This window comes from Strigops habroptila, chromosome 1 (genome assembly GCF_004027225.2).
Source record: "Strigops habroptila isolate Jane chromosome 1, bStrHab1.2.pri, whole genome shotgun sequence".
NCBI lineage: Eukaryota > Metazoa > Chordata > Aves > Psittaciformes > Psittacidae > Strigops > Strigops habroptila.
This window is the reverse complement of record NC_044277.2, coordinates 65,413,918-65,486,006: the sequence shown is the minus strand read 5'-3', so window position 1 is coordinate 65,486,006 and position 72,089 is coordinate 65,413,918. Positions and strand designations below refer to the sequence as shown.

Genomic DNA, 72,089 nt, shown 5'->3' with positions numbered 1-72,089 from the left:
TGTTCACAGACCTTTGGCCTCTTTTTACTTTCGGGAAGGTGATACGGTCTGTCTGCCCCTCCAGAAACCACTGTTCGTGGCCATGACAGGATGACATACTTTCACATCCTTCCTCTGCAAGGCAGAAAGATCTGGCACCATGTTCAAAATTGTTTGTTCTTAGCAGGGCTGTGTTTCACACAAAGAATGTGGCAATAAATTTTAAATGTAACAAATGTTCTCTCTCTCCGAGATGGATCATCTCTTGAATAAAAAGTTAGGCTGAAAAAAAGGGAATGTTTTTATACTAAATGATTGAGGAAACACTTGTTAGCAAATAAAAATGAAAAAACCCCACCCCAAGCCAACAAAAACACACCCCAATCACTGCCTCTTTCACACAAAGCATTTAAAGGTTGCCTATAAACAAGTCAAATTATAAAACAAAACTTTCTTGTACCTTTACATACACAAGTATTGTTATAATTGATTTTTTCTGAGATACAATTAATAAAATGAGTGATATTTCTGTTGAACAACAAACTGCTTGCACACGATGTAGACAGCCATGTTATATTTTGAACTAAAAGAAAACCCAACAATTAGATTGTAGATATAATTGTCCTAGGAAGAGCCAAAGAGGGAGCTTTTCCTATGAGCTGTTGTTAGGAGATTGGGATCTTCTCTTTCTCTACAAGATGCATTAACCTCTGCTGCAACTCGTTGTGCAAGTACAATTCTTCTTTTGATCCATTAGCAGAATATGCAGCAAGTAGGTCTATCTCACCGCCAGGCTTAGTCACATTAATCCTGGCACTTGTCATTAGGCATTTACATGCAATGTTATCCATCCTCTGTGTGTTTTGCTAGACAACAGAGGGTCAGAATACATATTTATCACTACGGATAAGCAAATTCTTACTCTGTTGAGCACTCCTGTACTTGAACCGAACCCCGTGAGCTACACGCCTAATTTGATTGCGGTGTGGGTAGACATTGCCAGTATCTCAGGACTGGTTTCTTGAGACAAATTCTGTTTCTCATAATATTTGTAATATTGTTTTGAAGTTTCTGTTAGTACTAAGGAAAAGTGATGGTTGAAACTTTTGGATTGAAAAGCATAACTCACCCAGCAGAGTGCACAGAGGATGCCTGCCTAAAGTAACCCTGTTACCAGTGGCATCATTAGGATGAAATTCTTGAAGTTGTTGTCCTTTTTATTATTTCTGTAATCTAATAATTATGTAAAATATACAGTTTTTCACCCACATTTCCTACTACCGCCAAATAACTGGATTAGGTTTTTAAACCAGCTTAACATTTCTTTTAGCTTAAATAAAAAAAGCCCATAACAAGAGGAAGCATTGCAGCAGCATGGTATTCACCTCATTATTTCTGAAAGCAGATTTTATGCATAAGCATCATCACTGCAGAAATGCGTAAAATTTAGATATGGCATTCCGGTGCATCACTTTGCATTGTCTTTTGTCACTTGAAAGAAGGGTGTCTTTGGAAGTGTTTACAGCCAAAATCCTTCCCTTTGTAAGAAGAGCTACCATGTGGCCAGTTATTAGCATTCAGAGAGAGAAAAGCATAGAACCTTTGTAGAAATAGCTGGGGACCCAAGCATGTTCTGTAATAAAGTTCCCTCTGTCTGTGATATTTTAGATCAGAAGCTTTGGTTTCTAGTAGTTTAATGTAGGTTATGTTTTAGTTCATTAAACATTAAAAAAAGAACATTTTTGAGCTTGCCATGGGCATAAATGAGTCATGGTCATGATGTAGGAAGAGAAACTATTCCGTTTTCGAACAAATACTGCAAACAATTACTAGGCAGATGCTGACTTTGTTAAACTGTTGAACTGATTGCCACATAGTATAAATGGATGGATGCTGTAAATGCTAAAATTTGCACAGGTTCAAAAAGTCTTTAGGCAAAGTCATGGAGGAAAAATCTGAAAGGGGCTATTAGGTAAAAAAAAAAAAAAAATCACCTCCAGCCCGTGAAGCTTCTGAGTTGCAAATTTTAAGATACCAGGGAAATAATCATGGGAAGCATCACCAAACAAGGAAGGCTGTCCCTAGCCTGATACCACGATAATGTGACTGTGGTTCCAGGACTCACCATGAACATCCATGCAGACACTCCTGTTGGCTGACTCTGTGCTGTGAGTTTGGCTCACTCCCTGTTTCACTCAGCAGCTCTGCTTTCGTCATTGTACTGCCCTCTTTGGACTCAGGATCCCTTTTGGGGTGAGGCAGTGGTACTCTCACAGAGACATGGGTCAGCTGGCAGGAAAACCTGTGCCAAAACCAGAAACAGTCTGGGTAGGGCAGCTCCAGGATTTATGGTGGGAGGAAGTTAGGAGTGAGGAGAAATGAGTGGCGATGTTGACTCCTGGAGATGCATGGTTGATGCCTGCAAGATGAGACTTTTGATCAGGGGCAACCTATGTATATCTTCTGTGACTAATGGTTTTTCTATGGACAAGACTTTGCCTGCCTGTTTCATGTTCAGGGAAAGAAAAAGGTGCTGCCATTACCTGTGCAAAGTGAGTGCAGGGAAAAGGGGGAGAAAAGCAGATGTAAATCAGATTGGTTTTGACTCTTATAGAGGCAAGAGCCTGCTGAAATTCTGCTCTGATGTTCTTTCGGCACTTGCTGGCCTCACATGTTTCTTTGTCATCTTACCTTCCTGATCTAATGATGGTGGTGGTGCTAGACTGGACACACAGAAACCGGAGGGCTGCAGCCTCGGGCCTCCCAAGTCTCTGGCAGGAGTTCTCTGTGTCCCAGAGGTCTCAGGCAAAAGGTCCCTATCTTGCACATGATCCATCTTAGATTCACCTTTCTGGAATAAAGACACAAAATGCCAAGTAACATTTCAGTAGCAGCAATGGGGCTTGAAATGATCTATAACTAAATAATGCTATACTCATTGTTTAACTAGAACCTCTTCTGCATGCCAGTGGCATGTGAAATTTGAAAGAAATATGAAAGAAAGCTGTTATTGAAATGTATCTTAAAGTTCAAAAACTTATTAATGAGCAGTTTTATTAGTAAAATTTCTCTAAGAAACATATAGATAAATGAAGCTCATTTAAAAGCTTGACCTAAAAATGACTGGGATACCATGTCTTAATTACTTTTTTTAAAATATGCAGAACTCCTTCCTTTTGCCTTCAGAATAAGAAATATCAACGTTCAACTAAAATAAGTAGTCAGGGACCATTTTAGAAAAAAGTATAAATACAGATTTATAATGGAAACTGACTGCAATGTAAATAGAAATATTTCTGTCTTTCATTAATCTTCTGCAGCGTATAATATTTAAAAAAGCCCCAGAATTAAGCAATAGTTGTGCATGTCCTTAATTAATTATCTTAGGTGATACACCTGCTTCCTACATATTTTCTTTCAGCGTTCATCCTAACCCTTGAAATGCCTCAGTAGCTTGAAAAGTAACTTAAAAACACCCAACTACTACAAAAAGCTACATCAGGTTACCAAGGACAAGTTTTTAATTACTCCCAACTTCTCAAAAGGTCTAGGCTGAGTAAGGCAAGGTCTTACATGAGTAACAGCTTCTTTATGCTTGAAAACTTTTGCTTTACTCACTTCCTTGTATTCAAGAATGAAAATAAAAACTCCAAACCAATTCCATCCCAAAACCACATTCCTGAAAAGGTAAAGTTGAGAGTTTAGTTAGCACATTACAAGGATATAATAACGAAAACAAGCATTATAAACTTAAAATACTAAGTTGCCACTATCATACATGAAATAAAGTCAGATGTGTGAAGGCACGGAAAAGTATTCAAGTGCCACAAACCTTCGCTGGGCTTTGTATGACAGCATTACAATAGAACTAAGATTAATCTTTAATGTTGTGTTGAACATTGCTACAGGCTATATAGTTCTACAAATTCTTTTTCAAAGCCTCAAAAACCTAGAATGAAACTGTATACTATTAAACATGTGATGCTGGGTTTTGTAAAAGGTCCTTTGCAAGTCTCAGGAACACTTTTTCTCAGTGCTAATTTAGCTAAAATCAACGTACAGGGTGCAGCTGTTTCCTCTGAGCTTGCTTTGATGTTGGAGCTGGTATCCCTGGGTTTAAGAAAGAAAAAAGTTGTTTGAAAAAGCTATGCAAATGAGAATATTAAAGAAAGAAAAATGTCTGATCCCTCTTTAAGGAGAAAGATAGACCAAACCAAACTGAACAAAATAAACAAAAGGCTCTAAAGTGTACCTACAGCAGGCTTCATTTACATACGTTATAATTCCACCCTCCACCCCGCCACTTCTCCACAGTGCTGTCTCATCCTGTGCTTAGATTAGGAGCAGTAATCAGATGAAGAAAGGGATATCATGGACATAGCAAAATAGTTATGAAGTTCATGTGTAACAATCATTTGTATATTAAGAATATCAAAATAATAAAAAGTCTGATTATGCTGTCAATTATTCTGTTAAAAGCTAATAAAATCTTCTGCTGAAGCTAATTCATTCTTATATAACTAAGTGGAAGCAGATACTAACCATAAAGAAGTATTATTAGTCATATTTATAATACAAGACAATAGTAATTTTGTATTCTTCATATGGAACTGCGCTGTACTTGTATTTTTCAGAACATCTGTCACAGATGAATATACTCCATTTTACAGATGAAATGAGGATTCACATAATAGATACATTATAATTATGATAAAAACTACAATCAGATCATGCAATAACGCAGGTCAGAAAGGACCTTTGGAGTCATCTGTCCCAAAACCCTGCTCAGAACAGGGTTGACTTGGAAGTGAGATCTAGCTCTGAAATTTTACCAGGTTGCATACAGCCTTTTCTGGTTGAGTTTGGAGCATCCCCCAAAGAAGGAAATTCTGTGGCCTCCCTGGGCAACCTTTTCTGATGTCTGATCACCTCACTGTGAAATTTTTTCCTAATATCAAGTTGGAAGTTTCCTTCTTTCAGCTTAAACCTATCACCCATTGTCCTTTTGCTGTCCACCTCCGAGAACAGTCTGGCTCTGTCTTCTCTGTAAATGTTCCAGTAGATAGTTGAAGAGAGTGATAGTTCCCCTCTTAGCCCTCTCTTAAGAGATCCCTTGATGCCTCTTATATGTGAAGAGAGGATGATTGTTTCTAACTTCTTTTAAGTGTACATGTTTCTAAAATTCTATTTTGCAAGCCTTCCTCCTGTAAATAGGAGGTAGTACAGACCATTCTACTAAACTTGTGAGTCCCTAAAAGTGTGTAAATTCCCTTTACCCCACATTGGTAATCTAATGATGGTGCACTCAGCAGCATGCTAAACTTTGATGGCTGTACCTCATTTTGTGTTCAATAAAAGATAACATGAGAGATCATTAGAGTAACTATGTCAGATTAAATGTATTTTCTTGTACAAAAGTCAAGTCCCTTCAGGAATCATTGCAATTTACTTTGTCTCATGGAGAACAATATTTTCCCGCTAGACCTCAACACAAAGGGCCATTACAAAATGTAATTCATATTTCATATGTTCAGAAACGTTCAGCACAAATTACAAATGGAGACTTTAGTGAAGTATTTATGTTCTGTTACCAACAAGATATGTATAAGTAATATGTGTCCCAGGGTTCCAGCCTACACTGCTTACATTTATTTGTTACAGACTGCACTTATATTTTGCAGTTAAACATAAGGTAAGTCATGTCGCTTCTTTGAAAACAGAAAAGTGCAGCAGAAAAAAACATTATTGTTTCTGAGATTTTCCAACAGCTGCAGAATGAAGAAGGTACCATACATTGCTTACCTGTTAAAACAGCGATATCCTACCCAAATTTCAATAGACTGTTCATAGAATTATAGAATCACAGAATGGTCTGGGTTGGAAGGGACCCTAAAGATCATCTGATTCCAACCTCCCTGCTATTGGACAGAAACACCTTCCACTAGACCACGCTGTTCAAAGCCTCATCTGGCCTGGCCTTGAACAGTGCCAGGGATGGAGCATCCCTTGAATGGGCGTTCTGTGAAGTTCGTGGAACTTCACCTCCCTGATAAACCTGAAGCTGCATGGGTGCACTTGGAGACTAAAATGAAGCCCTTAGAGTGGGCCGGTGAAAATGATTTTACCCTATTTTGAGTATCGGCACGGGTACATGTGCTGGTAAGGAAGTGACATGTCGCTCTTGCGATGACCCTCCTGCCAGGCAGCATTTCCACTAGAAGCAATTAGGCAGGGTTAATGTTTTTGCTTGTGATTAAGCATTTTCAGTGTGGAAACAGCTTTTTGTAGTGTCCAGAACATGCAAACACAGTGTTTTAAGCACTCAAAAATGTATAGAACTTGTGGTCTTCAAAACAGTAAACACAGGTCAATAAAAGATCCATGTGTCAAGCAAAGTTTTCTTGTAGAAGGGTATAAACACTATTGCATATAGCATATATTGATAATTTTACCTTGTTAAATATACTAAATATAAAATGGTACTTGTTTGGGTATTTTTAAAGTTTCTATTTGATAGAAACTGGTGCGTCCAGAAGTAATGTTTTGGTAGACAGAATCGTCAGACAAATGGTTTTCTGTTTAAGGATTATTCCACTGTTCATGTTATTGTGCTTTCTTAAAATCAGTTTATATAGTTTTAGTAACAGAACAGTTTAAAACTCCACTGACATTTGAGTTTTGCAGTTCTTGAAACAAATCGTGTGCTGAGAAACAAATTTCAAACAAATCATGGATGCTGAAAATGATAGCAAGACCAAGTCAGGAAAAGCAGAGTATTTGACAATTATAATCTCATATTTTTATTGCCAAGCAATTATAAATTCAAGAAAGTAGACATCTCATCCTGCAATATTAATTTTGACTCACACTCACTAGCTGTTACTGTCACAGTATTTTTCCTTCATTCAGGTAAGTCACCTATCAGGGACTACATTAATGTTTCTCTTCCAGGAATATGATAGTAAGTAGTGCAGCCAAGCAGCACAGCGGTGCAGTGCCTAATTCCTAAATCTATTTCCTAACTTTACTCTCAGGCTGTACAACAGAGAGAAACAATACCTCCTGATTTAACCCCCACTCCCACCCTGCTCTTTCTTCCCCCAAGGCAGCAGTAGTGTCTGTGCATGTGTATGTGCGAAATTACACTTGTGTGTGCATGCACCATTTTGAAAACGAATCACAGAGAGTTTGGATCAGCATGAAGGCACAGCACATCAGCCCCTTCTGTGACTGATATTTCACATTTTGTGGGTGGACAAGGCCAAAATAGTATCACTCCTTTTATCTGGGCATGCTGACAACTCTGGTTCTCCCCTCTCACACACATGTCAATAATGGTAATGACTTGCTAATCTCCTGTGAATCTTCCAGGGGACAAAAACCACAAGACAGCTAATAAGGCTGTTCAGTATAAATGTACAGAACTGGTTGCACTAGAAATGGAAGAAGCACTAAGACATATCAAATTACTATCTCCACTCACACTGCCCATAGTTTTGAAAGGATGTGGCGAAACTGGAGAAGACAAACTCAAGAGAAAGAAAAAATACTGTAACATACGAAATTTGAAGGGCTCAGTTTATCAACTAACTTTGGGTCAACCTTTTTAATATTTTCGTGATTGAATATCACAATTGTGTTGAAGTTATTCTGATGACACTGGTACAAAGTCAAGAGCTCTGTGAATACTGAAGAATTCTGGAATACTGCAGAGAGAGGCAGTAGAACTGGAGAAGGGCTAGTTATGCTGACATTGCAAGGCTCTACCTGGCGTACTGCAGGTGATTCTTCTCGTCTGTGCCCAGAAGCCATGAACTGAAACTGAATCAGGTGCATAGAGAAGCTACTAAGAAGGTTAGGAAAACAGAGAACCTATCTTTAAGGAAAGGACATTGCAGAAGGCTGGCTTGTTTATCTAAGTAGATTGTAGTGTGGAGAAGCGTATGATTGCGATCTATAAATATATTAAGGGTGTAAACACAGTGAGGGGAAATAACTATTTAAATTAAAAGGCAATGTTGGCATAAGAAGAAATAGGCATTAAAAGATTGTAAATGCATTTAGACCTGAAAGTAGAAGAATGTTGCTAAGCAGTCATTGCAGTTAAAAAGACCTAACTTTGAAATGAAACCAAATACGTTTATTACATCAGTTCTAGGATACAGTTGTGATATCAAGGGCCAGGACTCAAGGAAGGTCCTAGTTCTATGTTCCAGTGAACCATATTCAAGATCTTTTTCACTCACATGAACATGATTATGGCTACAGGACACCATTTATATGCACCTTCCTCTGTGTTTCTAGGAGTACAAGCACCTGTGATTTTTGAGGGACAAAAGTAGATTTCCCCAGCATGGGAATAAGGCTAAAAAAAGTGCATTTATTACCAAAGGCATGCAGTCTCTGCATGCAACTTACAAATGTATTTATTTACTTTTGGAGTTATTTATAGTAGGAGAAGTTCGTTCCACATTAACAAAAAATTAGCTACAAAGTTAAGACTGGACTGGGGAGCACAAGTGTAATATTAGAAAGGGGCATTTGGTAGACATACAGTTGGTAGAATGTAGGAACTTCAGGACCAGCTGTAGCCTATGATGCAGTTCCTGTATCTTTTATAGCCGGACCTGTGGCACACATAGTGCGGCAGCCTGTGGAAAGGCACCAGAATGAACTACAGACTCAGGATTATTTGTAGAACTCTGTGTTTGCCTTTCATGCAGTGAAAGTGTTGTGAAAGTACAGTGAAAAGGTTGTGGGAACTATAAAGTCAATATCAGCTGTGAAGGACTACTGAGGTGGGTAACCAGTGCATCCTCTGGGATCCAAAGAATAATGGAACAAGAAATGCAAGGGGTAAGTTATCTGTTATCTGGATGATCCTAATTACAGGGAAGAATTCAGAAAGATCCTTAGAGAAAGCTTGAAGAAAGTTCTAAAGAGCATTCAAAATTTACTGAGGAGGTTGTATAAATTCAGAATGAGGCCATGCCAGCTCAAAAGAGTATCTCAGAATCTAGAGAGTTTCTAAGTGGCTATTTTAAGCTTCTTTTGTAAAATGAATTTCACATTTACAGGGATGAGGCAGCCACAGCTTCTTTGGGCAACCTAAAATGTCTATGGTTGCCTGCCTGCAGTTGTTCAGTCATGCACTTTGGCAACTGGTCATATTCACACAATTCCCTTCTCTTACTGTGGGGAGTACAGACAAAACTTAAACACTGTCCTAATTGCTAAGAGAAGGAATATTTGGAAAAAGGAGAAAGGACAAAATCTTGATTTTTTTTTTCTTCACACAATCAAATATTTTTAAAAGCATGTGAGAATGGTATGAACACTATACACAGTTCCATTATGCAGGCAACCACCTTCAGTACCAAGCGGTGGAGTCATTCATACAAGTTTACTCTTTAGTACAGTGATTTCAGACAAAGCAAAACTGTTCCAACTGGGGACACTGGGAAAGCAGTGCCCCAAAGTGAATTGTAGGCTAGTGGTTAGGATGCTCTTCAGTCCAGTACAGAACTCCGGCTCACATCCTTCATGCGTATATTATGTTACATAAATGCCTCTTATCTTTCTAAGCAGTGCAAATATGACAACTCTGTTTAGCACCCAAATCCAATGAACTATCCATTATTTATGAGATTTTGTTTGTAATAGGGCTAGGTGGGGAAAAATGTTTGATGTCAGTGTTGTGTCACTGTCCTGGTTTCAACAAAATCAGTAGTGAGCTTTTTTTCCCAAAATGCCTTTTCTGCTTTAGTGAAAAAGTGACCTAATAGTGAGAAATGATCAGCTTGAAGGCAACAAAATTAGAAGATTTAAAAAATCAATACTCCCTAAAAGATAAAAGCATATCTTTATCTTGGGAATCACTGCAAGTATTTCCAAGGCACAGACAGAAAAAGAGAATCCAAACTATAAAGAATAATAGGGAACCTATTCCAATTTAAAAGAGATAGTGAGAAATGTAGCATATTTTCTCATTATTGGCAAGGGAAGTACTGAAGAAAGTCATATCAAAACTGGTTTCCTGGAACAATATGGAGATGTATGAGGCTTTTGTATTCTTCAGCCAGTGTTTTGTGATTATTAGATTGTGTAGACGTGTTTAGGAGATGGTCTAAATCGATTCCTGCCATCTCAAGTGTACAGAGGAGAAGAAGGAACAGGTAAGAAGCCAACTTACACCAATGGAAAGATTTCCGCTGATTGCAGTTGCCATCAGATTCTTTAGATGAAAAAAAAACAAACCAGTTTATTTAGTAGGTGTTTTTGTCAACTTAAGTCTATAACGTGTAACATAAAGCTTGCAATTTTTTGCATTGTTATACCAAGGAAATATTTCCCAGGTTGCGTGCAACCTACCCAAGCAAAGTAAAGGCTCTTGTATATTCTGTGTGTATAGTATTTCTCCTGCATGGCCTGCCCTCAGTATGTGAAATTCATCCTAGGTGTCCAAAATGGCAAAATGGCTGCCTGTAACTCTTCACATAGTAGTCACAGTGACCAAGAATAACTGCCCTGGTGCTTACAAGAGAATGGTTTCAGATCTTACTGGTAAGACAGATATTGGTGCAGTTACATTACTAGAACGTGGGACCATATAATACAGAATGATGAAGTAACTGGGGTTTATTCTCAACAAAATCATAGTTAAAAAAAAAAATCAATTACTTGTTCTGCACCATTGATCATTGTCCAAATTGATTTTTTTGTTACTTCCTACAGAAAGATCAGAATAAAGACAAACTTTATTGAAGAAATGCAGATTCCAGTAAATAATTCAATAAGCCAAGTTTCGGTCTCTTGTGCATCTGCTGTAAATATCAATGTAGGGCCAAATCCTTTTGGCTTTATCTAAATGAAGCCAATTTCAGTTAGCTTGCTGGGACTATTTATCCCGGACTCAGAGTATATAGTAAATCATAGAATCATAGAATCATAGAATCATAGAATCGTAAGGGTTGGAAAGGACCTTAAGATCATCTAGTTCCAACCCCCCTGCCATGGGCAGGGACACCTTGCCCTAAACCATGTGGCTCAAGGCTCTGTCCAACCTGGCCTTGAACACCGCCAGGGATGGAGCATCCACAACCTCCCTGGGCAACCCATTCCAGTGCTTCACCACCCTCACTGTAAAGAACTTCTTCCTTATATCTAATCTAAACTTCCTCTGTTTAAGTTTGAACCCATTACCCCTTGTCCTACCACTACAGTCCCTAAGGAAGAGTCCCTCCCCAGCATCCTTGTAGACCCCCTTCAGATACTGGAAGGCTGCTATGAGGTCACCACGCAGCCTTCTCTTCTCCAGGCTGAACAGCCCCAACTTTCTCAGCCTGTCTTCATATGGGAGGTGCTCCAGCCCTCTTATCATCCTCGTGGCCCTCCTCTGGACTCGCTCCAACAGCTCCATGTCCTTTTTATGTTGAGGACACCAGAACTGTACACAGTACTCCAAGTGGGGTCTCACAAGAGCAGAGTAGAGGGGCAGGATCACCTCCTTCGACCTGCTGGCCACGCTTCTTTTGATGCAGCCCAGGATACGGTTGGCTTTCTGGGCTGCAAGCGCACACTGCCGGCTCATGTTAAGCTTCTCGTCAACCAACACCCCCAAGTCCTTTTCTGCAGGGCTGCTCTGAATCTCTTCTCTGCCCAGCCTGTAGCAGTGCCTGGGGTTGCCCCGACCCAGATGTAGGACCTTGCACTTGCCTTGGTTAAACTTCATAAGGTTGGCATCGGCCCACCTCACAAGCGTGTCAAGGTCCCTCTGGATGGCATCCCTTCCCTCCAGCGTATCAACCGAACCACACAGCTTGGTGTCGTCGGCAAACTTGCTGAGGGCGCACTCAATCCCACTGTCCATGTCACCGACAAAGATGTTGAACAGGACCGGTCCCAACACCGATCCCTGAGGGACACCACTCGTTACAGGTTTCCAACTGGACATCGAGCCATTTACCACAACTCTTTGCGTGCGGCCATCGAGCCAGTTTTTTATCCACCGAGTGGTCCATCTATCAAATTGATGTCTCTCCAATTTAGAGACAAGGATGTCATGTGGGACAGTGTCGAATGCTTTGCACAAGTCCAGGTAGATGACATCAACTGCTCTGCCGCTGTCCATCAGTTCCGTGGCTCCATCATAGAAGGCCACCAAATTGGTCAGGCAGGATTTCCCCTTAGTGAAGCCATGTTGGCTGTCACCAACCACCTCATTGTTTTTCATGTGCCTTAGCATGTTTTCCAGGAGAAACTGTTCCAAGATTTTGCCAGGCACAGAGGTGAGGCTGACTGGTCTGTAGTTCCCCGGGTCTTCCACCTTCCCCTTCTTGAAAATGGGGGTTATATTACCCTTCTTCCAGTCATCGGGAACTTCACCTGACTGCCAGGATTTTTCAAATATGATGGACAGTGGCTTAGCAACTTCATTCGCCAGCTCCTTCAGGACCCGTGGATGGATTTCATCAGGTCCCATGGACTTGTGCACGTTCAGGTTCTTAAGATGGTCTCGAACCTGATCCTCTCCTACAGTGGGCCTAAGGTCTTCGTTCTCACAGTCCCTGCATTTGCTTTCCAAGACTTGGGTAGTGTGGTCAGAGCATTTGCTGGTGAAGACTGAGGCAAAGAAGTCATTAAGAACCTCAGCCTTCTCCAAATCCATGGTAGCCAGTTCTCCTGATAGCTTCTGGAGAGGGCCTACATTGTCCCTAGCCTGTCTTTTATTTGCTACATATCTATAGAATCCTTTCCTGTTATCTTTTACATCCCTTGCCAAACTTAATTCTAGCTGGGCCTTAGCTTTCCTAACCTGGTCCCTAGCTTCTCGGGCAATGTTCCTGTATTCTTCCCAGGCCGCCTGTCCTTGCTTCCACCTTCTATAAGCTTCTTTTTTCCCTCTAAGTTTCCTCAGCAGCTCCTTATCCATCCATGGAGGTCTCCTGGCCCTCCTGCTGCACTTTCTTCTAGTCGGGATGCAACACTCTTGAGCACGTAGCAGGTGATCCTTGAATACCAACCAGCAGTCTTGGGCCCCCCTGCCCTCTAGGACTGTATCCCATGAAACCTTACTAAGGAGGTTCCTGAAGAGGCCAAAGTCTGCTTTCTTGAAGTCCAGGGCAGTGAGCTTGCTGCACGCTCTTCTCACCGTCCTGAGGATCTCAAACTCAACCATCTCGTGATCACTAGAGCCAAGGCTGCCCTGGAGTGTTACATTTCCAACCAGTCCCTCCCTGTTGGTGAGCACAAGGTCCAGCATGGCACCTCTCCTTGTCGGCTCCTCTACTGCTTGAAAGAGGAAGTTGTCTTCCACACAATTAAGGAACCTCCTGGATTGCTTGTGCCGGGCCGTACTGTCCCTCCAACAGATGTCAGGATGGTTGAAGTCCCCCATGAGGACCAGGGCCTGCGAGCGTGAGGCTGCTCCTATCTGTCTGTAGAGCGCTTCATCCACAGAGTCCTCTTGATCAGGCGGCCTGTAACAGATCCCCACTGTAATGTCCCCTGTTGCTGTTTTCCCTTTGATCCTGACCCACAAACACTCTGTTACCTCATCACCCGTCCCCAGACAGAGTTCCATACTCTCTAGCCTATCACTGACATAGATAGCAACGCCCCCTCCCCGTCTGCCTGGCCTGTCTTTTCTAAACAGCCTGTAACCTTCCATTCCAACATTCCAGTCATAGGAGCCATCCCACCATGTTTCTGTGATACCAATGACATCATATTCCCGTAGCCTTGCACACATCTCTAATTCCTCTTGCTTGTTCCCCATACTACGGGCGTTTGTATAGAGGCACCTTAGCCGAGCTCCAAATGAAGCCGACTCAATGGCTGGGGCAGCTGGAACATCTCTACATCGCTCCAAGCACTTATTACAGGTGCTGGCAACTGACCAGGAATGTTGAGATGGATCAATGCTCCCCTCCCCCAACACATCTAGTTTAAAGCTTTCCTGACCAGCCTGGCAAGCCTCCTACCAAAACAGCTCTTCCCCTTCTTTGTCAGACCAGCTCCACCAGCCTCCAGTAGATCTGGCCTCCCAAATGGAGCCCCATGTTCTAAATAGCCAAACCCCTGACTATGGCACCAGCTTTCTAACCATTTATTAACCTGCCAGACACGCCTAGCTTTTTTAAGGTCCTCCCCTTTGCCCTGGAGAATCGATGAAAAAACTATCTGAGCTCCAGAGCCCCTAACCACCTCTCCCAGGGCTCTGTAGTCCTTCTTAATGTCCTCCAGGCAACTGCTGTCTATATCTCTAGCACCCACATGGACCACTACAAGGGGGTAATAGTCAGCAGGACTTACTAGAGCAGGCAGCCTCTCAGCAACATCCCTGATCCGAGCCCCCGGCAGGCAACACACCTCCCTCGAGACTGGATCAGGCCGGCAGATGGGTGCCTCTGTGCAAAGTGCAACCTGGTTTGAATAAGCCATTCCTACTGGGAGGTGTGAAACAGGAAAAAAAGTGAAAACTCAATTCTTTGAGGAAAGAAAAAGAAAATCTTACTTTTTTATTACATCGTTTGACTTAAACTATAGAGTTGTAATTAAGGATCACATTCTTTTAATCTGAAAATGAGGCTCTCTTTCAATAATATAAGGTGCTGTATGGCTTAAAGCACTAAGAGTTCGCTTCATTGCATCATATATTTTAAAACCATATTGTGTGAGTCTGTTTACTTCACGTTTTGTCCTCTTTCCCCTGCCTTTTTTGCATAATATATTGGTACGTAATAAGCAGCAGCACTGCAGCTACAATTTAATGGGAAACACAACTGTTTATTGAACCAGATACCCATTATTAATTTAACAACCGAATACAAACACTTCTGGCAATCAGTGCAATAATTCTGTATCCTTGATTACTTAAGGTTTGCCATTGGCTTCAGTGGAAGCTTAATCCAACCCTCAGAGGGGAGAAGTGCTGCTTTTTAACACTTGTAAAGAAAGAACAAGGACCAGCGTAATTCGGTTATCCTGCATGCATTCTCCCTGTCATCTTTTATAGACATAGACATCTCTCATGTGGTTCTAGGAAGAGATTAAAACTATTCTCTTTTTCATCATTTTCCTAATATTTTACATCTCGATTGGAATGCGAAATATGTGCAGTAAAGAGGCTACAAGTAAATTTTTATATTGAGTTATCAGAGCTCATAGTACGTGAAAAAAAATTTACCATCTTTGTCTTGAAATTGTATTACCTACATTTTCAAGCAAGTATTGCATCATTCAAGTTGGAGCACTGCATAAATAGGGCCTGTAGAGATATGTACATTTCAAAGCTGATCAGGAGAGAGTTACACCAGAGATTAATTGGGCCCAATGAGACTCTAGAGGGCAGTCTTGGTATAGTAAAAGAAATATCTATTTTCCTGTCATTAGAAACCTCAGTTATGTAGCATCAGTACAAAATGTTACAGGATAGTTTAGAAATCACAAATATTTTTAAAGACGATTTTAACAAAGGTGTTTAATTTCATAGGAAATACGATTACCTTTTGACATAATAATTCACAATAACATAATGCAATTAAAAAGTAAGTATATTTCTTATACTATTAACTAGCATACCCACAGGCTATCATGAATGCATCAGAATCAAAAGTACAAACTATGGTTTCCTTCTTGCTTTTAGCTGGTTCAAGCACTCATCAATTCACAAAATGCATTTCCATCAGCAGTTTAAAACTCTACCAAAAGTCCACCAGAAGTCATATGCTTAAAGAGAGTAGAATAAAATCCAACATACAGTGCAGATGCAAATTTAATGTCAGTTTTTAAAAGATGTGTTTTACTTTATAAGTAATTAATCTTTATACACAAGTTTTGACTATTGTTGGCAGAAATCAAAATTGCGTGCCTTTTAAATTTTTAATTGAGCAATTCTTAGATTAAAAAAATGCATTAGTCACTTTGACTATGTTTAATATTTTAGAAGAAGTTGTTCTGCAAGAAAACAAATCATTGGTAATGAAAAACAATGTGCTGCTTGTAAGTACTTACTGTGCAAACTTTTGAAACATGTAACCTTTGTTTCTTTGCAGGCAAAAAATATTGCAGGCTTATTTTAATAAAGGATCTTACTTCCTGTGTAAGAAAGACTTTCATCTGTATCTTTCAAAATCTTTAGAAGAGGAAAGAGAATCATTATTCCTATTTTATAGAGGAGCATTTCCTTCTCTGTTAGCTACAGCAGTCATACTGCCTAGTCAGTGAAACAATGTTAGTCAAGCAACCACAGCTTAGCTGGTTTGGGTCATGCACACAAGGAGCATGAAAGATTGGAAGAGGTGCTAGAAAGACAACAAGCCAAATTCCAATCCCATAAACTTCTGCTCAGCCATCCTTCATTCCTGAAGTAGTTAAACTTCCTAGATGCCCCTGTCCTTGACCTTGAAAATTTTGAGGAACAAAGAGTCTCAGTTCCATTGATCTTCCAAGCAGGAGGGATTTTTCTGCTTCAGAATTGCTTGTTTATGCTCGTGCTTGAGCTGGAGTGTGCAACTATCTGTTTCTCTGCCCACATCACATGGGAAGCCGATTGGCTACAGTCTCAGCGCCCCTCTACAAACTGGACTTGGTAGCCAAAAACTGTAGCTGCATCCATTTAAAACACAGTCAGGCAAAAAGAAGCCACGTTTAAGAGGTGTTCAAGACCAGGTTGTATGGGGCTTTGAGCAACCTGATCTAGTGGAAAGTGTCCCTGCCCATGGCAGGGGGGGTGGAACTAGGTGGTCTTTAAGGTCCCTTCCAACCCAAACCATTCTGTGATTCTATAAAAAATATTATCACCTGGTTACAGACCTTCTTTTAATCTGGCAAGTAGAGCATTCACCCAGTACATGGAACTTGAATTAGGTTCCCTCTCTGGCCCATGAGGCTTTAAACCATCATTTTGTGCAAGTTTGTTTTTCCTAGTTTTAGTGCGATGTCAACCTACACCCAAAAAAAAAAAAAAAAAAAAAAGAAAAAGAAGATTTATAGGGCTAGTGGGTGAAATAGGGTGGAGCTTGAAGAAGGACACATTGTAGGGGTATTGTAAGGATCTCTGTTCTAACCATAGGCAGGCTGGGATACCCTACCTATTAGACCAGGTAAGAAGTATTTGCTGAACAATTCTTCCTTTTCTACAATGTTATTACCATTTTAAACACTGTAAATGTATCCTTGGCCTGTGCTGATATAATGCTTTAAAGTAACAGTAATAATGATAGTGTACATTGGAAGTCCTACTGTTTTCCTGCTTGTGGATGTGTCTTTCATCTCTTCCTGCAAGTATACAAAGAAGCTTTCTCAAGTTATGGGCATTTTTGGTTTGGTGTCTGAATTTCAAAACTGAATGCGAAGTTCCTGGTGATCAGTGCTTATTCTGTTCTGCAGTCTCTCTGAAACTAGGATTCTTTCTCTCCTAAATTAAAAATATATAAAAACCCAGCCAAACAACTATGCCATCCTTTGCCCACTAGAAAATGCCTTCAGATTCTTCTCAATGAAAAGGGGCCTTACAGAGATCTTCTCATATCCAATTTCTTAATTCAAATTGTCATTGACTTTGCATAATGCTTAAGATTAATACAAATGAGCATAACAATGATTAAAAACCCCCAAACTTGCAGAGTCTTCTCTGTTCTCAATTTCCTGCAAAGTTTGCTAAAGCATAAGCTGTAAGCAACTTCATACACACTTATGGTTTTGAAATATATATATCACATGAACCAACTAATCCTTTTGTTGATTTTGTTCTTTTAAAGGGAGAAGTGTTTATGAACGACCAAGTTCTTCTAAAATATAATTATTTTTTAAACAAGTAAGACTTTTATGTGCAAGTTTCGTCCAGCAAATACAGAAAAATATCTGTAGGAATACTTGTAATTTCCACTTAGACAATTATTTGAATTAAGAAAATATAATGCAGGAAAGCAATGTGTATTTCATGAAAAATTACTTTTCTGTTACAATTCATTCTGTTACAATTGTTACTAGTGCTAATAACCCTAACACTCCTAGAAATTTAAGTAGTTGAATACAAACAGTAGAATTTCTTGAAAGTTTTTGATATTGCAGTAGATCACATCCTCTAGCAATCTTCAGATTGCTTAGAATAAAAGCGTATTAAAGATATGACAAGGTTTGGCTACCTCATCCTAACGCAGTGGATGACGTGATAAATTCGGGGGGGGGAGGAGTTTCGAAGTTGAATTAGCTGTTTGTAGTAACGGCTAGATACCATTTCTGGTAAAAAGGTTAATATCAAACTAAATCAATATAACAATAGTAAAAGAATTGATTACAGTCTGCTGATCTCAAATGGTAATTGTAAATGACAATACATAATCAAATAGATATATTGCCCATAACGCAGATTACCACAATATTGAAGGAACTGTAAATAATAAGATGCCTACATGGACCAACTGGATTTCTTACAAATTTGGGTGCAAATTATTGTTATATGCTTTGGTTCAGAGAAGTACAACATACATTACTTATCACATATAATGTGACAGGAAGGGTAAAGTGTTACTTTAAGGGAAAGTGTACTAGAAAGCAGCAACTGAGAAGCATTTTTCTTCAACTATGAATAACCAACTGAACTTGAACTCTCCTGTTCAATGCTGAGCCTAAGAATATATTTTTATGGTCCTTCACAGACAGATTCTATCCATATCACTTAGCCTATATTCCAAACCAAGCAAAAATCAATTAGCAGCATTAATGCACTGCTGAGACAAAGTCAATACATTTTGTCTTGCTCAAGGCTTTTTGTCTGCTTTTATCAAAATACTAACTAGATCCATGTGGCCACAAGATGCATTGGAAAGTGGAGCTGAGCTTGCTCATCCTTGCCTAAAAACCAGAATGTAATGGTACCCTAAAGACAGCTAATCTGGTCTTGGAGGGAGATATCTACTTTTTCAATATGTGTAATAAAGGAAGAGATAGTAAGTTTAAGGAGGTGCAATATTGAGACCACACTCCAGCTGACAACATCTTTATTCTAGTGCTCCGTGGTTTCAAAAGGCATGTTAATAAGCATAACAATAGAAAATTCCTCAGACATCACTTCTGTAAAATTGATGGTGCCCTATAAGGCAGTCAGCCTTTGCTTTAACCTTTTGTCCAATATGAAACACAGTTCAGCAAAGTTCTCAGCAATTGTGGATGTTTCTGCAGCTTGGTGGATTAGAAGCCAGTCCTTCCAGAGACACTGTCAGTATCTGTAGCTAAGGGCAAGTGCAACTTTGGGGAACTGTACAATCACAGACACTCAGTTCTGGGGCCCCCAACGCAAAAGGGACATGTACCTGCTCAAGCGAGTCCAAAAGAGGGCCATGAATGTGGTCAGAGGGCTCCTATGAACACAGGCTGAGAGAGTTGAGCTTGTTCATTTGGCAGAAGGTGAGGCTCCAGGGAGACCTTAGAGCAGCTTTCCAGTGCCTAACAGGGGCCTACAAGAAATCTGGAGAGGGACAAGGGCATGTAGTGACAGGACAAGGGGGAATGGCTTTAAACTGAAAGAGAGGGCATTTAAAGTAGACATTAGGAAGAAATTCTTTACTATAAGGCTGCTGAGGAGCTGGAACAAGTTGCCCAGAGACCTTGTGGCTGCCCCATCCCTGGAAGTGTTCAAGGCCAGGCTGCATGGAGCTTTGAGCAACCTGGTCTAGTGGAAGGTGCCCCTATGCATGGCAGGAGGGGCTGGAAATAGATGATCTTTAAGGTCCCTTCCAGCCCCAACTATCCTATTATTCCATGATACACTGTCAGAGTACACCAAATAATTTTAACTGTAGGTGTAATTGCGTCAGCCTTTGCAAGAATTTCATTAGGCATAACCTTGAACTCCAAACTGTTTTTCCAGTCATCATACAAAAATCACACAAATATAAACACTGTTGACTGTATCATCTGCTGTACATATTTACTTCTTTAGCAAGGGGGATCCTGTTTCTTCTCCTTTGAAGGAGGAAGAGATTTTAGAGTCCTGAGTCCTAAGTCCTGAGTGAGGAATGGAAACAGAACATACAATGCACCTGACTTCTATTATACACACACACAGATACTAATATGGGCTGAAAAAATGGGTGCTTTTAATCAAGGTCATTTATGCAGGTGAGTGCGCTGAGACCTTGTGCTGTGACAATGAGTCCAGTATTTCTCCTCCTGAGTAGAATAACTAACAAATATCTACAGCTAAAGATATTCCAGTATGAATTAGAGAGATGTAAATCACTGTCAAATTAACAAGGTTGACAAAGTGGTTCAGAAGTTCAGCACTGCTCTCTGGAAGTGTGAAAACATAGTGCAAAGAATACAAATGAAACCTGCAGGACTCCTTTTAAGGGTCATTAATCTTCATATCATGCTAACGCTTTATCAAAGTGTTTTTACAAAAACTACAAATAGACATTAGTTTTGGTCTGTAGAAACCCTCAAAAATATTTAGATGTGCTTTTCTTTAAGATACTGCGGCAAGGGCACTCAAAAGCCATTTAAGGGGCACTAGGGCCAGGGTGAATGCAACATGCTAGGTCTGAAATGCAAGGATTATCACTAGAGTAAAGTTAAGAGACCTCTACTTGGCTCTTCTCTGTACAAGGGGAACCTTAGCTGGTAAAGGGCTAAGGACTAATCTTTTCAAGTATAAGGGAACTGTCTCAGATAATGATTAATTGGGAAGGAGTGGCAATTCTTCTATCAAGAACATGTTAGAGGATTAGGTGTTTTGCTCTTCCCTGTCAGGATAGAAGATTATTCGCGGTTGAAAAGACTTAAGCGCTAGCAAGGTCAGCGTTATTACTTTTGTTAATCTTGATGTGGTGCGATGTTTCTTATTTAATGCTTGTTATTTGTATATCTTTATGCTGTGTAAAAAAGAGCTGCTGCTTTAACTTACAATTACGGTGTGTGACTGAGATAATGTGAATGGGACGATGGGAGTGGGAGTACAGCAGCACTGATGAGTTCGTTCTTTCTGCTTTCTGCTGCTAAGCAGTTGTCATCTTGTTTATTCTCTAAAATTACTAATTGCCACACTATAATCACATAAAAGCCAAATGAAAACACCACAAGCACTGCCACAATTTTCTTTTGCTGGAGCATCCAACACATGCATGAGTTAGAGCTCAAGTTACTTTAGGGTTCTGAACTCCATGGCTCCTGAACAGAGGCTACTGCGCCTCCAAAAGAAGGGGTATCTTAGAGCCACCAACAGATGATGCTCATCAGTAGGCATTTACCTGTGACACTCACTGTTGTAAACTCTCTGCCACACCTTAGCATGGTGGTCCAAGCAGAAACAGTAAAGCGTACAGTGTACCATTTAATTAATTTTATAAACAACAGAAATGTCATAACAAGGCTCACAGCCCTTTTATTAAGGGGAATTAAGTCTTATTTTTTCATCAAAATGGGTGATATATTTCCTGTCAAAGTGAACTAAAATATCTGGACAGCAGACAGAGGTGTAGCCCATACAAAACAGTTCATGCGTGAAGAGATTCTAGTGATAAATTACATTTTTCTAAGAGCAGCCATAATCATAACTAACAATTTACTTCTTAGTTGCTGCCGCAAAATAAAGGAAAACCATTGTCAACCTAAATAAATTCTCATATTTTTACTTATAAGAATTTTCAAGCATGTGTACAGGAAAGAAACTGTGCTAAAAAGTGTAAGGGTGGCTTTAAATAATTAATATGTTATATGGAGAAGTTCTGACCTAGAAATTTTGAATGTGTGGACAAATGTGTATGTATATAAAAATAAAATTTTTTTGAACCTGCCCAAAAATCAGCTTTGTTCATTGACAAATTAATCAGATTTTTAATACATATTTAAACATAAGTGTTCAACAGTAAAGAAACACACCTGTGGGTATTCCTTGTGATGGTGCCAAAGAGAAGCCAAAGGCCTTGAGTATGCAGCAATCAGCACTTCAAGCCTAATGACCATAAGTGGGAGCACAACCTGTTTGATATTCCATTAAGTCAAAGAAGGAGTAGCTGATATGTCAATGGAGCCAACTATTATAGACAGAAAACTCTTGTCTTTCCTCTTCATTTTTAGTTACTAGTATAGGAAGAACAAGTGCTTCTTTCTGTTCTATCCTGGTACCATCAGTACTATGACAATATTTTCTTTTAATTCTGAAGCAATTAGTTCACAAGGGAAAATAAAGCTGAAATTGACGTTTTCTACAGTCTTGTTCAAAGTATTTCAATGGACAGCTAAGATCTGTATAGTTGGTTGGTTTGCTTTTTTTATTCTTCTATAGTAAATATTACTGTATTTGGGTTTTTAATGTTGATTATATTTTTAGCTTCACTTTTGTTACTATCACCTTTTTTCTATTTTTAAGTTGTTTTTGGGATTCTTGGAGTTCCTTTCTTTGTTTAACTGCCCTCATTTTTTTCTAGTGTGTTCTCCAAAACCCAGTTGAACCCAAGGCTTAGGCAATATTTCAATAATAACTGCTGGAATTTTACATTTAATTAAAACATATCTGTGTCAAATGCATTCAGAAATTTCTTGCAATTCTACTCTAAGCAGAAAATCTACAGGATGCTTTGCAGCTGAAGTTGAGGATAATTTAACTGCTGTAGACAAAAAAGATGTTATGGAACAGGCAAAGGGAACAAAACAGACAAAAGCATCCTGTGTGTATTTTATCCTCTGCTCTGGAGAAGTGCTGGCACATCATACAACAGATATTAGAGAGGGAATAGGGATCTACAGCTACAGCAATCATTCTGTTGTGCAAACAACAGTGGAAGTCTTGCCTTTGCCCCACTCCTTCTCCCCAGTGCTGCACCCACAAGCTCCCCTTTCAGCTGCCTTTAGCTCGACTGCAGGGGTTTCCCCGCTGCAGATACCACCAGTGCAGAGGATGCTGTGCTGTTCCTCTCAGTGGTTCCTCAGCTAGGGCCAGCACAGAGGAGTGCTTGGCTCCCAAACATGCAGGAGGGCACTGGCCCATGGATGCTTGCCCTACTGACACGAGGGTGCCAGTGATGGCTGGAGAAGGCTGAAAGAAATTATGGCAGCAGGCTGCATGAAGGGGGAAGACCTGCACGCTGTTGCTGGCTAACCACTTCCAGACCCCCTGGTAACAAATGTAAAGACTTCATCTTCTAGGCAAAGAAAGCACAAACCATGGCTCAGTTTCCCTTCATTTTGGAGAAAGAATTATCCTGCACAACAGCTGAGGCTGCTTCTGGGCTCTCTGCCATGCACCTTGATAAGACCCACCATGCCAAGCTGGCCAAGCCATTGCTGTAGTTTCCCTGCTTGAGTTCTGCAAAGAGGAGACTTTAAAGAAGGACTCTCACTGCTGGCTTCTGGTTCCCCAGTGATTCAGTGTGAACAGGACTACTCAAAGGGACTTCCTCCCTCTCAGGCCGAACCCTTGGAGGTGATTTCTTGGGTGCTCACTAGTAAATTCCTGGGTACTGACTGTGAATCTTCAGCCCAGGGCACTCCGTGTTCCTGACCAAGTCCTCAGGAAATTGCATGCTCTTTCTCCCAGGGAGGTGGGCTGTGCTCACTCTGCAGTTGAAGGCCAGCCTTCATGAACTGACTGGGTGCTACATAAGACTTCTCAACATGATTTTTAAGAGCACAGAGAAGTCACTTCACTATCCAGTTTGGGGGATGTGATCCATTCGGACCACAACTATTTTGATAATTTGTACTGCTTCCAAGATCCTCTCTAATTGACTTACCAGAATCGTTTGTCATTCGGCCGTCCAGCCTTTGACCAAAAGAAAGTGACGGACAGGTTGAACCATGACTATTTCATGAGCATCTCAGTCTCCAAGGGCTTTGTTACAATTAGCATCTCTTTTACATCCACAACAGCGTTTTCTAAGAGCCTTCCATGCTTACTCCCTTTTATCAGTATGTCGTGGTTTAAGCCCAGTCGGTAACACAGGTCTTCCTCAGATCCTGGAAATCCTGTTCGGTCATCAGTTCCACTACAACAACTGAGCCAGGAAATTAAGGATTTCAAACAAAAAGTCAAGTCTTCAATGAAATGAAGTAGAATATTTTGGAATCAGAAACAATGGTACATAAAATTCCTAATAATATGTAGAAAATCAAAAATTATACAGCTAAAATTTTTTTCCTCATTTTAGTGTATAGGTTTTGTCTTTATTTCAAGGAGAAGGGGTGTGAAACAGGAAGAAAAGAGAAAATGTCCAATATTTTAACTTCAGAAACTTGCTGATATTTTTGCCTTGAATGAATTTTGTTTTTCTTGACTGTGAAGTCATAAGGTTTGGGGTCAGACAAGTTTCTGAAGGAAGAGAATTCTACATTAAGAACACTCATCCTTTTTTTTTCTGAGAAAGGCTTTTAACGCTTCTGTACTGTTGACTATAAAATATGGAGCAAAAGGGTGGGAACATTTAATATACTGGAGCTGAAACTAAAACCTGGACAATGAAGCATGAAATGAAGTATGCTTGATATCACACAGAAACAGAATTAACAAATAGGTAAGACAGAGAAAGTATGTTACAGAACAATCTTAATGAATAAAAGGACACTAGGATGATTGTAACTTGAAGAGGACAAAATTAAAGATGGAAATAGGTTATAGCCTGTGTAATCATCAGAACACTTAACGATGTATCGTAAAAATCTCTTTTCTCCTCTGAAATATTTCAAAAGTGATACATGACTGGACTGCATGAAGAGCACAGTGCTTCAGATATGTAAGAATTTAAAGTATTATAAAGCAATTAAAAATTACATTCATTACACTGCGCTGTGTCATAGAATTATATACTTGCCTCTTCTGAAGGAAGGACGCTCTTCTGTTTCCAGTGACAAGCTTTCTTAAGGAGAAACCATAACAACAAGAGAAACACAAAGAGTTTCTATAACCTTGTAATCACACATGTCATACACAATGTACTATTTTCCTCTTTATAGCAGAAATGCTCAGAAATCATATATAGTAGACGCTTCAAATTATGTTTTCTGTGACAGAAGTTAATTCTAAAGTAAGTATTCCATGAAAAAGAAACAGAGAAAACATTTTTACATGTCTATCATTTGTCCTTAGAGGACACAAAACAAATATGTTTTTTAAAGCTTGACACTGGTATTATTCTGTGTGGCCTCCGGCTATATGCTTTTTCCAGTTTGTAGAATTGAAGGGATAAGAAAACAGCTTTGCATTAAGAGGAACACATTGTACAGGTTAATCATTACCATGCAGAAATCAAAATGCTGCCAACAAAATAATGGCGTACTAGTGCCAAGGGAGTCACCAGGATGACTGTGAGGGAAGCTGTGGGAGAACAACAACTCCTTTGCATGTGGGGAAGTATTTCAGGCATGTGCTTCCAAATTAATTATTGATGTGGCTGAAACAGAAGTTTTTACTACTGTCGACAATAGCAAATACTTGTAAAAATTTAATTGGCTAAAAGTTAATTTCAGTGTTGCTCAATCATGAAATGCATTAATTGTGAAGAGCCTTTTTTGAGATGTTTAAATTTTAAAAGGAAATAAAGCAGGAAAGCAGAATCAGGCAGGGGAATTTAACAAATGTAAAAATGTTGACAGAAGTGGGAGTCATTACTTAGTCAATATTGTATCAATTAACCAAATTAACCATAGTCCCTGATAAGAACTAAGTAAAATGGCATATTTTTCTAGTTTGTCTGACTCATTCACATTATACATTATGTGTGTACATTAGCGTATGCAAATCAGACAAACTAAAAGGCAATGCCACATAAAATGTGGAAGAATTAGACAAAACAGTGTTTGTAAGGATTTTAAATGTTCTAAATCCATTAAATAATAAATAAATCACACATTGTACTGGTGACAGTTGCCACTTTCGAAGGAGAGTGGCTAGTCTGCTCCCAGCTACGAGCTTTCCCTAGGCTGCAGATGGGAACATCAGAGAATCACTTGCCTACATTCTAAACAAATAGCATCCCAAGCCAATGGTAGAAGTACTTCTGGATTTTCAGCTTAAGTAGGTAAAGTAGTACTATAAAAAAATAAGAAAAGTGAACAAATTCTTTGTTAAGATGTGTAACATCTGGCTGAGACTGACATAACTGCAATGATAGTCTTTTTAGGTAATACTGACACTGAGTTTTTAATTCAGCACCATTTACTATCATAGTATAGCCATATTTAAATAATTGAAATGGAAAACTACCTATAATATTGGGGCACAAAGCTTGAAAAAGATTTTCTCTTCACTTACAGAGTTTATATTTTTAGCCCTGAGCTTGTAACATCTCTATACCTCTGAGAAGCTACTGAAAAGAATCTGTTCAGAGGGGACAACATATAAGGTAACAGCATGCAATATTATCACTAGAGTAATAGGATAGCCTTTAGCTCCCTTTGAATATAGGGACTTGTAGGTAACCCAGGAAAAGCTCATCTATTTGCTATGCCTGCCAAGTGTCTGAACACAGCAATAAACTCACAGAAATACCTGAGAAGGCCACTCACTCTCCAAATTCCTCATGCGAGAAACTGTGTGGTGAAGCTTCCTTTGACACTGGTATAGAAACCATGGAGAAGCGCAAGAGAAAGCATTGACAACACTATGAGATTCACTGTAACTTCTGTCTTTCTGGACAGCAAGGAGAATGAAACACTTCGCTGAGCAATATTGCTGACACACAGGATTGTCTGATGTTCTTGTCACCACTGTTTATTACATATGGTAGTATCCAACGGAAAAATATCTAAAACTGGTGTTATTTAGTTATTTTAACAGTCATAGACAGGGGACATTTCTTAACAGCTAACAATCCTATAATTTTCTTAATGAACTTTGTTAAAAAGAAAATAAAAATATTAGTAATTGATAAGGGCCAGGTTTTAGCTCTGAGCTACAATCATTCATGAAAAAAATTGTTTGGATTAAACTGTACAGGAAATTGTCCTAAGATCATTTCAGCTATGAAGTTGACAGAGATAAAAGACACCTCCCTCTAATGGTGTATTGGTTTGTCACAGGTGTGGTCATGTAACAGGTGCCACAAAGGTCCTTTCCACTGTAGCTTATTCAAATTGTTTACCACAATGTACTACAGTAAATTTGCCCAAAGTATACCTAGATCGCAGATGGGTGCAAGTCTCATCCACTTTTATCCTACGGTTTGGAGACTTGCATATATATTCATATTTAAGAGAGTTAAAAAATTCAAACGATATAACAAATAACAAAAGAAGCAGCAGCAATGGACAATCTTTTGTTTGTATAGTTTTACCAATACCGATAACACAATGTCACTATAACTAGATCTAACCAGTAATATTACCCATTGAAACTAAACTACTTAAAGTGTGAAGTTTTGGGGTTGTAGGAGCAAATTTTTCTACCGTTCTTATGAAAAGGCCAGTGGCAAAAGTGCTTGGCAGTATGTGTTCCTGTTTAACTGAGGCTGGATTACTTATTAAAAGTCTTCTAAAGGAGCTTATTTGTACAGAAGCTCAAGATTTGGTCTGAAAAGGCTGCTTCATGGGTTAATGTATTCACCTATAAATAAAAGCAGTGACAGCTCTCCTGTCACTACATGCTGATGGACGGTTCCTTTTTCTACCATTACAGCCTTGTGAATGTGGGAAAATTAATTTAAGTGGTAGTTAATTTCTAATGAATTCCATTCAAGCGGTTAATATGGTCCCTTGATGTTATGGTAACCTTCATGGATCATTGCATTATGTAAATAAATTCTACTTTATGCTGGTTTATTATAAAAAAAAAGGAAGATTGGTGAGTCCAGTCAAACCTTCACATATAAAAATATGCATAAAATTTCTCCAGAAATCACTAAAAATAGACTGTTTATGAGGAGTACACTTGATATCCTACAAAGCATACCATTCATCTTTATAAGACATATAAATTTTATATAATTTTGGCAGGATCATCTATTATTTGCAGCTGAGAATAAGAAGACTTTTGGAAAGGAAACCCTCTTCACTCAAAATTGTATTGGAAATGCATCTTGTGAGTCCTTGAGGGACTCTCCAAGCCCTTAGATCAGCTGTTTTTCACAAGAATGAATCACTGGACAGGCTTCACACATATCCCAGCTCCCACTTTATACCCTCTTCTGGGGAGAGACCTCTGACAAGGTGTGTTCTGCAGAGAACATATACATCTTAGTCCTTGAAGTCATGATTCCTCCAGCTTATATAGGTGGGGTTTAGATCAGGCCTGTGCTATTTTACTGAAATTCTAAAATCCTTAAAAAAATAAGTGTGCAATATTTATTTTAAAATATTAATGTATTTCAGTATCCAAATTCATGCCCATGTACCTTTTGAAAGGCAATAAAGAGTTCTTTTTACTGTGCCATACATATTACTTGAAGGTTCTTTTTACTGTGCAACACAAACTGCTTGAAGGACATTGTGCAAGCACACACACTTCTACGGTGTATGTGTTGGGTGGCATAGAAACACCTGGAGTGAATTTTTGACATCCCTAGTAACGTGTTGAAACTAAACCCCTTATATATGTCTAAACTTAGGGAGCTAAAAAAAAAAAAAAAGAGACAGCAAAATAGCTTTTGCTCTTAGTGGCTATTTCAGACAAACAAACAAAACCCAAAATATAAGCTGCTGTTCAGTCTTTTGGTAGCCTTATGCAATCAAGCCATTTGATGGCAGACAACAATTAGTGTGTATTTAGAGACAAATACATTACAGCAGCTGGTCCAGATAACTTATGACCAGGAGACTTTAAAGAGCTGGCTCAGGATATTTTTGGCCTATTGATTTAATATATTCTTTAAAATACTGAAATATCAGCAGTTGAAAGGAAAGGCCACAAGCTTGTAAACTAAATTCCGCAATGTAAAAGGGTTTTGATATGGAACAAAAGTGATGTCATGAAAATAAACAGAAAACAGGATTAAGTGAAACCCAATGTAGCTTGTGTACACCATGTCAAACACAAGTATCTTTCTTCGACTTTTTCTAAAAGAGGAAAATACAGTAGGATCTAATCTATCAGGACTTCAGAAAAATATGTGACAGTTCATTTATGTAGCTAACTAAAACATAGAAAAAGAGGACCACCTAATGAATTTTAAGGTTGGTAAGGGCGTGACTAAAAGTGAGATGTATGAGAGGAAATGCTTGCAGGCAGAGGCAGTATCTTTTATTCCACAATTGAGACAGCTGGAAAAAAAGCTGGTAAGCTTTGGGTGTACATGAGAATGACTTGTATATTCAAAAGCTTTCCTATTTTTTCTAACTGTATCAGTGATCTAATAAAATACATTACCTCTCCTTACAAACCTTATCTCACAAATTCAAAAGTTACACAAAAGGGCTCTTAGGATGATGAGAGGAGCAGAAAGTCTGAGAAAGTCTGAGAAAAGCCTAAAATTACTTGTTTAGCTTAGGAAGACAAAGATTGAGAAAGGATGTGATAGCTGACAAGAAATAAATATCAAGCAGGTAAATTCCCCAGGAACAGAAGTGGTATTTAACATAAAAGATAATGTTGGCATAACTATAAACAAGTCCTGAATAAATGTACAGCTGCAGTTAGAAGATTAGGAAGAGGAGGGAAGTCCTAGACTATCTTTCAAAGAGTGGTGCTAGCAAAAACCACTTAATTTTTAATGCAGAACTTCATGAATTTATTTCAATAATTGCATTAATTAGTTGCCAGAATAGGAGGGAGTTGGAGTTTATGTATATATATTGCCCTTATGACTTTTTCCAGGGACCACCGTTCTCCCAGTGAACTGGCCTAGAGCTGATTGTAACCATACTACTCATAGGCAGCATCTTTTAAGGTACCTGTGTAGACTCTGGGGCTGCTTATTCCCAACCTTTTCCTCATTTAGACACTGTTTGCTACCAGTCTTCAGCCATGTACAACACAGAGGTTGACATTATGCCCTACCTGTTCCTTTGCTCACTTTCAACCACTAAATGGAATCAGTGTATTTTTAGATCAAACAACTTCACAAAGTTAACTTTTTTTTGTTTCCATTTTTGCACAACATGGCACATACATAAAAACAGGTGGCTTCTTGAAAAATACTTCTCTCAACACTGTATTCACACTTACAGACAATGGATTTCAAAGTCTAATGCACAAGCTTCTAAGTGAAATGGTGAATTTTCCATTTCTGGAGGCAGGTGGATAACTCTAGCAAGTGACAGCTTCATCTTGGGTGCCAATATTCTCCTCGTACCCACTTTCATCATTTTTAGATCAGGTTCAATGTGTTCACTGTGATGAAGCTCTTATAAAGATTGCTGCCTCCACTACAAGTGGGATACAGAGCAATAACGAAACTGCTATGGTTTATCTCCCAGAGGTATAGAAGTAAAACACCACCACTTACGTAGAAAAACTGGGCTGTAAACTGTGACAGTTCAATAACAGCTTTGTGGGCAGTTCAGCTATTCCTACAGGAAGACAAATTCAAGTCCTGGAGAGCAGAGGAGACCAGACAGGTGAGGGCATGACCCCTCATAGCTGTGGTGAGTTAAACCGTCTCTGCTCACTGGAAAGAACCCAGCCCCTTCTCAGCCTCTAGGACTAACATGTTCAGCCTTCCCCAATTTAAACCACTGGCAGAGATATCAAGCTCCAAGTTAATAATCTGATGAGCTGCAATGGAATGAATGCTAGTATTTAAATGTATAATCAGCCTGATTAAACTGAATGGGACTACTGTATCTTTAATTTGCATCATAAAGTCATTTGTTAGTTTTCAGCAGTGTATACCAAGGTATGTCCACCCTTGCTATTTCAGAACTGGAGAATATGGTGACACTGCAGATACATGTAAGCTAGCTTTGGTAATGAAACCTCTCTAGACCCAGGTGCATGGAGCTCACTGAAAACACAGAAAGACCTTGGCACTACAGAGATATCTGAACAATGTCTGCACTAGCATGTTGTATCCATCTGCACTATTAAACAAATAACAGAAAGCAGCCTGCTTCTCAGCTTCTTTTTTTGAGTATTTATGGTTTTTGTTTATTGTAAAATAATAATTCCAACTTTTAATTTTCCTTTGCCTAGTCATAGATTCATGGATATTCCATATGAGTCACCTACTTCACCTCTACAAATTAAGGGAAGTTTCCAGTTGTTAGTACTTTGCAAAGGCATTAGCAATTGCTCTTAAGGTTTGCCCTTTCTTGTGCCCTTTTTTTTTTTTTTTTTTCCCTTATGTACCTGGTATGGTAAGATAATTGGAAAAGCAACCTGGTGTCTACAGAACCAAAAAATAGCTCTTATTTTAACAAGTCTGGGAAACTGACTTTGGTGGTGTCAGCACCTGGAAAAGTCACCTGTCGGTCAGCTAACTTCAGTGTGTACTGCCTTGATCCAAGCAGACACAGCTTCCCTGGTACTATAGTTCCCAAAGACTTCTCCCTCAGCTGTCATTATTGCAGAGCTATTGTCCTGAATTCAGCAACCAATAGTGTAACTCCCATACCCGCAACCACAGACACACACACAACCACAGACAAAGCCTGACAGTCATTAATATACATGAGCTCTGTATATTTATCCTGCAGTTGACCTAAATACATCTGTACCTGTTGCTTATCAGGAATCTCACAGTCTCATTCCCTAGAACAGTTCCGAGGAGTTAAGCAACTTCAGTCACTCACAACTGCAAAATGATTTTAATAACTGTATGATGGAAACAGTCACAGGAGACATCGGTTGTCATGCTCCTACTCCACTGTGGGGATTTAAAGAATGAAGAATTTCTGGAAGGGGTAACCTAGACACAAAACCAGCATGAAACCATAAGCTGAAAATGTAATTGGAGCCAGAGTCTTATTTCAGTTTTCAGTGTATAGATTCTTCTTTCTGTGTTATTGGGTCCTATTTACGCCCTAAGCCATTTTACATTCTAGCTGTGCACTCTTTATCATTCCCCTCCCCTTCACCTTCTGCCCATACAACATCTGTGCAAGGGGGAGAAACAAAGCATACGGAACTAATATAGACTGGTATTTTTAGTATTCCAGGACTAAAAGTTTGGCCTGGGTAGCTTAAGTAGCAGCTGTGTACCCTATCCTTTGAAAACAGCTGTTGAAGTAGCACAACATTCCGAAAGTCTGTAATGAAGGATGTGAACCCTTAGCTACCAACCACTAGGCTACTGGCTGACATTATTTCAGCTTCTTGTTTTGTAGTTGTTGTAAACAAACCCAAAATAAATACGCATCACCACCAGCTCTAGTCACCTCCCCAACATCCAAATTACAAAAAGCTTTAGAATCTGATGCAGGTTTTTTTTTTAGAGCACCTCTGTAACAGTTTGTGGATATCAACTAAAATGGTACTTAGAAGTGTGAGATTCAGTATTCCTGCCTAACAGATGGAGAAACCAAGACAAAGGCAAAATTACTTTTCCAAGATTATACAGCAAGTCAACGGCAGAGTACAATTACAATTCAGAGCCTTCTGGTTTCTAATCCTATAATCCTCCTTCCAAAATCTATTAGCACAACCAAATATGCTGTTCCAGTGATAGCTGTGAATGCTCCATTCTTTTGAACACTCCACCCCAGGTACCACAAACCGACACGTGCATCATTCACAGCCACATTAAACATGTGAATTGAAATTACTTCACATGTCAAAGTTTCTGACTAGCAGCACTAAACTCAATGGCTTTAATTCTGAAACAATTTTTCCCAATTGTAGGTTGTTGAAATAGGCTGCTGAGTCAGCACTGTATAAAAACTTGTCTTAGGCTAAAGGGGCAGATGAAAACGTAGTGATTTGTGTCCCCCTTTTCTGTATGGTAATCCTGTTTCTGAGTGTAGCCTGTATTTAACAGACACGAGCCTGGCATGAGCCTCCCACACTACCTCATTCAAAAAGTCTGTACAGAATTGTTTCTAGGGACACAGTAAAAGTTGTGTAAAAGACAAAAAAAGGGCAATTCTAATGCCTCAATCATTTATATACGTGAGCCTAATGCTTTGCAGAAACCAGGCAAATTTACTGGGATCCGAAATAACTGTTTTTATCTTCTTTCCTGTAGACATCTACACAAAATGGTTTACAAACTCCACCCAAAAAGCAATGATTCCCAGGTACTGCCTTTTTATTTGGCTTAAGGTTTGGGAAACTGTAGAATAGTAAGTATACCAGAAACATCAGAGAAGACTTGTGTGAAGGAAGACGAGGCTAAGAACACTCCCTAATACACTGTGAACGATGAATATGTAACTATAAGACAATTTTAAGACACTAGAACTTAAAAAAAAGTGATAACTTTATATTAATTAAAATGCCACCATCTCTCCTCAAAAGCCACAGTGATAAGCAGCAAGGGTTGCTTACACTGGCATTACCAAAGCTACATGGGATTGTCTGTTGCAACTCAACAATTAAAAGCTGTTATTACCTCACCTATTAACACCTATGAAAAAAGCCAAATGGTCTTTCAAAGTAACATATTTATTTCCCACTTAGAAGCCCATCTGAGTTTGAAACTATTGGTTCTAACATCCTTCAACATCTAGGGTTTGAGAGGTTTTTTAAGATTAATTGTATATTGTAACAATGCACATCAACAGACTTTATTTTCATTATGCTTTAATGAAACACAAACACATATCAAGAGTCTGATGATTCACCTTTGCCCATACTAAATTAACAGAGAGGTGATTGTAAGTAAGGCTTCACGGCTAAGATAAGAAGAGGTCCTGAAAGCTGTGGCTTCCCAGTTCAGTTCTCAGCATCCATGATGTGAAGTTACAGCACGGGCGGTGAAGAACTCCACCCGCTCTACTTTAGCGCTAAGATGAAACGCTGTCACCTTCACCATTTGGCGATTTGTGTCCCCAGCAGTCAGCTCTCTGAAGCCGCAGGGCAGAGGGCGCGGTGCCCGCAGCAGGGACACGGAGAGCCGGACTCGAGGCCCACACCACGCCCACTCCCTGCCCTCCGGGATCCCGCGGCGGCGTTCCGGCCGCAGGCCTACAGCTGCCGCTGCTTGTGCCGGGGGTTGGTTTTGCAGAGCACGTAGAGCCGGCCCCGCCGCCGGACCATGAAGCAGTCCTTGCAGCGCCTCTTCAGCGACGTTTTGCTCTTCAGCCCCGCGACGAGCGGCGGCAGCAGCCCGGCAGGAGACGGGAGTGCCAGCAGGGCGCGGGGGGCGGCCGCCCCGCACCACGGCGACAGGGCCCGGCTCAGCGGCGCGGGCAGCGGCACCGCCCGCCACCACGGCGCCAGGGAACTGAAGGGCGAGCGGCCCAGAGGCCCGGCGGCCGCCCTGGCCAGGAGAGACAGCATGTCCTGTGGGGACAGAGCACTGTGAGGACACCCGCCCCACGCCACAACCCGCCCTGTGCCTCCCGCCGCCCCAGCCCCTACCGGAAGGCACTGAGCACTGACCGACACCACCGCCGCTCCCCTCCGCAGGCCGCCGCTCGCCGCCTCAGCCGGCCCCGCGCATGCGCACACGCCGTGACCTGGCAGAAGGGCACGGAAGCCAGCGGCGGGGTGGATCACGTGTCCGGCTCAAGATGGCGGCGTCCGGCGCGACCTTCCGGAGCCTGCTGTCGCTGCGCCGGTCGCTGCCGGTGGCGGCCGCCGCTCGGCCCTACGGTGTGCGGGCCTCCGGGACCGGCGAGCTGGTGACGCACACCGGGCAGGTGAGCGTGCAGGGCCGTGGGGACCGGAGGGCGGCGCGGCGCGGCGCGACGGTGCTGCTGCCCCCCCTCCGCTGCCCGGGGAGGGCGGGCGCGTAAAGGCCTTGTCTCCTGCTGTGCTGGTGCCTGTGGTAAAGCACTGCCGGTGCTGCGAGCGGCACGGTGCTGTGCTTCATCTAGAACGCTGCGGAAGTCGGTGCTCTTGGATGATACATAAGCAGAGGTACGCGTGTTCTCAGAAAACAATTTGGGTGATGCAGGGCGAGGTGTCCCTGCCCATGGCAGAGGGGTTGGAACTAGATGATCTTAAGGTCCTTTCCAACCCTAACCATGCTGTGATTCTGTATCCTGTGAATTATCAAGCGTTGTGGTATGAGTCCAGCGTTTGACACAGGCGGAGAGTTGACAGGTAGGAGGTACTCTGCTGTCAGTACCCTGGTGTCACGGTCTCATAACTCATTTTCGTCTGTTCTTTGGTGTCAAAACTGAGTGTGAGAGCTGGGGAGGCTTGTGTAGTGTCTTGTAGAGGTGGGAGAGAAGAATGGCTGGTGGAGCTAGCGCAGGAGGGTTCTCGCTGTGCTTACTGAACCTGAACATAAATAAACATGAAACTTGAATTTCCTACTTTAGTCCACCTTACAGATGGCAGTGTAGGATCAAGGAACAGCATTATAAGTATAAATTTTCTCTTTGTCTCTATTGTCAGAGCTAAGGCTTCTGTTTACTGGCTTTGACCCCACCTCCCACTCTCTTTTCTACTTTCCAACCTGAAATGTACTTTCCTGTGTGGCAGAAATTTTCTGTGCAGAACATACTTGTAAGATGATGTCAATGCTCAGAGCTGAAGAAACAATTTCAACTATTTAGCCTTGACAGTCTGTAAGCCTTTGTGTTCTTTATTTATGGTTACTGCTTTTTAAATCCGTCACATTTACTTTATTCTTTAGGTATATGATGAAAAGGATTATAGAAGAGTTAGATTTGTTGGACGACAAAAGGAGGTAACTCATTCTACTTTTACTCACAGGGGAGGGTTTCGTTTGAGGGATTTCTTATATTTGATATTGATGATTGATGTCCTCAACTTGATGGTCCTTAAAAAAACAAACCTAAAACCCCAGCAACAAAACGGCAAACCAGCCAACCCTCAAAACCACAACCAGAAAAAAAACAACCCCAGAAACCTACTAAAACCAATCTGGTTTTTTAGATTTTGGTTTTTTGGTGGTTTTTTCGTTTTATTCAAAGTTCTAATTGTAAGGCAGTTTATAGTAGTTTCTGTGTACCTTTCTACTTTTTGGGAAATTCGAGACTTGTCCTACACATGCTAAGTGCTTACATTTAGGCATTTGAGCATGTTAAACTTGGACTTTTTATTTTAAGCATTTTTTTAAGAAAACTGTTTTAAGAAAATTTTAAACATGTTTTTAGTGCCATTTGTGTTCAGAAAAATAACATAATTAAATGCCCTGTTGAATGGTGCATCTATGCATATGTTTAAATGCATGTTTAGAAGCTTTATCTGCTTCTGCATAGTTAAAATCTTGAGCTTTACCTAAACTGAGTTTTTAATGAAGCCACTTCATTTCCAGAGCCTGGAACGCATTTACTGAACAGTGATGTAAGATAAAACTAAAATTTAGAGTATTCTGAAATAATGAAGCCTCAAAGGCAAAGTCGAGTAACACCAGCATCAGCCAAATGTACTGTGAAGTTATCTGGTGCGCCTGTTGCTGCTGCTTATCAATAGAGTGGGTATGTGAAATTGTAAGTCCTTTAGTACCGAGTTCTGTCTAATGATCGAACAGTGCTGCTCCATTAGGCATTTGTTTGTCTTAGGGAGGGAAACAGAGATTGTTTCAGCTAAATTGTATTCTTCAATGCCTGAGCATCTGATGAGTGCCTTAGTGTTAATGCTATAAATGTGTATATATAGTAGAGGCATTAAATATAAGGTGTGATAGATTTTTAATGCAGTTGTGTGTAATTATTCCCTTCCTAAATTAACCTGAAGTAATTATGCTGATTTTTGAGGTTCTGTATTGAGTATACCTCTTTATATCGCTACAATTTAACTTGTGCTGTGTGGCAGAAATGAGGATTCTACATGGGAAATAGTTAAATGAAAATGTTACTTAAAATGCTGTAGTAGTTTACTTCTGGGAGGATAGCGGCAAAGTAGGTCTCTCCCAAATGCAATAGCTGTTTCTATGCTACTTCTGTAACTTTGTAGGAAACACTTCTTAAGCCTAACTCTCCATAGGGCACTGGTCTCTCTGATGTGCCTTTGCCAGCAGCTCATTTCAGACTCTGCGGTGAGGATTGCCCAGGGTTTTCTGTTTAGCCCAATTCCTCCTTCTCCAGCAAAAGACAAGCTTTGAGTCTGCTAAGCAAGGTTTAATGCTAAGGTTTAATTGTGAAATTGGAACAAAATTTACTTGTTAAATACTAAAATGATCCTCATCTGTGCTTATGAATGGGATCTCTCTCTAGGAGCTTTGCTATTATCCCCTAGTGTGTTTCAGCTGTTAGCATTAGGGTTTCACAGCTGCATCTGTAGTCTGAGTGTTGTCTTGTTTCTCAGAAATGTTGTGAAGAGTGGAGTTCTGCTTCTGATCTTGAAGCACTGGTGCACCATGGTGGTACCTCCCTCTTCTTCAGCATGAAATAAAGGATGCACAGTTTTGAGCATTATTAAAAGCAGCAGTAAAAATCATTGCAGGTTGGCAAAGATTACATGTGACTTGCAGGCCCCAGCCTGTGAGGTTCTTGATGTTGCCAATTTGCTTCAATACCAAAAAAAAAATTTTTTGTTAACTTTATTTAGCTAACATCTTATTTAGGTAAAGAAAATATGGTTGTTGGCAAAACTGACTTTTCAACTGCTATACCAAAAATGCACGTTTAGGGGGGACTCAGTTGGAGGCTTGGTGAAAGACTCTAAGTTGTTGTTTATAGAACTAGATAAAAGTATCATTGTAGTTCTTAGAGACTCATCTTTTTCCTAAGAATCTCATCTTCATTCAAATACTGGCATGTTTATGAGCCTTACATACAGAGCATTAGATAGTGCCTTCTTTGTGTGCGTGTATTATTTTATACTTGTGCATGTATAACATCATCTTTGAGAAAGCTGGCCCCTCCTGGAGCAAGTTTACATGAGGGGTAGGAGGGGTTATCTGCTTAGTACTGGCTCGGGGTAGGTTAGTAGAGGCTGGTGTGGATGAGGGAGGAAAGCGCTGTGGCTGGGTGCTATAGGTCCTGCTGAGGCACAAGTTGCTGTATCACAGGCCTGTCCAGAGATGGGTACATTTGCCAGGCCATGCAGGTGTGACCTAGGAAAAAGCCTGCTTGTCGCTGGTGTGCGTATTCAGGAAGTGTGTGTAAGATGGTTTTACAGAGAGGCACACCTTTTCTAATGCTGAACAGTTTGCCTTTCTGACCATTGTTATGCACCCTGTTCATGGATTCTTGTGCAGCGATAGAATAAGGCGTATGCTGAGAGGCTCTAAATTACCAGCAGTTGTTTTATCTCACTCCTGACCTTACTTGTCCCACTATTATTTTTATCAGCAGTGAGTCTTTTGCAATTTTATCATGTAGTCACAAAAGCACAATACAGAGGCAGTGTCAGTTAAGTATCTTCTGTTCTTGGCTGCTTGTTCCTGCTCACCTCTCTGCTGAATCTGCTTAGGTCGCATTGTAAACCTGAGCACTGATGTGGCCTCTGTATCAGGGGAAGGGGATTACTTTTGCAGAGTTGACCATGCAGTCGTGACATGTGGTTCGCTGATGTGGCTTATAGCACAGCCTAAAAGTTGGTGGAGGAGGTGGGAGGAAACTCCTGAAGGAACTTCTCAAGATGGCTGTAGTGGAACTGCTTGGGGAGGCAGTAAATGGTAATTGCTTTCTGTCTGAGTGGGGAGGGTGTCTGAAAGTTTCTTTTTTTTGTCTTATAGGTGAACAAGAATTTTGCGATTGATCTGATAGCAGAGCAGCCTGTGAGTGAAGTTGAAAGCAGAGTGATATCATGCGATGGTGGTGGTGGAGCTTTAGGACATCCTAAAGTGTACATAAACTTGGTAATATCTTTGTTCTGAATAGAGGATGTTTTGCCTGTAAATTCTTGTTTGTAAGATTGCCTACTTTTGGGCGTGCTAGTGTAACAAAGTAAAAGGAGTAACCGCCCGAGACGCTCATTTTATTTAGTGCCTTATGTAAAATTAACATTTCTAGTCAGAAGAGTTAGAAGGCTTCCATGTGAAGTTGCAGAAATTTCTTTTTAAAATTTTATTTGTTTGATAGGACAAAAATTTTATTTTTTTAAGAGATTAACTGAAGTAGTATGAACAAGCAGTGCCCTAAGAGCAAAAAATAACATGTTGCTTGTATTTTCAGACACTTACTCTAATTATTTAAATGCCATTGTGGTGCAGATTTAGGATACAATTGCAGTATTGTTAGGAATATGCAGTTTATTTTGACCCTTGCAAGTTCAAGGAAAAGAAGAGAGGGGGGGAAAAACCCTAAACAAACAAACCAATAAACCAACCCCTCTTTCAGTCTTTCAGAGTCTTGGTAGTTCTGAAGATTAAATGTTTCAATCATGGTCAGAGAATCAATGAAGAATAAATGTTGTCTTATCCTCCTATTGACACCAGCGATAGTTTCCAGTGTATTCTTATTCTAGAGAGTAAAAATATTCAGGCTACTGTCCTGTGACCTCAGTGGAATCAGTGATGACCTGTTGCTTAGATACTGTTCTTGGGCAGACCCTGACTGCAAATGTATCAAAATCTTTGCTTGCTCACCCAAAATTTAACATTTGCTTAATACCCAAAACAGTGGTGGAGGAGGGCTGGGGTCCTTTAGTGTCAGTGTTGTTGCGACTCCTAACTATAATCACAAGCATTTCTATTTTGAACAAAGAACAAACTGTGTAGTGATTCATATTGCATTATTCAAAGTCAAATTCTCGGAGGTTCTAATTTGTAACACTTAGGAAGCTTGCGTTCTTCAGTCTTAAGTTAACTTCTGCAGCACACTGCATTTATATTGATTTGTTTGACTTGTGCCATGCTCTTTTTGAAGAATGCCTTAAGGTTTTTTTGTGAATTTTGAGATCTTTCTGTACTAACAATCCATTTACAAGATGTCTGTGGTTTAGTTCTTAAAAGCTAATTTCAGCAAACAGGGAGAATGGTATTAGACCAGCTTTTTTCCCCTAGCTCTAAAAATTGAAATCCAGGCTTTTGTTGGTGGATGGTAGCCTGGATTTTTCACTTCTAATCCTGTATTAAGGAATGAGAACCGTTTCATGACTCAAATGGTTATGTTGCTAAATAACAGAAGATCCCTGTCTTGTGTTTTGTTGTGTTAGAAAGGACTGCAACAAGAGCTTGCAGTCAGTCACACTTCTAAATTTTAAAAAATACAATGTATCGTTTGGAGAGAAAAGTAAAATTTTATACTGTAGTAACTGCTACTTTTCTCCAAAATGTTTTCTTTCAGAATTTCTCCCAGAATCCTACTGAAATTTCCCTCTTCCTGCAACTGACTCTGTAGCTTACATGACTGGCTGAAATTCCTGTCTAGATATAACTTGGAAATGCCAAAGCCTATTCTGTATTCAAATAATTATGAAATGAAATGAATTTTTCAGAACATTGGAACAGATGTAATTGAACTTACTTAAGATGTCCAGTTTGGTAGGAGGACCCTTTGTTGCTGAAGAGATATCACTTGGCGTGACTTCAAAGTTGTATTGTTGAGATTAGACCTGGTAGTTGAAAGGCTGGCAGAAGGGAAGCTGCATAGCAAACAGAACTCAAGCGTGAACTTCATACCATTGTCCTTACTTCCAGTGTTTCAAATAAGATTAAACTCCGTACTTCAGCTATATTGATCTGTTTTAAGGTGGCACATATAAGTAAGACAAAATTTGTAATTTCTGAAAGTTCTATGAAGTGAAACTAGAAGCTGTTGTATTTTTGTGTTTTTTCAGGACAAAGATACAAAGACCGGAACATGTGGCTACTGCGGACTTCAGTTTAAACAGAAACATCACTGAAAGATTGTCCCTGCATGCTTGCAGATTTCTGTTCAGATGTTAACGTTTAACTATAAATAAACAATATATATTTAGAAACCCAAGATTAGCGTTTGTGTTTAGGAATGTCTAGTCAGTAGATTTTAAACCTGGGTTGTCAAGTATTGGAGCGCTGAATGGTATTACAATACTTTTTTTGTGCTTAATTTGGTTTTCATGGAACAAATGTCCTGCCTTGTTTGGCAGGCTTGGAAATGGCATTTGACTGCAGCATAGGTTAGGTTTGTACTGGGTAGATTTGTATTCTTTTCAACACTGAATCGGATATGTATGTTTACTGGGGGATTAATTATCCTAGGTGTTTGTCTTGGCATTGTTTGACACTCTTAATTTGTTCATGGCCTAGTATCTATAGCTAGATTCACAAATGGAAGCACAAAGATATTACAGTACTCAGCATTACAACACTTACTCCTGGAAGCAAAACTGTCATCCCTGAATTAAGTAGCTACACTTGCTGCTTGATTAAAATAAACAGCCAGTGCCTTAGAATGGTAATCAGTGTGAGCTGGAAAACTACCTAATTGGCAGACAGGAAAGGTGAGGACACAAGCATTTGTCCTCCTGTTGAGAGGATCAGAGTGTAAATACCTCGTTCTGCTTGGGCTTCACACCCTTGAAACCTCTTTAGGAACTAGGTTTTGTCAGACTCAAAGCAGGGATTGCTTCATTACGGAGAGCAGCTTCTGCTTCTTTATTACAGATAATCTGACAATGAGAGCATCCATCCAGCTCTGTGTAACACCATCTAGGATGTATGACGCTGGTTGTCAGAAATCATCTACCTTCTTGCTTAATTTCAGTTGTGGAGCATCCCATCATAGAAGAGTGACTCTCAAACAGAGTGTGTGTCTGGAGAAAGAGAGTCAGAGCTTTGGTCTTTGCACTGGAGATCATTTTAATGTGTTGTTGGTAACTGACTTTTTAAAATGCTGGTGATGGAACATGGTCCCAGGTAGTAATTTCTGCTTGGCTGAAGTTTTAATCGGGAGTGATTCTAAATCTGCTGTTTATATCACTATAATTAAATTGATGTGGTGGTATCAAGTTGAACCAAATTATGTGGGTTTACAGCTGCTTGAATTGCTTGTGTCAATTTGTGGGTGAAGTTGAATCAACACAGTCTTAAAGCAAGGTCTGAACTATTCTGTTTAAGTTGTGTGTTTAGAGGCTATACTGCAATTACTCACATGCATGTACACATTCATTCCACCCATAAGAGTATAACCTCCCTTTCTGTCTTTTCCCCCTCTTCCTCTTCTCTCTTTTTCTACTTTCCATTGCTGCTGGTTTCAGTGATCATACAACTGGCCTTCATTCTTTGTCATGACCTAGGAATTACTTAGGAAATGATACTAGACCTAAGCATTGTAAATTCAGTACAGGTTACTGAGCACTGACTTTTCTATAAGCCCAGGGTCTGACTGAGGCTAGGTGGCTGATACGATGGTTGTAGTTTTGTAATGTTAGTGTAGTGGCCGAATTCAAGAAGGCTTAGTGTGTGGGTGTTTCGAGTAGCACCTGAGCACGTACAAAGACAGCAAAGGATTCTTTCATAAAACCCAGTAACTTGCATTAGCCTGTCTGACCTTACATGATCTGACCAAATGATCTGTCAACTGAACATATACGAGACATTATAAATGGTCTTTTGGTAAGTCCATATCATGCTCTAAATATAAAATAATTACTTGAACTTGCGGTTTCTGTCTTCAAGCAAAAGTCTGGTTGCATTTTAGTCTGGCTCTCTACCAGCTTGTAGAGCGTTTTGGCTGGCACAGTTCTCTCATGGTGTAATCATCTCTGCAAAAAGACCTGGAACAAGTAATCATATATGGTCCTCTTCCTTGGGCCTTTGATTTTCTTATGAATAATATATCTCCTTGGATCACTGCTGCTCATAATAAATTAACAATGTTTAAATTGGCACAGCATCTGCTGATGACCCAGACAAATCCCATCCCATTGGTTTTAACTATGGAACGCTGTTCTTGGATATTCTCCCTGAAGTACTCGTGATATGCGAAGCTTTTGACAACAGTGAAACAAAGAAGGTCTCTACTTCAATCTAGTGATCTTCATAGGAAAACTTCAGACCTTGCTCCTTACAATTTCCTGTGTGCCAAGTTTATGTATCTAGTTGGGAATGGTTGTTTATATGAAGCCTTGCACTTTGAGCCGTGCCATCCACATAACTGTAGAAAGATCAAGCTTGATGTACAGGAAAAGAAGTGATGGAAAGCAGAAACTTTTACTGTGGTGATCACAAGCAGATAGATGAGAAAATGGATCTATGAGGATAGACTAAAGCACATCAGTATCAAAGTGAGGACAGACTAAAGTACATATGCACCAAATCAGCATTACAGTTTTCAGGCAATAACTTCAGACTAGAAAGCAACATAGAATAGAACTTAAATTCTATTTCAGTCACTGTTTTGTTCCTTGTAGATAATTTATCCAGGCTGGAACTAGAGTCTCTTACTCTGATTACCAGAGTACAAACCATAGTTTATACTCTGTTGCTATGGAAATATGAAGTCTTACACATTGATGTGTAGCTTGTCCTAAAAACTGTATGTTGCCTTTACCTATTAAAACCACATAGGCTTTTTTCCCTTTACTGCCACACATGAAGCTTCTCTTGGTGAAAATCACTATGTATTTAAACTTCAAAAACAAATAAGGACTATCCATTCTTTCCCCAAATTACTTGGTATCTCTCTGTCCTCTAATTAAAAACTAAAATGAATATTGTGGATAATTTTTGTTCACAAAAGCCGAAAGCACTACTATGACTACAGCATAATATGCAAGCGCACCTTTTTTAAAACTTCTTTCAGTCCTATGGCATCTCATTGTACTCTGAAGTTGCTCTTGTAACAAGCTTCTCCAAATCAGCAGATAGTATCCCTATACTCCTTACTCTGACATGCCAGTAATAATTGCCCTTTTAATTTAATGCTATTGTAAGTATAAGAAAATACAGCATACTGTAATAGCAATAGAAATATTTGGTTCTGTGATATCCACATTGTTGGCTTTCTTTGGTGTGTTCCTACTATTGGTCTACGTTGATTTGAGAGGCAATTCAATCTTTCTGTGGTGGTCTGCAAGGATGCCATCTAAATTTAAAGCCAGGGATCCCTGAGGAGCACATCTGACAATTCAGTCTTGCCAATGGAATAAATTGATCAGGAAAAAAATGACCCTGCATTCACCTTGTCATAGAGTTCATGGTGCAAATTATTACATGTCTCCCTTTCCAGAGGTCCAATGGGACTTGTGTAACTAGGGAAGAACAGCAGTTTCAGTTTTCATAATCAGAGGTGATACAGTAGACCAAAAAAAAAGTAGAATTAAAAATGTGATAGGTTTCATTGTCGTAAATGTCACTCTGTGGGTGATCATCCTTTCACATGGTTGTATTTTTGTCAAGCATTGTCCAGTGTTAGCAGCACGTGCAACAAGATGTGCCTTGAAGACTTTGCATGTTCACCTTGTGACAGCTTTCATTCCAGGCTTTCCAGACCCCAAACCATTTTCTAGTGACTGACTGCAGTGGGAGGTTACAGGTGGAAGGTGATTATCAATTTTCCTCATGTGCAGAGCAGCTCATGGAGCTCAGATGTGTTTGAGATATGGTGAATTTAACTGACAGTTACAGGAACATTTTTCTGCACCTGAAAGTTATACAGTCATTATCAATTATTCCAGGTTTGCATTGCCATTCATCACCATCCAAAATCTTCAGTATTCGGGTGTCAGAAGTTGAGCTGACAAAGCAAAAACTGACATGCGGAAGAACAGATCATAGAAGTGCAACAGAGGGACCAGGGTAGGAACCTGTGCAGTATGGAAATGATGTGGCGGAGCACTGGGAACATTGTCTTCAAGCTCGTCTCATTTTTTTTAAGAGGCTGCTACTTTCCCTCAGTGTGACCAAATGCTGTGAGAATTTGCATAACTGCAGTTATCCGTATATCTTCTGCTGATACAACATCCTGCTTTGGGAAGTCCTTGCAGTAGCCTGCTGTGCACGCATTTTTATTGATGCCCTGGCAACTATGTGCCAGGACAAATGCTATCAACAGCATTTTCTAGTGGATGTGTCATTTTAGTGAGTGCTAGATTTCAAGCAAAAAGTTCTTATCTCTAAGCAGTGTGAATCCAGTCGTGAAATGAAAACATTATCAGGCTTCTATGCTAATTTTCCCCTCCTCCTTACATCTCCAATAGAGAAAACAAATTTCAATCTTAGAAGCCTGATATAGTATGTTTACTTGGGACAGAATGTTCTGGTGATTTTGTGTGTGTGTGTGTGTGTGTGTGTGTGTGTGTGTGTGGAGTTTTTTTTTTCATTCTCCCAAAAGATAAAATCAAACAATCCCAAGCACAAATACAGAAGCAGCACATCTAGAGTGAGAACTGGACCTACTCCAAGTTCAGTTTGTGCCAACGCCAAAAAATAACCTGAGTAAGGTGCAGAGTTGGGATGCAGGGGCTAATGTTTGAATGTACTGTCAACTAATCATTCATAACCATGAGGATCAGGAACAAGGCTATTATTTGTCTACACATGGGAGAAGATTCTTACCTAATATTGTTGATTTATTTATTGTTTTATAAACTTACCTCAAGTTTATTTTGATACTTGTTCCTGCTGTTGGTCTAAGTTGCTTTGAGAGGCTCTCAGGTATGTTTCTAGAGGTTTAAAATACTTGGACTCGGTGCCTATGAACTGGATGTGGTGAAATCTGGTATTTTCAGATCTGGTAACTGAGTTTCCCAGATTTCTGGATGGGAGTTCAAGTTGGCTCTGTTTATGCTTGAGGAAGTGGGTTGCTTGATTTTTTGGGAAGGAATGGTGAGATATTTGAGCTGGCTGGTTTTTACTCCTAGCAGCCCTTGGCAGAAGGATTACTGACCATTTCTGTACACATGGATGTTGCAATGTAGTCCACAGTTGTTGTCTCCAGTTATGAACACTGGATGTCAAGCCAGAACACATGCTTGGGTGTGTTTTGCTTGGCTTATGCTCCTCAGTCAGTGACCTGCCTATAACCAAAGCAAGGGAGAAGTGTTGGGTCAGTAGAAAGTGTGTATTAGGAATTATTCTGAAAAGAATAGTGTGAAACAGAAAACAGTTTTGCTGCTGCCTAAACTGTATTTTCTGTACGGTCCTGATCCTCCTATTAAAAAAAAAAAGTATATTAGAATGGGGAAAAAGCTTAGAGAAGGACAAGTAAGAAAAAGGTTTCTGTAGAAGGGAGGACAGGTCGAGTACTCTGTGACTCTTAGTCTGTTTAGAGTTATGATGCAGGTCTACAAAAAACTCAATGGTAAGGAAAAGTTGGATTGACTTTTGGAAAGACCAAATCATGGTTATTTGTAGAAGCCAGAAAATAATGATGAGCTGATTCTTTTGGGAGTATTTAGTCAGGTTAAAAAGAACAGTTGTGGGTTTTTTAAAACAAAGTTGGGCATGCTATGTGGAAATTTTACTTAGAATCATGGAATCATTTAGGTTGGAGAAGACTTTTAAGATCATCAAGTCCAACCATTACCCCAGCACTGCCAAGACCACCACTAAACCATGTCACTGAGGGCCTCATCTACACGGTTTGTGAACACTTCCAGGGACGGTGATTTCACCACTTCCCTGGGCAGCCTGTTCCAATGCCTGAGCACCCTCTCTGTGAAGAATTTTTTCCTAATATCCAATCTAAACCTCCCCTGGTGCAGCTTGAGGCTTTACCTCTTGTCCTATTGCTTGTTACTTGGGAGAAGAGACCAACCCTCACCTTGCTTTCAGGTAGTTGTAAAAAGCAATAAGGTCGCCCATGAGCCTTCTCCAAACTAAACACTCCCAGTTCCCTCAGCCATTTCTCATCAGACTTGTGCTCCAGACCCTTCACCAGCTTTGTTGTCCTTCTCTGGGCTTGCTCCACCACCGCAATGTCTCTCTTGTAGTGAAGGGCCCAGGACTGAACACAGTATTTGAGGTATGGCCTCACCTGTGCCAAACACAGGGGGATGATCACTGCCCCGGCCCTGCCGGCCACGCTATTTCTGATACAGGCCAGGATGCTGTTGTCCTTCAGAAATATTTCCCAAGGAATTCTGCCAACCAGCATCCTAAACAGGCCAAAGTCAGCCCTCTGGAAATCTAAAGTGGAGGTTTTGCTGACCTTCTTCCCGACTTCTCCAAAGACTGAAAATTCAGTCATTTTACGATCACTTTGCCCAGCTTGTTGGCTTAGAGCCGGGACTAAAGGAGAGCACATGGATTAAAAACTTATCCCATGTTCAGAGGACAGATAGTAGGACAGTGATACATACAGTGTAAAAGGCTGAAGGAAAATGAACAAATTAGAAGGCAAAAAAGACCAGTAGTGAGCATAGGTAAGGCCGATAAGAAGCATGGACTTACTTTAGAATCAGAAAGAGGTTTAACTCACTGGTCTGATGTGAGAGGGATGTGGTGAGATAGGTGATGTAAAAAGTTAAGAAAATTAAAATATGTATCTGCTATATTCTGTAGTTGTAATTTCCAGTAATAGGCACTCAGGGGATTGTTCTTTAGTAGTGGCTAAATTTAGACATTTTTAAATTGGCGTGGCCAGAAAATTAGTTTCAACAGGGCTGTCCAATGAACTTCCTGAGTCATTAATGTTGATTTTTGATAAGCTGTGAAATACTGAAGAACCAGCACAAAAACAGCTAACGTGCCAACATTCAAAGAGGGTAAAAGGCATGACCTGGATAATTACATGTCTGTCAGCTTGACATCACTTCTGGGCAAAATAATAAGGAACCCAATTAATAATGAATTAAAGAAGTGTTGTATAATTAGTGCCACAATCAACATGAGTTATAGGAAAACCAGACCATGTCAAGCTAGCATGATGTATTTTTGGTGAAATTAGAAGTAGTGGTTGATAAAGCTAAAAGTGTTAATGTAATATCCTCTGATTTCTGTGAAGATTAGACTTAGTAGTCCATATTTTGATTCAGAAATGAAAGTCTTGCATAATCAAGCAGCAGCACTTCACATGTTTTACATGTATTAAACGGCAGCTAATTCCTAGGTCTGAAAATGTCAATGTAAAATGAAACTCATAACTGAAAGGCTGCATTCCTCTTGCACTGTTGATGGTATCCTTTCTCAACCCTATGGCACTTAGCTTATCAGTGTCCTAAACACCACGTAATAGCTACTGATGGTTTGCCAAGGATTGAAAGGTTGAAGACTTGTTAAGTAAGAAAGAGGATTCAGCAGTGATACCATTTGCTGCCACTTACCCAGCCAAAGTTGGCACAAAGCTGAATATGTTTCAATCAATGAACCTTACAGGAAAATGCTGTCCATATTTATTGTAAAAATGTACTTCTGTGACGTGATAACTTGAACAGCCTTAGTTGCAATTTATCCTGTGCGAGTAGCAGCCTAATGACTTCAGGTAGCAGGAAACGCTGACTATTACATTTGAGTGGGGGAGTTCGTTGATTATCAGATCACTATGAGTTTCCAGTTCAATTCTGTGTCATAGATAACTTTTATGAATTTTGGAGGAATAAATAGAGATGTATTGAGTAGGCATATCTTTCTGAATTTGACATGAGTGCATTTGTTACTCGAATACTGTGCCCAGTTTGAGGTCTGTGGTTCATTAATTAATATGGCTAAATTAGAGAAAGTTCAGGGAAAGCCATGGTACTAATTACAAGAGTAGGAAATGCATTATGTAGTTGAAAGATCTAACAAGCTTCATCTTTTCACTTCCTCATAAATGAGGTTAAGGGATAACTTGATGAGGGTCTACCAGTACAAATGAAGGGAACAAAATCTTGATAATGGGATCTTCAGTTTGGCTAAAAAGGATTAGATCTAGTGGCTGGAAGGTATAGATAAGCAGATTCAGACAAGGGCGAAGGAGGCTTCACAGTGTGAGTGATTTACCAAGGACTGCAGTAGATTCTGCAACACTCCTGACTTTTATTTTTAAGGCTGATATTTGTGAAAATGTGTATTAATTGAAACAAGATTGGAATCTGGAAGCCATTATGTATGGCCTGTGTTACAAAGGCAGTGGTCCATTCTCAATCCATAAAAATGAAATATGTATCAGGCCAGAGACACTGGTTCCATTGAACAGTGGTGCTGTTAAAAATATCTTCCAGACCTTGTTCTGAGTAAGGCGCAGGAAGGACTTGAACTTTGTTTTCCTAGAAAAATACTCGATGGGGACTTGAATTCTGCTGTTGCAAAAGAATCTCTTGCTGTGTGGAAAAAGACCAAACCTTCAAATCCCAATGTTTATCCTAATGAGGAACTGTCGTCATCAGCTGGGCGTCTAACAAAGCCAGACAAACTAAAATAAAAGAAAGTCAGTGCTTTAGGACATGGTCAGTTAGAGGACTTCATACCTGTTCTCACTTTCTCAGTTGAGAGAGCATATGTGAAATCTGCACTACTTTTTGAGATGAAAACGAAACAGGATTGTTCCCATTCAAACTTAAGTCCCAGCTTCCAAAAGTTACGGTAATTTTATTTTTGACATTATTGCTTTTAGGGTGCTCTTGATACTATACCAGATTCTGGAATGAAGAGGCTTGTGCTTCTGTAAGCTTTGCTTACCCTCTTAAATGCCACTCTGGATTACAGTGGCTTCTTAGGTTTTCCATGGCTTTTATGAAGTAGCAAGCATTCAGCATCTCCTGTGTTGGATAATAGCATCTTCCTCAAGAACAGCCGTGGAATAAAGTGTTTACTGTTTAATCATGGAATGTCTGATGTTGATGCCAATTAGCATAAATTGGAAATCATCACACTGAGACATTTGGGGGGAGCCCAAGACAATATTAGGGGAACCTGTACATAGTACTGAAACATCTATATTAATGCTAAAAGCAGTTGGAAGGATTTTTAAAGTATATTTTAAATAAACAAACAAAACAAAACAAAACAAAAAGCAAACAATAATCCTTCATAGTGGTCTACATTAAAGAGAAAAAAATACCAGAATTATTCATCAGCAAGAAAATATTTAACAAATAGTGTCCTGTGATTGGAAAACAGCTGATGTTTATATATATGCTGATGAAACATGTTCTATTCCAGTGGTAAACGGAAAGGATGTTAGGCATATACTCCCAGTAAAGACCTTTAGACTTGTGGGACTGGATAACATTGAAAACAATTGGCTGAAGAGCTTTTGCTGTCATTGATATTGACAGGTCTAACCTCTTGGAACACAGGTAAGCCTTCAGAAAATTTCAAGATATTTAAAGTTGCTGTTGATGGCAGCATCTTGCTGATCATTTTTATTGTTTCCTGCTCCATTAGAAGAAAATTATTAGCATCTGTTATTTTATCTCCATGAAGGTTTTTATATACTGTATCCTATAACCTTTGTTTTCTTTTGCTAAAATGCACAAAATGAGGGATTATTTTTGTGTGACTCAACACTCAGCAATTTTTCAACACCTTAAAATATGATTAGCTACAGTGAATATAATAACTTAGCATTAAGCACATTGCTGCTGCATGCAGAAATAAAAGAGCGGGAAAGGAATCCCCTTTATATTTCAGGGATCGGATTCACCTTCTTGGATAACGTACTACTGGAAGCTTATGCAGACTTGCTTGTCCACTGTGCCCTCCAGATCTTTGTTCATTGCAGTTCCTATGCAGTATATTTACTCTGTATGCTAGTTCTGGTCCTGACTGTGTGACCTTGCACTTGATTGTATGAAATTTCATTGAGCTTAGATGTGCTCAGCTGAGTGGTTCAAATCACTTTGTAAGCAGTTCTATCTCTGTCTTTTTTTTCACTCCTCTGAAAATATTTGCATAATAAGACATGGTTTTGTATTTCTTTCTAATTCTGGATAACTGTTTTGCTTGGTGTCAGGCCTTGCCTAATAAGAAACATTCTTGTTTGACAAGGATTTCCTCATTTGGAACAGCTTTTTGAAATCTGCCATCTAGCTATTTCTAATTTCATCTAATCATAGATATATGACAATAGGCTAAAACTTTTCCTAATGTACTCAAAGCATTTACTGGCTTTACATCTTTTACAATATGGATTTTTCCTTGCATTCTCTGTTCTCTAGGTTTTGATTAATTTATGTAGAACATTTTCTCTCTTCCCTGTTTTTATCTTTTATTTCAGTTGTTTTGTTATGATCATATGCATTAATAGTTTATGTAGTTATTTGTGACCGTGATCTGCTACCCCTTTTAAAGCAGGCTCTTATCCAATGTTCTCAAGTGACTAAAAAGTGCTGAAAATTTCAGATTTGGGTTTTTTTTTTTGGTTTTGTTTTTTGGTTTTTTTTAATTGATTTCTTTGCAAATGCTGGGATGCGTGTGTTTGTGGTGGAGGCAGTAAGATCCAAACCAGGATTAATTTATTTATTTTTTAATTCATGACAAGTGAAACCCCTCATTTTCCAGTTTATGACTGATTTTTTTCCTGTTCTCAAATTCTGAGTGCTTGGGTGGCGGCAACTGTTAGCAGAAGGTTGGATAGGGCTGCTTTCTTACCGTAAGAGTACTTTGTTGTGTAAGCTGTGCTTAGTAACACAAGGGCTGACAGTGCAAATATTCAAGTAATGAGAACAGGCATCAGAGCTTTGGTTCCTTGATAAATGTTCTAAGAACCTGGCAATTATACAGCTGGTGTAATGACAACTGAGTAGGAACACAAGCAGTGCTCCCCACCCCTTCTCTTTTTGTCTGTCTTCAGCTTACTGACTGTTGTCAGGCCAAGTCTGTAAGTTGATGTGTTCATCTTCTGCATCTTTTGCTGTATAGGAAATATTAGCACGAAGATTTCTGGTCTTGGAGTTGGGCATGTGATTTTTATGTGCTATAATTCTGTAATTGCCATGTTCCTCTGTATCCTGTCTAGTTTTCCAAATAAGGTCTTATGTTAAAAAAAGTACAGAATAAACTTCCTTTCTTCTTTTCTTTTACAGCTATTTAATATAATTTAAAAGTTGTAGCTGGAGTGTATGCAACAAAACCAAACTGGTCAGTATGAGAGAATAACCTTAGGTTATTTTCTTTGTATTTCTGCTTTTTACTTTCTGTTCTGTCTTCATTGCGTCGTGTTCATTGTATAAGGATTTCACTATATGGATAATTGCAAAATATTTTTACAAATATATGGGTAGCATTCCATGTTGGTAAATCTTAACTAGTTACAAAGCAAACATGATGCAGTATTTTCTTCATTATAAAGGGTGGGAGAAAAGAGCCTTATGTCATGAAAGTCAAAATATTTATGTGTGTATTACGCCACTGGAAAAAGTTGAGGAGGGGAAACAAACCCACAGTGGTTTAATACTTCTTTTTGGTGGCTTGCCAGTGAAGCCAAGGGAAGTCACATTGTCAGCTCATCACTCTGAACCCCATGGTACTATCTGAAGTGCTTCATGTATCATTCATTACATCAGGTAGAGGGACAGTGAAATGTCATTCGCTTTAGCAGTAAACTCCTTTAGGACTGTTTGCTTAAGTGACTTAATGGCTTATTCTTAATGTTCCTTTCTTTTATCTTGAGACCTCATAACTCAAAATGACCAAAAATAATTCAAATTCTTCTTGGCAGCAGGTCACCTGTGAAATATTTTCTGTCCAACTTTGTTACTTTTGAATACAAAATGCCAAGGAATATGTGTGTGCATGTCTGGGAAAGACTTAAAGGTATGTACATCTTCTGTGTACATCTATGGTTCCTGTGTATCTTCTATATACTTCTGTGGCTTTTTACAACGGAGACAAAGAAAATGTATTTTAAATCATGTAGTCTGTACCTCATTATAGTCTGCTCCATTTTAAAAGCACTTAAGTCTTGACATAAACCACTGATAAGTGACACAAAAACAGAAACAAAAGAGAATTAAAGACAGTGAGATGTACTGGGATAGGGAAAGAAGTAGTGAAAAAGCTAGTGAGTATTTGGGGAAAAGAGGGTAATTCAGAGGCAGCAAACTTCGATCTACATTTTTGTCTGATTCCTCCCCCCTCCCACCCCATAATACAGAAAATAACTATGCAAGTTACATGGAGGAAGTTTTAGAAAACTTTCAATACGTGGTACAAGTAGAAGACCTTGAAAACTCTATTTAAAAATAAAATGTCTCAGAACCATCTAGAAGGATCATTGTACTTCTTCTCCATGCATATTTTAAATTAAATCATCAGAAAAGATAAAGGGACAGTCAAAATGAACATTTTATGTAAATAGAATTTGCCCCCCAAAAATTCCATTTTTAGGTAAATTGCAGTTATGTGCAGCTATAGAAAAAATGGCAGATTCAAAGGTAATGATGTCCTGATCAAGGAAATAAAAGTTAATAGTCCCTCTCTGTAAGATTCTGGTATAACTATATGTAAACCAAAACAGATTAAATACAAGTCTGACAAAAGGAAGTCAGGCAAAACATACATAGTCATAGAACCACAGAATGGTTCAGGTTGGAAAGGACCTTAAGATCATCGAATTCCAACCCTCCTGCCATGGTCAGGGGCACTCCCACCAGATCAAGGTGCTCAAAGCCCCATCCAATCTGGCCTTGAACACTGATGGAGTATTCACAGCTTCCTTGGGCAACCTGTTCCAGCACCTCAGCACCCTCACAGTAAAGAACTTCTTCCATATATCTAATCTGAACTTCCCCTGTTTAAGTTTAAACCCGTTACCCCTTGTCCTATTGCTACAGTCCCTGATGAAGAGTCCCTCTGATGCATTCTTGTAGGCCCCCTTCAGATACTGGAAGGCTGCTATGAGATCTCCATGCAGCCTTCTCTTCTTCAGGCTGAACAAGCCCCAATTTTCTTAGCCTGTCAGATGATGAATAGTAAATATCTGTTAAGTAATTGTTTTCTAGCTTTTGGGTTTTAATTAGCCAAGCAAAATGAAACCCATTTATTAGCATTTTGTGGTCTACCTAGGAAGAGCAGTGAATGGGAGAGGTACGAGGCAGCTGCTGGAGGCAGAGCAGGAGGTACTGCTGCTTTTCTCAAATCTGACCCAAAGCCTGACTCTAAGACTGCTGTTTCTCTCTTGTGCTCCTTTCCCTTAAGACACAAACGATCCTCACACAATACTAAAGGAAGCATCCTATTTACATTTAAAAAAAATACCAAAACAAAACCACAATGAATTTGCTTTGAAGCTAGTAGTCTTGAAGCCTATACGTTTCTAACCTTCTGCCGTCTGTTTTAAATAGATTAACTGATTTCTTTTAATAATGAAAGCTTGAACAGAAAGACTGGCTGTGAATTTGCCAAAAAATAATTTTGCCACCATTAACAAATAGCTTGGTTAGATGTTGTATCAAACTTAATAAAGAATTTCAGTGTCAGCTGTGAAAATTCATGGCTGCTCAAAGACCCTTCATTCCTCTCCAGCAGTGTGGCCACTTCTGGATGTCAACCCGGTTTCTTTCACTAGTTACTGGAACTATCTTTTGTTTCCAAATGGGGTTTTTTGTTGTTACTGGATGAAGACTCAGGAATTCTATTGACAGGTGAACCTGATCACACTGAGCATTTTGCACAGCCTAAAAAAACCTCACCCAAAACCCACAGTGATTTCCCTTCTTCTGTCTTTTTCATACAAGTAACCCCAATGAGTAGTAGTAATTTATATTAGAAGAATATTAATTGTTCACATTGGCCTACTTCTCAACCCTGTCAAGACTCCCCTCAATTGCATCCTTTCCTTCAAGTGTGTAAATTGCACAACGTAATTTTCATGGCTTGGCCCTGGCTGGCAGCACAGCAGAACACAGACACTCACACCTGCCTGAGAGGAATCGCAGAGACAACTGGAAAGATAAAAGTGAGAAAACTCCTGGGTTAAGATAAAGACCGTACTGACAGGTACTCCTGGGTCAGGCGCTCCTGGGACACTGTTGGCACCATCTCGCACGAAGGAGCCTGGATGGCTGGAGTACTGCCAGGTGACCCCTGTGGAAGGTGGACCCACTGCCATCAATGATTCTTCTTGAGGTGGGTCCACCTCCATGGGCTTCATGCTGCCATGCGTGGGTCTCACACCATGTCTCAGTAGATAGATAGGCCAGGGACCCATGCTGTTCCCTTGTGTGGCCATAGCTGTGAGCTGGACAATGTCAGTTATGTAAGCACACGCCATTTCTCACATGGCACGAGGCAGGGATGTTGTTCTTCCTTCTGTGCTTACCCTTGCCCTTGCAGGAAAGGGAGGCCCAGCCAGCCTGGACAAGGTCTGCTAGCATTCTATGTAGGAGTTGTTGATTGCCAAGTGTGGTGAGAGCCCTTCTTTCCCATTCCCTGGCCCTGCCCCTGGAGCATGGAAAGGTGCCAACTCTTCTGCATGGAGTCCCCTAGAGGGGGCAAGAGGACCTGTACTTTCCACTCCTGCATCCAAATTGTTTATAAAGATATTAAAGATCACTCTCCCTAAAATGGAGCCCTGGGGAACTCTACTGGTGACTGACCACCAGGCTGATGTAACCTCTTTTAATGTAACTTTTAGTGTAACTCTTTGAGCCCATCAACCAATTGTTCACCGAATGTGTTATGTATACTTCTCTAGCTGTATGCTGGACATTTTGTCCAGGAGAATACTGTGAGAGACAGTAGCAAAAGCACCACATCTCCTGGCTTCCCTTGGACAGCTAGCTGGGTGACCTTGTCATACAAGGAAATTAAGTTAGTTAAGCAGGAATTACCCTTGTGAACCTGTGCTTGCTGTGATCAATGAGTGCATTGTCTCTCACGCATTCATCAGTAACTCAGAAGAAATTAGTCAATTCCCAACAGCAGGGCCGGGCAAGGCTGGAGTCTTGTGTTTGGTCTTTTAGCCAGCACTTATGTCCTTGTTTTCCCCATTAGCCCATTCTGCCGGGTGAGGAGGCTGAAGGAAGCACAGTACTGGAGTCGACAGCACTTTTTGGCTTGTACATATTGTTTCTCTGAACTGGCTCTAGGGGTCTTGGTGATCCTGATAGCTACAATGGGGAGAATGCAACCAAAATGCTTCTGTTTGCTGGAGGAGTCACAACCATATTTTGGTAGGATCTGCTACATGTTGCAAGAGAGAAAGCAAAAAAAATCTGCTAAAGTGAGGAGAAAAGGCATATAGGATAAAGGTGTGAAGCGTAAGGCATTCATGCTAGAGAGGGAAGATAGATACAGTAGAAATTGAGGAAAAGGGAGGGAAAATGAAGGAGAAATGTCAAAGTTATTGACATCTATATAATCCAGAGGCTTGGGATCATAGTGAGAGGTAGAGGGCATTCTTGTGTCCTTTTAATAGCTGCTTGGGGCAAACGCAGTACTGATATATGTACCGGTTGGGAAAGGCTTTGCCTGTGTGGCCAAGTGATAGAATGGCTGTAGCTTTATATTAAGAACAAATAAAATTTTTGTCATTCAACTTTCCTGCTTCATAAAATGCTTAAAAAAAGAACAGAAATATGATTTTGTCCATGCAATATAAAATACAGTCTTCAAGTAGGAAGCTCAAGTGATGAAGTTTGCCTAATGTACTGTTTTGATTTGGTATATCTGGTGGGAATTAGTAATTTCTTGGATGGAAAATTACTTTAACTTGAAAAATGGCATATTACCCCTTTTTAAAATGTCTAATAAGTAATTTTTGCATGCCAGTAGGGAGTAAAATGCAACTACATAATACAGATGTTGGTGTGTAGTGCATCTGGACACTAGCAATTTCACAAACTGCTGTAAGTGCAGCCTCAGTATTGGCATGAGGGGTTCAACTCAAAGAAGCATCATAAAAAAGTAAAGAGAAGGGATTAAGAAAATGAAGACAACGGAGGTGAAATAGAAATGCTGCATGATGTATGGAAAACCAACTGCTACAGATTTTCTTTGTTAATATTAGAAAAAATGAGCAAACATGAAATTTAAAAGTAGAAGAAAAATATTTTCATACACAATGTGTAGTGAAATTTGTGAAAGTGCTCTGTCTGTAGTACAGAATTAAAGGTAAAAGATATCTTTTTGTAGAAGCTACTCTTCATTCAGAAATGTTTTTATCTGAAAAAATGCAAATGCTTATATTTACTCTTGGTGAATATGTATTCCAGAATTTTTTCCTTGTCTTGCTTTTGTGTTGCCTTTTTACCTCTTTCCCAGAACTGGTAGTACCCCGAATCCCTGCTAGATGGCATGGCAAGCCATCACAATAATAGTAATTTGATAAGGCAGATGTACTAGTATGTTCTGCACAGCAGCAAAGTCAACTGCTCAGCCAACATTGTTCGTTTCCCTTTTTCTTCATGTTTTTCATCATTTTTTCCTATTTATATACAGGAGATCACGGCTAGGCTTTTAGTTTCTTATTAATGAAGCAATAATAAGCAGAGGTAAAGTTTGCCTTTCTCCTGTACGGATGAAAAGAGATTAAATCAATAGTGCTTGTAGCTGTATTTCAGAAAGCACATTTGAGTTCTAATAGATGTTTTCACTGCTTTTTCTGTCTTTCCTGCTGTACAAACTCTATGACCCAAGCTCAAGCAGTGTGCCATTCCCTCCCTCATACCCAACTGCAGGTGAAACTTTCCCTTGGTCCCATAAGACCTTGTGAATCAATATATGTTGTCCTGCTGCTCATCTCTCTCTGGCTTCACAAAGACCATGCTGAGATAAGGGCATGATGTTTGAATGCTGGCACTAACAAAGCAAAAATTCATTTTTGCCTTCAGTGTTCTTCTCCCTCTGAGCATGTTAAAGCCCGATTGAGAAAGCCTGATTCTTATGTCGCTTCTGTTAGGGTGAAACTAAGAGTAATTCCAAATAATTCACTGGGGTAATAATTCTCTCTTCTAACTGCTGTTAGGAAAAGCAGAATTGGAGTGCAAAAGATCTACATGGGACCATTTTCAAAATTACAATTCTGAATGGATTTTATAAAGCACTGTTTTAACTACTGCTGTGTTACATTGTAATTACTTTTAAAACAAACATGCTAGATGCAAGAGGGAAGGACCAAAGATAGCTGTTATGGGCATGAATTGGCTATGTGCATATTATCTGTACTAGAATTCAGTCAATATCTGCAGGTGTAGATTTACAGAAGCAGATAAGGGCACAGTAGTCCCCGTCTCCATCTCGGTGTGGCAGCACTGGGAGCCCAGGTATCCACAGCACAGCATTGCGGTTTCTCCATGGCATCTTGGTCACAGATGCAGATCGCTGAAGGGGATCTGTGACACCATGCAGCAGCTGGCGAGTGAGAGCCTTGCCCTGGGTAGTGTATAATGGGGCAAGAAGGATCATGCCCCAGTATGTGATCAGGTGTGCAAGGGGTAAAGCTCATCTTCTGTCCCTCGCCTCTCCCAGTCACGTGGGGGACTGCATTAGCTCCTGCTGCAGCTTGACTTGGCAAAGCACTCAGACACTGATGAGAGAGGCTACAATATTAAAGAGGTTAATGTGTAAAGATGTCATGTAAAAAAAATCCATGCTCGCTTTTGACCAGAGTGTAATAGAAAAAGCTTTTTTACACTGTAGCGTTAGCAATTCTGCACACACAGAGGGTGCACAGAACTAGTGAGTCTATTATAAATAGTGCTAAGTTTACCAGTTCTAGTTTTATTTGTTTTCCTAAAGAACAGGTAAGCATTAACAGACTCTTAACCTGTGATAAATGATTATATTGTGCCATATTTCAGGAAGCACCTAACTATGGAAAACTCTGGGGAAACACCTACTTAGTGTAGTAAAACCAGCCTATTTAAAGACTGCACGAGTAATTTCGATAGTGTTAGTGCTGAAAGTATTACAGTGCATGTGAGTAATGGATATGAAAATACGGTATTGCGTTGTAGAAAATGCCCTGGAGAGGCAATATGAGATTATAGAGTCTGAAGGATCTTTTCTGTGAGTCTTAATGTGAAATTTTTGTTGTTCAAGTCAGTGGCAAAGGCTGTGCAATGACACCTGAAGGGAGGGGGGCATATAGCCAGTACATCGATTACTGATACTGTCATTCATTAGAAAACTATTTGAAGCAATATATACCTCTGTAGGTAATCCTGTAGATAAGGGCTAGATGTGCAAAGAGACTTAAGCATCCATGTGTTCCTTTCGGTGCATAACTCTAGTCTGAAGGAACTAGCGAGACTGTTAAAGCCCCAGTTCAGTGGCTAATGGGCATGCACAAATGCATACCCACTGCCAGCCTGGTCAGGATCCTTCTTCATAATGACCTCAGTCGAATTTCCACCAGATTCAGTCTCTCTCAGCTTAGCCAAAGGAAGAGTCTTCAAGGGCTACCTTGCAGTGACTATGGCTATTCTCCATGCACATCTTCTCAGATTCATTATTCCATGTAATTCAGAGGAAAGACTTGAACCCAGCTCTTCATCTGTGCCTGAAAGAGTGCTGCAACCCCTTGGCTGTCAGATATTCAGAGGGGAGGGGAAGAGGGTGGAGAGCTGTCTCCTGTTAAAACTCTTCCAGTATATACAAATAATGACAATTCATTACAGCAGAGACAGAGATTGATGACATAGGCATGTAATTAGGGCTATCACCTGGGAAGTGGGAGAGTCAGGTTCTGGTCCATGCTCCAATGAATATTTAATTATTAACATGAGATGGAACAGCTCTGTCAAGCCTGGGAAGGCTGCACCTGCAATTCTTCAATGGCTTTCTGCTGCAGGCAGTCTCCTGGCTGGTAGGAGAACTGGATTGAGTTCCTTGTTTCCAAATTAATAAGTATTTCGGAGCAGATCTTTCACCTTCTGAGAGCAGTCTCCAATGAACAATGTTATAAGATTGCAAAGATTTCAGTAGCTTTTATTTATTTTGTGAGAGGTCAGGTGTCTTTGGCATTTAATTCAAAAAGAGATTGAAAATTTTTAGCAAACCCTAACACCTCCAGGAGGGGTTCCCTTATGTTCTGCCATGGTGGCCAGAAGTGAGGCATGAGGACCCAGCTAGTGCATCCTGTAATTTCTGTGAATTTCTAAAGAAAAAAAGAAAAGGAAACAGACACAAAATCTTTTCAATCCTTTTGTATAGCTGGGGAATCAAAATCTTGGGGTGCAAGGTTTGGTTTCAATGAAATCTCTGGAGAAATTCCATTTTCTAGTAGGAATGAAGTGAAAGGCGAGCTACAGCCCCAGGCACTCCAAGGTCAAGCTAATGAATACTCAGGGAGGAGGGGAAAATTTCAATTGCCTAAACAGGAGTGTCAAGTATCACTTTTGGTATTGGCTTTGACATTTTAAGCCTGCCTGGCCTCCACCTCCTGTTTGTGAGGGCGTGGATCTCCCTGAAGTCCTACCTCAGACCTGCCAGCCCCATGCAGATGTTGTGGCTGCCCCGGGGCATCTCAGATAGCATGAGGTGACAATGCTTAGGCAGCTGAATCTCACCCATCCTGTCTGTCTTGCACATCCGATACCTCTAGCCTCTGAAGGCAGTGCAATTCCTCTTGTCATTCTGCTTCAACAGCAAGACCAGTGGCTACTAATGTGGCCATCTGTCTCAATCTACACAGCGGTTAAAATTGTTCTGCTGTTGCAGAGGAAGGAGCAAAAACCAAATCACTTTGAAAAGCCCTGTCATTGTATAGCTGGTCCTGTAACACTTTTCATTGATACAAAGCATTACACTTTCCTCTTTATTGCTCATAAAGAAATTTCACAGTCCACAGTACAACTTTTAAGATGTGGTTTGTAAACACTGCATTTTAATAGGTGTGTATTGGAAACACATAAATTTCTTTGCTATTACTATATTCCTTACTGGTTTTATCAATATTTTTGTAATTAATTTTAGAAGGTTATGATGTAGTAAAAAAAAGGGGGAAAAAAAGAAAAAAGACAAATTCAGTTCTAAGAGATCAAAAAAGACTGAAATTTATAAGTAACTTCCCACTGGAAAAGAATAAGACAAGAACAAGACAAGGAAAATGATAATGGGGAAAGATACAGATCGGGGACATTCTGCAGAATGTCATATAAATACAATATGTGCCAATAGCAAGGAGTCTCAGTTCTCAAAGACATGTAGCTTTGCATCTTGTATCATTCTGATACCTAATTCATCTTGGTTGTCTTCTATTTGAAACGCTCTTTGTCCTTAATATAAGCAGATTTGGTAAGATTTGCTGTTTCACTGGATTTCACAGTCTAGGATTCATGACCTTGAGTGACATATATCTGGCTATGAATTACATTTTATTAAAAAGCACAAATCCATTGTAATATAAGCACTTCCTCCCTCCTACTTGCTTTAGTAATACTTACTGAGAACCAGGGGAAAAAAAAAAATCATAGATCACGCTGATACAAAAAGGCAAGAGTGGCTGAACCTTTTTGTGAACAATGTTCTACTAAGTGCTCTGTTTTACAGGTAGTTTCTATTCAGTGTGAACATGGATTCAAGATTGATTTTTTAAGAAGTTGTTTGGAATTACTTGTTACCAGTCATTCCTCTTGGAAATGCCACCCAAGCCTTTGGAGTTGTGTGCCAGATCTCTTTTGTCTGTGCCTGTTGGCTGATGAACTAGTTTCAGTCTGAGGCTACAGCTGAGCACAAACCTCGCTCATCCTCCTCAGGATCATTTTCAACCCTCGTGTGTCAATTTGTAATCCAAAATGCTGTGCAATGTGTCAGCTAGTTGAAATGTAGAAGTCCAAGCCTGGATACAAGCTGGCAATGAGTTTACACTCACGTGCTCTCCTATGATCAGTATAGCTCTGACAGCTTGAGCTTTGCCTGCCCTCATGCTCTTGCCATTGCAGTGCTGCTTTGGGAATTGCCTTTCCTTTCCAAACAGAAGTGTGAGCACCAGGTATCTACAGGACTCCAGTCCGGTGCACTAAAAGAAACAGGGTATTTATTAATGTCTTGAAACCTTTCTGATACAGAGCTTTACTGCTAGCGGAGAACCTATGCACAAGGCAGGAGGCTTAGAAAGCTCATTGACTGGTTGGCAAGATAACAGTGGTGGATTAAGGATGACTGCTGGTAACTCCTCGGGCCAGTAGAATAAAAGCTGTTGATGTGAGCTGATAGCTGTATCCTGGCAGGTTTTTGACATTAGAAGAGCAGGAGGGCAATTTTGGTGAAGGTCAGCTACCTGCCAGCCATAGAGCTACTCAGGTAATGTAGCTGAGGTACTATGTACTGTCACCATGTACTCACGTAATGGGACAAAGACAACCTTCTCCCTGTGACCTAGATAGAAACAAAAAAAAGGAGAGCAGCACCCTGAGTTTTGGATGACTCTGTGACAACAGTGCAAGTCCCAGCAAACTGTGGGACCACTTCATGGTAGTGACCACAAAGTGGCAATTAAAATTTACCTTAGCAAGGATGAAATAGTGATGATGGAGGTCAGACTGAGAGCTCTTTCCTGCCTTTTTTATTTTAGGTTTAGGGTTTTTTTTCCTCATCTGACTCTTGGAATCAGCTGTTTTATCTTTGCTGAAATTCTCTGAAATTCTCTCTTCCACCAACTAGGGTAAAATTACCTGACTCCACACGGGCAATTTCAGACCGTAATGGTAAGAGATCGGCAGAAAATATTGTTACTGAAAAAGACTTTTATAATGGCAAGGTTTTGCATCTTAAAGAATGGCAATGCCCCTCCTCTTCTTGCTTAATTGACAGTTATAACAGAAAACAAGTCAGCCATAGGTTGTGAAACTTAAATGCTGTAGAGGGCCCCAAGTCCTCATACAAATCTGAAACTTTTCTCATTATTGCATAGACTGTTTTGTAAGGGAGTAAGGGTCCAGACAACTGGAGTCAGTGCAAAGATGGGATTTCTGTCTGGGGACAAAGAGATAAAAGCTATTTTTTTTCTGAAAAGAAATGAGACTCTCTGAACAGTGATTGGGAACACAAGGAAAATAATTCTGTAGCCTAATAACTGATCATTTCATCAGTTTAGTGAACCATTCAATAGTGGCTGAGTAGGAAAGAATATATTCAGAGAATCTTTTCTGCTTGCTCCTCCTTTTTTACATGTAATCAGAGATGTTGCTATGCTCTGCAAACTCTTCCACTAGTGATAAGAAGTCAGTATTTAGCTTTCAGAATACACCCGCAAGCTGTGGAGGAAAACAAGAAAAGGAAGGAAGAAAAAAAGGGCCCGGGTGCAAGGCTTTTCTGTTTGTCTCCTGATTTTGCACAATGGAACCTGTTTGTGCAATTGAGCATTTTTAGTGGAAATAACAGTAAAGAATGCAGCTTCAAGAGCCAAACTTTAGTCTAGTATCATTTTACATAAGCAGGCAATAGTTTTTCTTCATTTTCTTTGAAGAATTTGTATATTTTCTCCCTGTACAATAAATAATCCAGTCTACAAACTATTACACAATTTGCAACCTTTCTAATATCTCAGTACTTCTTTACCTATTGTTAATTAATTCCTCTCATAAGGATCATATTATTTAAATATTTATATAGAATTAATATTTTTCACCTTGTTTACTACTTAGTCAGGGTAAGTAACATTTTTGAATCTTGTCTTGCAAGCAAATCCTTTCAGCTCCTAATTTTCATTCTTGCTGTCCTCTGGAGTCCAACAAATCTGAAAGCATATTTTTCTTCAGAGGTAGGATTCCAGCCTGGGGATTGTATTTGGAATCAAGGAAAAATAAAACAAAACAAAACTACAATAATACAGTGCCAGTATGGAGAAAACAGGTCTACAAACCAATTTTTTCTATATCTCAGAGAATTACTAGCAACAGGTAATAAAAACATACAACTGCAATAGTTTCTCTGAAATATTTTTCTCTCACATAATTTCATTTATAAGAGAAATAGAATATCTCTTGAGAGCATTTATTTATATTATCCTCTTCTCTAGAATTTACATCAATTTTATGGGGTGTTCTGTTATTGCACCTCTATACGGAAAGTAGGATTCTTTTTTTTAAAAATTCTCTCCAGACTGAAAAATACTTTGCTTTGCTTAAGTTGAATGTCTCCTGGTTTGTCACTGGAAGGCCCCTTTACTTGCTGATTTCTACTCATTAAAGTGGTAGTTTATCCACCTTCAAATGTCTCTGCTCTGTGTCACAGACACTTATTTGTTCTCCAGCCATCAAAGTGTATTAAAATTAACAGCAGTCATCACATGAGTGGAGGGTAGCCGTTCTCAGACACACAGATAGTTATATACTCACAGCAGGAAACTTGCAATCAAATTCTAACAAAAGGTCACATTTGCAATAAGTAAAGGAAAATGTAGGTAATTGGTTATAGAATCAGTTAATATCTTTGCAGACCTTGAAAGGCAGTCTGATGGACTCGAAACCCTTTTGTTCAAGTAATTAAAACTGAGGTATTGTTATAGTATTAAAAAAACTCGGGAAATTCTTTGTGCACAGTAAAATACTGTCACTACAATGGCAAACAAATTCAAGAGGGAAAATTATTTGTGGTTTGTTTGAAAAGACATACGGACTCGGGTTCTGGCTGAAACGCAGAAAAGGAACAGGGAATGAAGTGCAGGACAACGTGAAGATTAGCCCTTACAAAATATGTTTTTTAGCCCATCTTCAAAGCATGCCCACTATTTCCCTCAGCTGATTTAGATTCCTGGTCACTTCAGAAACATCAGGTCACAGTGTTTGCGCAGGCTTCCACAGACTTTAGGATACTTGCTGGTTTGGAAAGCACCAATTGACTTTCCGAGGCTGGAAAGCGTTTCAGTGTTGGCTGAAATTCTAGTGGAACAATGCAGTCCTGAGCAATTATATGCTACAGCTATAGTTTGTAACTGTATATTAGGAAGGCCCCTGAGCCTCCTGCACAACCAACAGGAAGGGTATGTGCTGTAGAAGGGGACTCTGAGCAGCCAGAGCATGGAGCAGGGACCTGTCAGGGGCATCCGCCACAAAAGGCTGTGGAAATGTACTGTGGTTTTCTTTGCCCACCAAACACTCCTTTTCATCTAGTTCAAGCTGGGAGTTTCTGACAGTTTCTCCATGACTGGGGACCGAATCTTTAGGGCACCTGGTGTGAAGCCCTTCCTCTGGCTGTAGAAAACCAAAGTCGGCACCTGAGAGCCCTCAGTAGGGGACTGTGGGCTCCCTTGAGCAGAGGGTAGCACAGCTCATACCTTCCCACATTGGATTGTGCAAAAAAGAAGTCTGCTGGATCACATGGAAAAGGTGCATGAAGACACAGGCATATTCCTGAGTCTGTGAGCTGGGGCACTTGGCAAACAGAGGGAAGGCACGGTTTAAAGCTTCTGCTTGAATAAACGTTTTAAATAATCCAACAGCCATTAAATATACTCCAGGAGTTCCCTTCTGCCGACCAAGTGCCCTGATGAGTAGGTTATGCTATCACACTCATACCAACTTCTCTGTGCCTTAATTCAGATTTAATGGTACCAAAATTCAAATTCTGACCTCTGCTACAAGCCTGGTATTTAGGAAGCTTCCTGGTAGTTGAGCGAAAGCCATTCCTGAGCCCTGGTCTCTCCTACCAACACTGAGCACTCTCCCTGCTGTGCAAACAGAAGGTAGATCTGGCCCTGCACAAATTTGATGGGGGAACTCCTCCATATAGCATGAAGCAGCTTCAGTCCTCTCAGACATCCCTCCAGAAATGCTCTCTGCAAACATTTTGAAGAATGCATTAATAGTCGACAATGGGAAAACTAAACTCTTCTCCCTTCCATTTAATTTTTTGCTATCTAACAAGTGCACCCCAGGCCTGAGCTTGGATTCTCCAAAAGGAAATTTGGCAAGTGGAAGAGAACTTCCAAGGCAGAATCATAATCTCATTAAAATGAATTAATTCAGAGGGAGACCACAGCTGATGCTTCCTGCGGGAAAAACTGTTTCAGGGACACTCCCTCTCTCCAGGCTCAATTTTCCCCTTCACACATGTCTATTACTCACATTATCCTTACCTCTGCACTATATTTAGTGTTTCTGCCACAAAGGTGGGAGCTCTTTAGCTTGACTAAGTGGGAACGCTGAGGATATGGTAAAGGAATATGAGTGAGGGCAGAAATGGAGTGACAGTCTGTGGAGAGGGACCCTGTGGAGAGGGGTCATTTTTTTAGCTGGGAGTGGGCAAGGCAGAATTTTCTGTGTTGTCTAAGCCTAAGCAAAGAAATTGATTTCACTTCTTCCTTTCCTTTTCTTTCTCACTCTGGTGTCTGAAGTGACTGTCATCCCTGAAGGCCAAGGCTGGCATGAAAAGTGGTTTGCCTTGTATTAGAGAGAATGCCAACTGTCGTCTCAGATACATGCTCTTCAAGCTCTGCTGCCGTGCAAGTGCAGCAAATAGAAAAAGGGAAAAGCTGGTCAAGGTTTGCCAGCCATGAGGTTTTTGGTTGTGCAGGCCTTACTGGCTATTGTGTTCAACCAATTCAGCATAATAATACAGTTGTGAAAATTAGTAGGACATTCAAAAGAATTTGAATTTTGCATATGAAGTATTCCAGGGAACTGTAGGTGATCTGTAAACTGTATGTGTATGAATGGGAAGAAGGGGAAGAACAACTCCTGCTAGCAACACGTAAGTTTTATTTGAGGATCTTTCCCCAGAGATTTAGCAAGAAGGAAGATAATAAAGCATTTCCTGAATTGCTAGGTGGAGACTATTTGCTCAGTTCTAATTGAAATTATTACAGGAAATTCCTTGCAAATTTGAGAGTCTTTCAACTAATAGGAAGGGCAAAAATACCCAAACATCTTCTGAGATTTAAGTAATCAATCATAGATGGAAATTAGACATTTGAGTGAGACAATATTTGAATGGATTATTGCAGTAAGAAAGTTACTTTATAGCTTGAAATAACTTTGTCTAAGCAATATGTTATAAAAATTCAAATTACAAACATGAAAAAAAGGACATAGTTTCTGAATATAAGTAGAGATCGAGTTGTTGCCATTAATTTACCGAACTAAAAGGCAAGAAAGTGGAAATTCTGAATTAAACTAGTAAGAGCCTCTCAACATTTTGCCTCTTTCTAGGCAAAATTGTGTTTAAAAGTATCTGGTCTAAAGCAATTTTCATGGAAGTTATATTTGTTATGTCTAGGGGTTTTAGGGGGGAAAAATGTGAAACTTTTTTTCCAGGAAGTTGTCTTTAAAAATATTTGGCCGTGTGAGATCAAAATATTCAAGCCCTGTAGTGTGAGGCTTTCAGAGCTCAGCTTACTTGAAAAGAAGGTCAAGATGTAACTCGGTCACTGGCAACAGGAATTTCATAGTGAAAAAAGTTCTGACAGTACGGGATTACAATCTTGTTGACAAAAGCACCCAGAAATCCTCCTGAAGCGAGGCATCATTTCTTGAAATACTATACTGTTTCTTTGCTGTGAGGGTAAGGAGCATTTGTTGAGTTTGCATCTAATCAGGTTCCCACCTTGGAAGTGTCTTGGTCTCTGCTGTCCTCTGCCTTTAATTGAGTGAAATGTCACAGCCCCAGGGTTTGAGTAAAGGTATTTGATTGATTAAGGATGTGTGAAATTTAGCTTCCCCAAGAAGGTGATATGATGGTCCTTTCTGTGCGCAAAGTCTATAAATGATATTGAAATGTCTTGTTGAACAGGTTTGGGCTTGCTTGGAGTTTTGGGGGTGGTTCTTGAGTTTGGTTTTTTTGGGGTTTTTTTGGTTTGGTTTTTTTTTTTTTTGGTTTTTGGTTCTGGTTTGGTGTTTTGTTTTTTTTTTTTAATTTTGTTTTGGTTTTAGATTCATTTTTTTCCCCAGAAAATTTTGAATTAATTGTTTGTTCTTGTTATTTTTTAACTTGGTTTAATTACCTTTCTGTTGCTAAGTTCTCTTTAGTTTCTGTCTGTTTAACAAAATTCCACAGGAGTGTTCAGACCGCATTTCAAAACTGACCTCTCTCCTCTTATGAACCTGAAATTTTTACTGTTTTACTTCCCACTTTCCTTTCTGCTGCAGCTTTCCAATGTTGTGCTTCCCCATTCAGACAAAAGAAAGCCTGATGGTCCACCAACTGCAGATTGAGTCAGATAAACATTAAAAGTGAATTTAAAAAAAAAATTAGGTCATTTCTATAGGATTTGTGTTTGATTCTGAGGAAGAACTTCTTTACGTTGAAGTCAGCAGAGCACTGGAACAGGCTGCCTAGGGGGGCTGTGGACTTTCCCTCTCTGTAGTCATTCAAAACCCACCTGGATGTGTTTCTGTGTAATCTGCTGTAGGTGGCTCTGCCTTGGCAGGGGGATTGGACTAGATATCTCCAGAGGTCCCTTGCAACCCTAATGATTCTGTGATTCTGTGTGATTCTGTGATTCTCCTCATGCAAGTTCCCCACCCATCTTTCAAGGGCCAAAACACATTGCTGGCATCCCAATAACCTTAAAATAAATAAATAAATAAATAAATAAATAAATAAATAAATTGTAAACTTGGAGGCTGAGAGGCTGTGACATCAATAAGGCTGACGTTTATACAGTTTCACCCTCTCAATCTAAGTCACAACTTCAGCTGCTCCTGCTGATTCCAGCCATGTCTGTGCAGACTGCTCATGGCTACAGCACCCAACATGCCAACTTGTCAAAAATAGGAATGTGTAATAAGCATTTACCTGAGCTGAGGAAACCGCTGTTTTTCAGAACTGAGCACTGCATCCCCAGACTAAATGGGTACTTGCTGACAGAGCGAGCCATGCCTTCTTGGAAAGCCTGATAGAGCTGAAAGGCTTAGAGAAGAAGCCAATTTAAATAGTAAGCAGTAAGCGAGTCTCCTGGCCTGGCTTCTTAGCTCTGTACTTCTTTTTCTGAGGAAAAAAGGGTACAAATTTCCTTGGTCTTCTTGATGTCGCTCTGCAAGGAGGGGAGGGACAGCGCTGAGTGCTAGTCAAGTGACAAGGACTTCTTTTCCTTTACACATTTCCAAAAAGAGAAGTATTGAGGACATAAAAAGTTTGGTTCATGATAGATAGATCAGTTTATTGTATGTATTTTGTAAATATTAGAGGGTACACAGAATGAAATAATAAGCCTTAGCTATAAAATATTTATAATTTGTCTATTTGTAAAGCTGATAAACAAGTAATTTCATAAAACCAATTTAAAATGTCCTTTTATTTTTAAAATCTCAAATTGTTTCAGCTCTCAGGATAATTCCCACTATAAATTTTATGTTGCATATTTAATACTGTTTGGTTTCAAGTAATTATCTGTTTTAAATTTTACTGTTGCAGTTTTCTTGTATGCCCCCAGGCAACTGTGTATAAAGCTATCAAAAAGATAGTATATTCAAAAATAACAAAATATGTAAGGTTTTGTCATATTTTTACAAACCCATGTATATTTATCATAATTTCTAATTATTCTTTTTGCTTTACTGCATATTATTAGTTTAATTGAACCATAAACTTTAGACTAATAACACCAATTTGTCTTTCATTATACTTTGCTCTATTAACTTTTACAAATGGGTTCATCTCAGCCTCTGATTGATGGGCACACAGCAACTGTGCTAGATTTCTCACACACAAACAGCTACACTGCATTTTTTATTCTTGCAAAATGCTTTTTCTTTTTTTTTTTCTTCCCAGGATATGAGTTTTTATTCTTTATTCTTAAGGTTTAAATACAAGGTACATTTTGTAACTTTCCTCTTCCAAACATTAGCCCTTCTGGCAGAAACCACCAACAGTCATAAGAGCTGGAGTTGTCAATTATTTCAAGGGATCTTTTTCAAAATAAAATACTCAGTTCAGGGTCACAGTAAAGCCCTTTTCACTTCAGAATTTGGGGAATTTAAATCTCCTAGTCATCTTCATAGGCAGGCATTTCTCTGTCAAGTAGTGGGAATTCCGTGAAAATGTAAAATCAAATACATCTCTTGGAGAAAGAAACCCCACATAACTATAAAATTACACAAAAAGAAAAATGGTGGGGAAAAAAGGCAAATATGGAAAGCTATTGCAGGGCCACTTAACAAATTCATAGTTTGGTTAGGGCCAAGACTCTTTTTAACAGCACAGTCCTTATATTCCCTCTACTGTATTCACAAAACTAATTAATCTGCTGGGAGAAAAATGAGTATTGAAAGTAAGCTGTCCCCTCCCAGCTGGGTCTGGTCTTATCTGTGGTCACCTGGGCCAGCTTTACAGGCTCAAGTGATGCTCTGCATGCCTTTACCCTGTCCTGTCACCAAACATCAATTCCATGGTTACTGTCCATGTCCTGTGAAGACTTTTGGCTATACAGTCCAGTTGTCAGGTCTTTGAAAAATATAGAGAAAAAAAAAATATCCTGCACATAATTTTCCTATTTTTTCCATTGTTACTGAGGCTCTATTTCCCAAATATCAAGAAACAGTTTTTTCTCCCATGTTCTCCTTCTACTTAGAAAAAACCCCAAACATTTTCTTCTTTGTACTACCTGTTCAGCTTCTTACACACACCCCTCAAATGCAATTGTTTTTCCAAGACTCCTTCCAAGCAGAAACAAAAGGAGCTCCAAGCCATCTTTAGCCAGGCAGCTGAGATCTGCAGCATCACCAAAAAGTGTAGGGAAAATGCTGCCACTGCCACAGAGACCTTCATCAGTGTGAATTCCACAGAAAATTAGGGGAGATAACAAGCTATTTGAATAAGGGAATATATGTGACCCGCAAGGCACAGATACTTTTAAAATTAGCTGTGTATCACCACATTTGTGATAAAATTATGGCAAGCTGAAGGAAAAAAAGTGGATTGATGAAACAAATGACAGCTTGAGAGTCAATCAAGCAGGATGAGAAGAGCACAGGAACAGGGAGGGGACCCCTATGAGGATATTGGGAAGGAAGAAGAAAAGGAATGGAAGTTAAAATCCCTCCAAAAGGTATGAGAAGATGCAGGGGAGAAGCAGCAGAGTGCTGCAAGCCATGCAGTCTTTTGGCACCCAAAAGCTCTCTGCTACAATTGAAATATTGAAGTTCCTTGCTATAGAAATACCTTTTTGTGCATCTTGGTCAATAGGAAGAGAAGTGTGCGTATTCCAAAGCCCTAACATGCCAGGAGGAGTGTCCCTAAGCGGCAACTTTTGTGAGGGGAAAAATGCCATTTTGGAACCACCATGAAGCCTACTAATGGGAAATATTTGCCTTGGGAATTTGAGAATCCAAGCAGTAATATCCTCCACAAAGCCAGCATCTCACCAGTTAGAGGATTCCGACATTCTTTTCATTTCAGCTTTGAATTGTCGTGGGGTACTAGTGATTGTTAAAAACATGGAAAAATGGGGTTGAAGCAGTAGTTCTACAGCAAGAAATAGCAGGAAAGGAGTACAGAAGGTTCAGCATTTCCCTATGTCTCCATCAGAGTCTTTTAGTGTATTCAGATGTCTTCTTTTTTGCACAGAACTTACCGAGACCAGTCTGGACTTCCACAGTTTTGGTGATTTTCCAGCACATTTCCCGTGTTTCAAGGGAATGTTATAACTGCTGGACTAATAGAAAAGAAAACATCCTCTCTCTTGTTGGAGATTGTTTTCTGTAACTTCAAGCAGCATTAGTTTCAATTTAGTGCAGAAAGTAAAGATAGTGAACAGAAGGAGAGCAAGTGAGAGCTGCATACTGCCTATAGTAATTGCTGTGGCACAGTAAAGCACAATAGTGACATTTTATTAGGTTAGTTTCTATGTCACTACACTTAGATATTCACAAATGACGACTCAGGCTTGTAAAACAATTACATCATTAAATGAATTATGAGCCTCGATAATAAATAATGCATTCGGGGACTCCACATTTGCCATCTGCATTTTGAGAATACTCCTGGAATACAGTGAGGTCCCATTTTCAAGCATCTTCATGCAGCCAGGTTGACTGCTATCTGCTTTTCTAAACAAAGACAGAGATTCCCCAACAATCACGTAGCTTTGTAGGTCAACTGTAACACTGCTCCAGTGAAAGCTGTGGGAGATGTAAAGGTTTCTAATCTCCCGCAAAGTATTTGTTATGTGTATACATCCTAAATATTTTGTAACCAAAGTTCAGGTCTTGAAATCTGAGATGTAATACTGAGATTTTTATGGATGCTTAAGTTACCCTATATATTTCTATTCTTTGGTGGCTTTTAATAAGGGGAACAGCTATAACTTTTATGAAGACACAGAAGCTTTCTTTGTCTACAGAAGTCACCATACCCTGTATGTCACATAAAGGGACATCTAGTGAACATGTAACATTCTGCAAGAAAACATATCCTTACTATATCACTGGAGGTCAGACCATACAGTTTATCAAGCTAAACTTTTACGTAGGTAATCCTGTAATTATCTAATTTGTATGTAAAGCAATTACATCTTCACTACATGCACATTTGAAATGGTAGTAAACTTCT

At 39.8% G+C, this 72,089-nt stretch overlaps 2 protein-coding genes across 3 annotated transcripts; one reads left to right on the top strand and one right to left on the bottom strand.

Moving 5' to 3' along the window:
* Positions 1 to 33,432: 33,432 nt before the first annotated feature.
* On the bottom strand, positions 33,433 to 34,484 carry MRPL36 (mitochondrial ribosomal protein L36). 2 transcript variants are annotated; one of them, XM_030485714.1, is made up of 2 exons: positions 34,388 to 34,484; positions 33,433 to 34,288 (listed from the first exon to the last, which is right to left on the bottom strand). In XM_030485714.1, the coding sequence occupies exon 2, from the start codon at positions 34,283 to 34,285 to the stop codon at positions 33,971 to 33,973; it is 315 nt and encodes a 104-aa protein (XP_030341574.1). In that variant the 5' UTR covers positions 34,286 to 34,288; positions 34,388 to 34,484; the 3' UTR covers positions 33,433 to 33,970. The 2 variants fall into 2 exon arrangements, with proteins under 2 accessions (XP_030341574.1, XP_030341584.1); XM_030485724.1 differs by having other exon boundaries at positions 34,367 to 34,464.
* NDUFS6 (NADH:ubiquinone oxidoreductase subunit S6) lies at positions 34,018 to 40,797 on the top strand. The gene is made up of 4 exons (XM_030485700.1): positions 34,018 to 34,647; positions 35,592 to 35,645; positions 38,604 to 38,726; positions 40,649 to 40,797. Exons 1-4 carry the CDS (start codon positions 34,447 to 34,449, stop codon positions 40,712 to 40,714), a joined length of 444 nt encoding a protein of 147 aa, XP_030341560.1. The 5' UTR covers positions 34,018 to 34,446; the 3' UTR covers positions 40,715 to 40,797.
* The last annotated feature ends 31,292 nt before the right edge of the window (positions 40,798 to 72,089 follow it).

Excerpts from the sequence above, each read along its gene's own strand:
- MRPL36 (XM_030485714.1), bottom strand. The coding sequence starts at position 34,285 with ATGCTGTCTCTCCTGGCCAGGGCGGCCGCCGGGCCTCTGGGCCGCTCG.
- NDUFS6 (XM_030485700.1), top strand. The coding sequence starts at position 34,447 with ATGCGCACACGCCGTGACCTGGCAGAAGGGCACGGAAGCCAGCGGCGG. Across the intron at positions 35,646-38,603 it reads TTGTTGGACGACAAAAGGAG|GTGAACAAGAATTTTGCGAT; the intron begins GTAACTCATTCT and ends TTTGTCTTATAG. Across the intron at positions 38,727-40,648 it reads CTAAAGTGTACATAAACTTG|GACAAAGATACAAAGACCGG; the intron begins GTAATATCTTTG and ends GTGTTTTTTCAG.